Source organism: Lactuca saligna, chromosome 1 (genome assembly GCF_052625555.1).
Source record: "Lactuca saligna cultivar CGN05327 chromosome 1, ASM5262555v1, whole genome shotgun sequence".
Classification (NCBI taxonomy): Eukaryota; Viridiplantae; Streptophyta; class Magnoliopsida; order Asterales; family Asteraceae; genus Lactuca; species Lactuca saligna.
The window spans coordinates 23,182,753-23,243,390 of NC_136417.1; the positions used below are offsets into that span (position 1 = coordinate 23,182,753).

The window sequence follows — 60,638 nt, forward strand, 5'->3', positions numbered from 1 at the left end:
TTTATAGGTCATTATTCCAAATAAAATGTTTTTAATTAATATGCTCCAAAATAAATATTTACTTAAACAACTTAAAAAATAACCTTAACTATAATATATAAAACAAAAAATAAGCCTAATTATAATATATATTGGTGTTGTACATAACATCTCCCTATCTAATAAATATAACCATTTATACATGTGTCCTTTCAAAAATTCAGTTTTTGGCCAATGTTAAATTCCGATTTTACCCTTTCTTCGTTACACGTAGCATTAGATATGGAAATATGGAAATCTTGAATTTTGAATATGGAATATATGGATGGATATCGAATGGAATATGGAATACATATAACGCTCTATCTTTCTTTCAATTTTTATTGCTCATAACAGCTGTACACATTAACTCAATTTCGTTACATGCCCGATTAAGACCATCTTGTTATGGTATCCATATCAATCATCTTATTATGCTCATAACAACTCCGTCTTTCTTTCAAATTTGATCGTATTATGCTCAATATATACTTGAAACATACGATATGAATCATTCTTTACATCATCGTCTTTGCAACAATTAAGCATCATCGACACTAAAGTTATCGGATATTCAATCAGCGACTTCAATCCTTCGGTAAGTTTCTGCTTCTCAATGTGTATATGTAAGCTCCTGTTTCCCACAGAATGACAAAACATGGCGAGGTTAATCCCTTGGATAGACACTCCAGTTGTCAGATATTTAATCACCGTATATACCCTACCCTTGCCTGGATTTTTATGAATTTAAGGTTTATTTTGTGTATTGGACTTTGCGTGGAATGTTTGATTCTCAATGTGTATATGTAAGCCCCTACTTCTCAATGTATGTGTTAATCATAATTGAAAATTATTTCCGCTACTTAATGTGTATGTGCGTGTTTGACAATTTAACTAATGTTACTTAAATTACCAATGTGTATGTGTGTGTATGACTGCTTAACTGTTACTGTTCATGTCTATATGTATTTATTAATACGTCAATGCTAGTGTTGCTCCTTTGCTGTTGTTATTTATCTTTAAATACGAGATTAAGATAATGTTAAAAACAACTCCTGTCGTATTTTCCCCTCATCAACAATTAAGCTGTTAATTAATCGTTCTCCTGTTACAAAGGGTAGAATGGTAATTAGAACAACCAATTCAGGGACATAATGCTCATTTTCTGTACAGGGACATAATGATAATTTTCACAACAGGGGTATATACTTTGTGTTTTTATGTGTCTTTCTATTTTTTTTTTGTTTGAATGTTTTAATATACTTTATTATATTATTGAGAATCTTTTTATATGTTTACTACTCTAGGGACATAATTGTAATTATGTTTGTGTTTATATTTTCTGTGTGTAGTTTTCTTCCATTATTTTTCTTTAATTTTGTATGTCTTTATGTTACAGTGATGATGGCAGATAAAAATATCACTTTGATCAAAGACTTAGACAATATGAGGGATGATTACACACTAAAAGTGTGTATCATCCGGCTGTGGAGATCAATTTCCGAAGTTAACCCCACTATTGTCAAATAAGTTAAAATGATATTAATGGATGAAATGGAAAAATATCCTATTCCAATAACAGTATTCAAAATCATTTTTTTTATTTGCTCATTCCAATAATATTATTCAAAATCATTTATGGTCGACTAACTGATTCAATGTTGACCAATTTATATAAATTAATATACAATTGTTTAACAATATATATATATATATATATATATATATATATATATATATATATATATATATAATATTCTTACAATATGTGAATAGGGTACAAAAATCCGAGCAAGTGTCTACCGAAGAGATTTCCAAAGGTTTGAGTCCAAGCTGAAAGAAGATCAAGTTGTTTACATCTGATCCCCCACTATAGCTCCAAACATATACAATTTTAAAATAAGTGATGTAATCTCCAAGTAAAACTTGCATGGACAAACAACTGTTCATGAGTGTCTAAGTTTTCAATCCAAAACAACATATGAGTTTTCTTGTGTATCTTTTGATCGAGCTCTGAAAGATGTATGCAAGTTTGATAAGTCTACCAACTCAAATATTCCATTTGGAGGGAAAACGATTGTTTTTAGAGGAAACTTCAGACAGATTCTACCTGTTGTTCAAGGAGGTAGTACATAAAATATCGTTAATGCTTCTTCAAGCTCTTCGTATATATGGCAACAATGTAAAGTCCATAGATTAACAAAAAACATGAGACTAACCGTTGGAAGGGATCCATCTGATATTCGAAAAATACATAATTTTGCAAACTGGCTTTTGGATATAGGAGAATGAAAAGTTGGTGATTCGAACGATGGTGAAGCAATTATTGATGTTCCGGATGATATTCTCATTAATGGTCCACATGATCCTATAGGTTCATTAATTGAGTTTGTATATCCTTCAATCTTGGAAAAATTCAACGTTACGAGTTATTTTCAAGAATGAGCTATACTAGCTCCAAAAAATGAAGTTGTCCAACAAATCAATGATCGTTTGTTAGCATTGTTTCCTGGAGACAAAGTAGAATATTTAAGCTCATATACTTTTTGTCAGTTAGAGTTTGTTCATGATCAGTTTGATCCCAACTTATACTCCCCAAATATTTTAAATGGTCTTAAAATATCAGGTTTGCCAAATCACAAGTTAATTCTAAAAGTTGGTGTTCCAGTTACGTTACTAAGAAACATTGATCAGAAAAATGGATTATGTAACGGAACTAAACTACAAGTGAAATCTCTGGGCAAATGTGTTATTGAGGCAATTATCATATTTGGAACTAATATTGGGAAGCAAACATTCATTCCAAGAATGTTTTTAAGTCCATATGAAAAAAAAATACATTCAAATTTCAAAGAAGACAATTTTTATTGGTTGTATGTTTTGTAATGACAATTAATAAAAGTCAGGGGCAGTCATTATCAAATGTTGGTCTGTATCTCAAAGATCCTGTTTTTTCACATGGACAGCTGTATGTTGCCTTATATAAAGTTCAAAGTAGAGAATGATTGAAATTGTTAAGGATCCTTTTTTTTTTTTTTTTTTTTTCACATGGACAGCTGTATGTTGCCTTATTTAGAGTTCAAAGTAGAGAATAATTAAAATTGTTAATTTTAGATAAGGATTGTAGACTTATAAACAAAACTTCAAATGTTGTGTATAAGAAAGTTTTTAGGAATTTATAAATGCTTCGTACCCATTAACTTCAAACAATTATGTTTTTTTTTTTTTAATTACATTTTTTTAATATTTTATTTTTTATATAGCATTGTAATCCATAATATTGAATTTGTTTCGATATTTGATTTTCAGACTTTAATAGATGTCACATGGTGTTTCTTGATTGCCCCTTCAAATCAAAAAATAATGATTTGCCCTCACACTTCATAAAACATTCACATATTGAAAGATGCATTTTAGTTATATTCATATTTACGTTTCGATGGAATTGATTACGTTTCTCTTTAACATATATTCAAATTTATATTAATATTAATTTTAAATAATCAATACGAATAATGCTAAACAAACTTAACTCTTATTAATAATATAAATTTGTTTTTGAATTTTTTACCTGTGGTTACCACGAGTTATAACCTAGTAATTATAACATAACTAGGTAGTTAAAATATTAACATAAATACATTATTAAAGTTTCAATTAAACGATGTTTATAGATACTAGAGGTGACAAATCAGGTTATCGTGTCGTGTTTTTCTCTGACACGACACGACATGACAATGTTTTATGTAACACGAACACGACATGACACAATGTCGTGTTTTTTTTAACTAGCACGAAAATGAACCGATTAAAAAACGACAAATACGACACGACACGACAAATATAACATAATAAAAAAAATTAGTTTATTTAATTAATATTTAATCATACATAACACGAAAAACACGACAAATAAATGTTAATCGTGTTAATTTCAGGTCAAATTTTATACACGAACACGAAACGACACGATATCGTATTTTTTACACTTAACACGAACACGACACGAACACGAATTTCAGTTTCGTTCCAATTTTGTTAGTATCGCATTGTCACCCCTAATAGACACCACACCAAATCCCATCCCTTTTGAAGAAAAATACAAGACATCAATTTCATCATTGAACACTCCTAAAATCAATAGCACATGCCTTGAGTGTTTAGATAACGATACGCTCCACATTTTAGCGTAGCATAAACGGGCCCAGCACCAATTCCAGAATTCCATCGTAGCCACATTTCTAACCGATATTACCCAAAGTTCCAAACTTTCACTCATTCTCGCATGGCTCAAAATGGAATCAAGGAGTAACGCAAAAGGGTGACCACTTGAATCACGCACATATAATGAGCAAAACCCCTTTATTTTTCCCCATGTTCGTCCAGTTTCACGAATAATCTTGCGGGAAGTAGGAACCAAAGACACACTCCCAGCATGCCTCTTGATTTCACAGAAGTTCAAGAGAAGTTTTCTAATGGCTTTAGACCATGGCAACGCTCCTTCCAATTCTGGGCCCGAGCTGTGGATATCTACACTGGTTATAAGGTAAACGATTCGAGCAATCATTAGAAGTAAGCCAGATAGTAATTGTTGCCCCAATTGAGGTTCTTTTTGGTTTCTCGATGTTATAAATTTTTTTTTTCGGGTGTCTTGTGTTGTCTTGGCCATATTTTCGTAATTGACGTCTTCTTGTCTTCTTGATGTTATCGCTTTGGGGTTATATTGTGTTTTTTTGGCCTTTGTTATCCCAATTTCAGTTCTTCTTTGTTTCTCGACGTTTTCTTTTTGTGGGTAAACGTGTTTTCTTTACCATTAGTGTCCCAATTTGAGGTATTCATGGTTTCTTGATGCTTTCATTTTATGTTGTGTTGCATTATCAGGTATTTCAGCTTCGAGTTAATTTCGAAAAGGATGTGGAGAAGGCAGAAGCAATGTGGGAGAGACAACATGAACATGCAGCTGAAAAAGTTTATTCCATGTGTTCTGACATGGGTGGATTCTTTCTCAAGGTTAGTGTTTGATAAAAAAAAAATTGAATCTTTTTATGATGGGTATTGTTCTTTCTGCCTTTTTATGGACTCTTAATGTGTAGTTCTATATGGGTCTTAGTATTCTTGTTGTGTAATGGATTAAGCAAAAAGAAAGATCCACATATAGCTTATGAGATTAAGTCCATCATCAGGAGCTTTGATTGTAGGATTATAAATTTATAATACTTATATATATATATAATGGAGGATAAATCATGATGTAAAAAAGTCAAATTTGTTAGATTGCTCAAATTCTTGGAAAACCAGACTTAGCACCAGCTGCATGGGTGAGGAGATTAGTTACTCTGTGTGATCAAGCTCCTGCAACCCCATCAAACATGGTGCAACTTGTTCTTGAGAATGAGTTAGGTAAAAGTGTTGATGAAATGTTTGAAAGATTTGATTGGGATCCTATTGGCTCTGCTTCAATTGCACAGGTATCCTGTTTATCACAACCAAAAACTAAAAGTTGTTAAATTGAATGTTTTATATTATACCTCACATGTGTTTCTTTCTGATTTAGGTTCATCGAGCTAGGTTAAAAGGTGATAGAAATGATATTGTTGTCAAGGTAAGGCCACAGAATTTTTTAATTTAATTTTATTTACAAAATGTAAATATCTTTTTCAATTATAATCTATGCTTTAGGTACAACATCCTGGTGTTCAAGATTTGATGATGACAGATATTAGGAATTTGCAAGCTTTTGCATTGTGCATACAAAAGACAGATGTCAAATTTGATTTCTTCTCAGTGTGTAAAGAAATGGAGAAACAGGTGACCACCAACCCAAGAATCACAATCAGATAATCGTTTTGAATAAAGCTAGGGATAGTTAGGTAATTTTACGTTTGTTGATATGTAAATTATAACATGCTAATCTTGTTTTCATTCACGTCATTCAAGATAGGGTATGAATTCGATTTTACAAGAGAAGCCGATGCCATGGATAGAATTAGAGCTTTTCTACTTTCAGTTAACCGAAAGACACCTGTTAAAGTCCCACGAGTTGTACGCAATGTGGTCACCAGGTGAGTATTTGACTGCTAGTAAAATGTCTAAAATACCCCCTTTTTGAAATTTTCTCAATTGAATATTGAATAGGAGGGTTTTGGCTATGGAGTATATAGATGGGATCCCGATTCTGAATCTTGGAGATGAAATTACGAAAAGGGGCATCAATCCAGATGGTAAGATGGCAGCAGCAGCAAAGCAGTAAGCCCCCACAGACTCAGAGAGTATGAAGAATTTCGTTTGCCACTTTATTCTTAAATGATGTTTAACAAATAATTAAGAAAATGGAAGGAAAAAAGTAAACTAGGGCAAATTTGTAAAAAGTTCTTTCTGCATTAAGTAAAAAAGAAACACTTACATAAGGTCTGTTTCTAAGTGAAGAGCCTCTTCAAATGCAGGAACATCCTAAAAAGTCTTACACTTGCATATGGGCAGATGATACTCAAGAGTGGATTCTTCCATGCGGATCCCCACCCTGGAAATATTCTCATCTGTAAAGGCTCAGAGGTAATTATGTGGCTTAATTTTCTTTTTCTTTGAATTTATATTTTCTTTTTCCTTTTTTTTTTGTTAAATTATCTTTTAGGTTGCGTTGCTTGATTATGGACAAGTGAAAGATCTTCCAAACACGTTGAGGCTCGGCTATGCCAATTTGGTTCTAGCTATAGCCGATAATGACCCCACAAGGGCGTCAGAGGGCTTTCGGTAAATACATTAAAAAAATATGTCAATTTAGATTAATAAATGCTTGATAATGTTAATTAATCGGTGTAGTTATATTTATGAAGGGAACTTGGCATAGATACGTTAAGCATGTGTTCAGATGAAAAGACGGAATTGTTTAAGTTGGCTCAGGTAATGTTTGATACGAAATTGCCGCCTGGAGTGAAGGTGTTGCAGCCTTTCTCCGAAGATTCTTCAATTAAAAAGGTCGCAGTACGGGTACGTGTCTTTCACTTCTGATGGAATGGAATCGGTCATTCCATTACATTGATTACACTGATTAGATTACTTTGTTTAGTCTTTTCCGGAGGAATTGTTTTCTGTTCTTCGCACTGTGCAATTGTTGAGAGGGCTTAGTGTCGGTTTGGGAATTGACTATTCCTGTGCTGAGCAATGGCGGCCCATTGCTGAAGAAGCGCTATTTCTTGCTGGCAGACTAAAAGGTGCCTTGGCTTCCATCAACTCAATTTCAACAATTTTTTACATCTTGAAATTTTTTATTATAATCTTGGAGTGTCTATATATATGTTTTATTATAATCTTTTTCAGTCGAGGATATGAGGAGGAGAGAAAGAAACCAACGTGGGTTTTTGAGAAGAATATTTTGGAGTTAAGTTAATGGGGTGTGGGGCAACAAGTGTAATTGATATACAGATGAAGCTTTATATATAAATCTTGTTTATGGTAGAGTTAAATCATTTATTTATCAATTTAATTAGTACAGTGGTATACTATACCACTAGAAAAGTGTGAGTTTTAATTCTAATTTGAATCGACCCCCTTGTTTTATTCGTATGTTTAGCATGCTATATGGGTTTTCTGTTGCATGATGCTCCTAACTTCGGTCTCACCAATTGAAACATCTTTAGCATGACTAGTTTGAAATAGTCTTTTAAAAAAATTGTTTGAAAACTATTTGAGGTAAATTGTGCAGTGACCTTCCCAAACCATTTAAAATCTTTAAAGATTATTTCAAACATCAATTTAATAATATATTGTAAATGTCCACAAGCTCTAAATCTTCCAACAACCGATTTCAGCATCAATATGAACATATGTTTGGAAAGCCTAATAAGCGTTACATGGGTTAGACATTTGCAGGAAAATATTGAGGTTCACAAAATCCGTATGTTTAACCCTGTAAAAACATATAAACTCTTTAGCCATTTAGAACTTTAATCTTGAGGGAAAGCATTGAAATAAATAAGTAACATGAGCTAAAAACTTTGTAAGTAAATGCAATGTTTGATGTAGAATTAATCCCAAATCCCAAGTTATCTAACCTCACATCGCAAGAATCATATCTATAAGGGACTTCTCAAGGTAAATCCAAGGGAAAAATGGTAGCTCTAAGCATAGAAATGAGGTTAGCACGAAGCAAAATGCAAAATACATCTATAGCGACACACACACACACATCAAAGATTTAGAAGTAGATATATCACACCAAATTTATTAACTTGAGTTATTTATTACGCAATAAACAACTTTTTGGATGCTTTGGAATTTCGAAATTCTACTCTTTTGGGTTGCATAAGTCACTAAAAGATGGTCTTCTTGACAAAATTGTTTCTTGTTAGTATCTTTTTTTTTTTTTGGTTATTTGTAGGAAGCCCAATCTCAAATTTAATTGGGTTCGTTGATTGCAATACCCAAAAAAAGAAGGAAGTTATTCAATTAACCAAACTGAATATAATAAAGAAAACAGTTCAGTTAATCTAAAGATCGATACAGTTTATCGAATTTTGGACGGTTTCTGAGTTTTAAATATTATTATTCTAAACATTCCTGAGTGCATTGTATGTAGCCCATGGTAGTACTGGTATCCTCGAGTCCTCCACAAAACAGTGGCACGTGAGTTACTGGATGATCACCACGTGCCCCATGTTCTAGGGTTTTATATATCTATATATGGACAAACTTCTTGTTTTCGAATATATTCATTGCATTTGCATATGCATATGATATTATGGTCAGTTGCTTCGACTTGTATAAAATATATCCACTTTGTTTGCTAAATAACCAACATGGGCAGAGAGAATAAAAAATCAAACTATGTTATGGTCAGTTAGTCAACTAGGGTAGTGTCAACAGAATTTTAACCAAGATTAGCTCTATTATATGAATAAAGTTCCATGTTTGTATCCGGTATCAAAATTCCTAACATCATATATAATTTTTTTTTAGCTAAGACAATAATTAATAATACTATATATAGATTCTTTGGGAAACCATCATATTTTGAATCGAGCAAACTACACATAAGACCATTGTGCTTTTTATTTTAGTTATAAATAGATGAAATTAGGTATTGGAATAATAAATGGTCAAATCACTCAAATGTTATAAAATTGATTATCAATACCTATTTTTGTGGCCAAAGTCCCCTACACGAGTTGCAATCACAACCCAATTAAGCTCGTTTGCAAGTTTAATAAGTGAAAGAGGGAAAAGGAAAATTGTACATAAAAAAGAATTTGTCTTCTTATGTAACTTATAATCAACGTTTAAAAACATATGTTATAAGTTCATAATAAAATAAAATATCTTATGATCCAAAATAGAATCTAGCTTCTGATAACTTGATCATTTGTTTGATTATATGCAAATCTCCCAATCAAATAAATGAAAACATTGTTCTATAGTTATTAACCAATTTACCATTTTCAACGTAATATTGTAACAAACACTACAATAAATCTAGTAAAACTAAAAGTATACATTAAACTGCTATGAAATTACGAAACACATATGTATATATATTAAAATTTCGAACGATTAAAATCTATATAATTGGATCATGGGCCACATGCGATGCACGCTAGCAACAGAATGGCGGAAGACACACCATCGTCTTGAAGATGTGATGTGCTTCTCTTGAACTTGGTGGTGTTGACTTTGTTACATTGCATTATCATCTCTTTCTGAATCACCGACTGACGCTGCTGCTGCTGGTTGTGGTAGTGATTTTGACTTTTTTGTTGTTGACTATCCTTTGCTTGCTCCACCTTTGAAACCATCTTCTCAAACTCTTAATAACTTTCTTCAAACTTTGGGGGTTTTGTGTGCATGGGAAATAAAGATCCAATTCCAATTGGTTTATATAGCCAATGTGGCTGGCTGGCTAACTTTGCTTTGGGTGAAATTACTTTGATACCCTTTTGGACCGTTCTCATTTATATTTTTTTGGGTTTGATCAGATGATGGATCATGTGCTTGAGACAGACCAATGCATCATTATTTAGCATTTTAATTCTTTATTCTTATCCTATGAATATATGGAACATGATTTTTTTTATGTTTTTATTTATTTTTTTAATTTTATTTTGGACTTTTGTTTGAGGTTCTGCTAGGGAATTCATCTCAAATCTTTGTCTAAATTTTTTACCCTTGGTAGGAGTCATAAGAAATATTATAAGATCACATTTTTAGTAAGTTAGATATGAAATTATAAGTTTTGATTTCATAGATTATTATGTGTTCAGTAGACCAATCCAATAATCGTTATAACCACTCAAACTCATATGATGTTTGTGAATCTTTTTGGTATTTTATTTATACTTAACAAGGTAAGATGTGATGATACATAGTTGGCAAAACTAGTTGGAAGTTGTACTTTGTAAACAATAATTTTTATTTGTATATGTATGTTCTGCATGCAAAAGTAAAAAGTAGTTTGAAACTTTTGAAATATATAAAATTAGATAAAAAAATACTAACAAACATGCTTAAGATAATGTTAAATAAAGATAATCTAATAAATTAGTTATAGTGAAGAGGAGTTTTTTTAAACATTACTTAAAGTAAATTTTGAATTAGAAGTATTTATTTAACATCATAGTTTAACTATTTAAGGGGCCAATATATGGGCCAGAATATTTGTTGTGTTGGAAAGGGACAAAAGGATGTATGTGAGGAGAGACATGAGACTATCATTCTCTATGCAACCCCTCCATTCTCTTAGAAAATGAGATGTTGGCCATTCCAAGGGCAACCAATTTTATTAAGTTTGACCATTTATTACTTGATTACGACTTCTACGTCCCTACTTATCCCATTACAGTTTTACTCCTTTATCATGAGAGAAATAGAAATTTTGATAATAAGTTCTTCAAGTTTAGTTAATTGCATATGATTTAATAAAATAATTTATTAGTTATATATTTATATATATTTATAAGGTATATCAACTTTATTTTTCATTTTGTTTTTTATTTTGATCAAAATACATAGCAAGAATCGGTGAAAACCAAAAGATTTACCATTTATTTAGGGTTGGTGTAATGACCAAGTTTTGGATTGTTCAAAATATTCTATCTCAAGCTTTTCCTAATATGTTTTGCCATTTAAATTTTATTTTTGTTCCATTAATATGAAAAAGAATGATATTACTTATACCACCTTGTTATCTTAAATATATCCCCATAACATATATATATATATATATATATATATATATATATATATATATATATATATATATATATATATATATATATATATATATATATATATATATATATAGAGTCAACAATCAAATGCCCGTGAATATAGCCTAACTGTTGAAGTTCATAATTTCATAAAGGATGTTCAAGTTTTAAACTTTGCATGTATGGTGTTTGTGGAGGGCTGTTGTAGCTGATCGATAATCTTCATGACAATGAATGAACGAGAATGGAGGATCGAAAATAAGAAGGCAATAGGAATATGTGTTCTTCGTTTTATCTGACTAAATTTCTAAAGGATTTGACGACAAGTAAACTGTAGAACATATGTGCCAAGTATGAGAGAGTTTTTGATGCCTACATTGCTTGCAAATTATCTAAGATGGGAAAGCAATTTGTGTTTGCTCGTTTCTTAGGGTTCATGATGATCGTGATCTTGTAAGCATGTTGCGATGAGTGCGGGTACGGATTTGCCACTTGTTTGCTTTTGTGGCGATATTTGTAATGGGTGGAAATAGGAAGAAGGGTGTAAAGACACGAGTTGTGGCGGAAGTAAAGATAAAGATTGTTAGGGGTCCTCCAAGTATGTATCTTACATGAATGTGGTAAAGAATTGTAACACATGCGTTTCTCGCTCAACATAAATAAGATAATGTAATTATAATGGTTAATGACTGTAACCTTTTATGAACTAAATAAAGAAAATTATTTGAGTATTATGTGTTCTATACGTACTTAAATGTAGTATACGTACTTAAATGATATAATAAAATAGGAATAAAATATACCTCTAAAATAGAATTATAATTATGCCGAATAACCTTGAAGAAAGTCGAAGTAGTTGTGATGAGGATTCCGGGGATATAAGGAACACTCAAATTGAGCTTAGAACAAAGAAGTTGTGACCCGTTAAAGTTTCACGTTCCACCTGATACGACAACAAGTGTCGTAAAAAATGAATTTAAGATAGGTTGCTTATTAGTCTAAGTGATCTAAACAAAAGTCGTAGTAATCATAAAATCGAGAGTTTGCATATAAAGAACGTCCAAATCTGACTTCGTATGAGGAAGTTATGATTTTTCGAAGTTTTACCATAACAGTGTGGACACAAAAATCGGGTTTTAGATTTGTTGATTGTTAGCCGAAACAATCTAAACGAGAGTTAAAGATCCCGTTAATAAGATCCAAACGATATAAAGGCAGTCGAAAACGGAGTCCATATGTAAAAGTTATGAATTTTACACGGCCGTTAATAGTATAATATATGTATACTGTTAGATTTAATATCGGCTGAGAAATAGACGACAGGGTCTACATGAAAGTTGTAGTACTTGAAAATATCTACGTGTGGATATACATAACGTCGAAAATGGAGCTCGTATGGACGAGATATGAATTTTTGAAGGATGCCAGTACCTACCCTTTTTTGCCACATTGCACCATCCATTAGCACCACATGTCATGCTGAGAGAGGAGGATTGCCGACCACGCTTGGGTGCGGAGCGTACCTTATCTGGACACGACACACCTACCCCAAAAATGCCCTATAATAGATTCCCTTTCTCCATTCGATCTCCACACCACTTAAATTCACTCTCTCAAGTTTCTCTGGATTTTAGCCTAAATTTTCTTAGTGTTTAGGGTATTTTAGCGAAGCTCTGAGATCCCTGAGAACCTAACATCTAGTAGCTAAAAGGCGGAGTTTTGCTAGTACAATTTCCGATCTTTTTTCTAGGAAATCTCTATAAGTTCAATTACACTCAACCTTATTTTAGAGTAATTTATATTTATATTTATAGTCGTTATGAATCTATAAATAAGATTTATTGGTAATTAATTTCATGTCGTTATACTGATTGATCTACTTACGAGAGAAGTGCCTAGAATGGTCATGTTGGCTTAGTTGTTGAATTTTAGAAAGTTTATATGCCGAAATGGCCATGCCTCCCATCTTTCCTGCCTAGCTGATCCTTATATGATAAAACTCTCAGTATACATTCGAGTTGTTGAGGAATCTATACTATCTTCAGTCATAAGAAATAATAAGCTAATACTTAGCGATAATTGAACCTAGGTCACAGCAAAGGAAAAACCATGTAACATCCCATTCCTGGTATGTAATTTAAATAAAGTATTTTCCTTTCTTAAGAGGTACTCGACGAGTCTGTAGCCCAACTCGTCGAGTAGAGATGGGAATTGCACGCGTCTTTAGTAGGCGACTCGACGAGTCCGCAAGTCTGGACGAAACCTTAAACCCTAGGGTTTTCTCCCTATTTAAACATCATTATAGCCTCCCACCGTAGCCTCCAGTACCTTTAGAGCAGTTCTCTGTAAAACCCTAGTCCCCATTGTTGAGCTTGAGTGTTTTGTGATAGCTTGGGAGTTGTAGAAGAGAAAGAAGGAAAGAGGATCAATAGAAGAGGAAGGAGATCCAAGAACTAGCTTCCATCTACTTCATATTCAGGTAATAAAGTTATTACCTTGCTTATTCTTCCATTAAACCCTCTTTTATGCTTGTTTATGTCTCTTTTGGAACCTTATGTGATTCAAACTCGAGATTTGAACTCTCCTTAGGATGGAGACCATAGATCTCGATGTTATTGAGCTCTAGAAACTCAATATAGCTACCTTTACGTGCAAAACTAGCCCTAGAAGCCTAGATATATGAATTGGATGCACTGAGACTGACTAGAAGCGACTGTATAGTAGTGGCATGCAGGAGACTCGGCGAGTCACAGCCTGGATGTGTTCATATGATGAAGGGGAATCAGAGAGTTGTTCATATAACTCGACGAGTCGGATGAAGATAGATTCAACGTTAACCCGGAAGAAGAAATTGTCGAGTTGTTGCCAAACTCGACGAGTTGAAGCGAGTAAAGGATTAGAAAAAGGTGTTAGGGACTAGGCGAGTTGGCGGCCCAACTCGGCGAGTCCAATCAACTGAAAGTTGACTTTGAACAAGATGTTGACTTTGAACAGGGGTAAATTAGTCATTTTACCCTGAGAATAGTTATCACTATCTGATTTAGTGTCTATGGAATTTATAGTCGGGGAGTTCCGGAGCAGCAGTCAACCAGCTTCAGATTCAACATCTTAGCAGCCAGCGTTACGAGGTGAGTTTTCCTTCTAGTAGGAACGGGTCTACGGCCTCAATGTCGGCCCGTTTAGTTAGCAGTAGTTCCGGACTTTGGTCCGATGCAATAGCTTAGTGTGCTTGATGTCTTTGTGATTCGAGCATGTCTTTGTATTATGTGTTCCGGACTTCGATTCGATGCAGTATGCCTTATATGTGTTTATGCTAGTAGATATGTTATGCCATGCTATGTTCATTCAATTTCCGGACTTCGGTCCGATGCAGAGGGCAAGGCCCTGGTTAGTTCCGGATTTCGGTCCGATGCAGTTTCCGGACTTCTGTCCGATGCAGAGGGTAAGGCCCTGGATAGTTCCGGACTCCGGTCCAATGCAGTTTCCGGACTTCGGTCCGTTGCAGTGGGCGAGGCCCAGTAGTTGCTTTATATGTTATTGCATGGTATGTGGTAGATTGGGGGAGCTCACTAAGCTTTGTGCTTACAGTTTCAGTTTTTGGTTTCAAGTACTTCCGTAAGTAAAGTGAAGAGCTCGGGTTGATGGCATGACACACACCACAGCCTAGTTTATCTTGGGAGTTTTATTTGGATGTTTTGATATGTCTTGACATCAGTTGATTATATACATTCACTTTTACATTTGAGACATGTGATTCGTGGTTTTATTAGATGATGATTAATTTCATGGTTTTAGTAATGTTTAAAAAAAAAATTGGGTTGTATTTTTGGGATGTTACAAACCAAGTGTTGAAGCGAAGCGCTGCCCGACTTTCCAGTTATCACTTTAACAAGTGAGTGCATAGTTACTTCCAGCTTACACATAAATATAAATTATATATGTGATTAAATGATATGTGTGCCTGTTATTTACACTACATGATATTTGTGTTAAATGAATTATGTGATTTTACTTTACTTAATCATATATGTATTTTCATATATTTATATAAAATATATTTGGTAGTGATGTGTAATGAAAATGATGAGATGACGATGAGAGATATTGACTTTTGATGAGTCAGTCATCTAGCATAGTATAAATGATGACCACAGACTATTCAAGACAATCCAGTGGAACACTAACAGGCTTGCAACATGTAGGTTTTAGTGAACTATATCTCCATCCATGTACTATATCCCCCATGGTTGCCTTATTGGCATGTATTGCTAAAGGAATTACCCAAGCAATATTGTCTACCTGTTGATGATGATGGTCCTTAGGATAGGTCCATTGAGATCAGTAATTTAGGATCAATATGTGAGAATAATGGGAATGGATAATTGGATAAATAATTTGATGTGAAATATTTATTAAAGAACTTAATTATTGTGGGTTGAAAAACCTTATGTGATCACCAGGCTCCCAAGCCTGGCCTACTTAGTTTCTTTGTATCGCATGTAGCAAGACGAAGGCACTTGGATGATGAATGATTTAAGGAGTTTGTAGGCCATTAGTATAATAATTTACACTTTGGACCCTTACTATGAAATTTTGTTGCAAGATTGGTCCCATTAGTGAAACGCGCTACTTTGACGTGTACGTTGGGCATTCATGGCAAAGTGCAAACCCTAATTTTTAAGTTTTGAGCATTATGTAGGCCTCATTAACTCCCCCAAGACTCCTTCCCTCATCAGCATCCAGTCTTATTTCGTACCTAGAAAACCCTAATTCCTTTGTGTGTATATTTTGGGTCTTGAAAGTGCACTTTGTGGTGTTCTTGAAGGAAGGAAAAGGAAAGGAAATCACTTTGGAAGCTCAAGACATCTTGAATCCAGAAGTATCTTTCCCTTACATATCATTTGGAGGTATAAAGTTCAGACCTTGATACATATTTGCTTTAGATCTTGCTAGCTCTTAGGTTTTTATGCTTTTAGTCCCATAATCTTGGTCTATTTGGGTAGGAGCTACTCTATACCAAATGAGTTGTCCTTTTGCATATTTAGAGTGTCTTGAGTTATAAAATTGGGATCTCGATTGCTCACATCCCTCCATGCATCCATTTTGGTGGCTTAGAACCTTAGGATAGGTTAGGGTTTTGGTGTAGGGCTCTTTATAGCCATGCAAGATCATAAAGTTGGAGACATTATGATTTAAGATGTTATTTGGGACTAGATATGGGTTTTGTACGAAAGGACTTATAGATTAAGCACTTAATAGAAGAGAAAAGCGACAGTCGAGTACGTTGAGCGTAATTGAGGGTACGATGTGCGTACCTGGTCAGGACCTTATAATCTGGCCTGATAAACACATTACACGGGGAGTAATGGTTGAGTTTGTCAGCCGTACTCAACCTGAGTTAACTCAGTTGACTTTTAACCTTTGAACTTGACCAAGATTTTGACCAAATTTGACCTAGGGGTATTTTGGATATTTTTAGCTATGAATTGAGTCCAGGTCACTGTACTTGAAACAATAAACTGAAACTGTAAGCCCGAAAGCTTAGTGAGTTCCTCCAAAATACCCATACTCACAATAATACACATAGAATCATAAACAACATACTATGGGTCCAGTCAACCATCGGGTTGGTATACCCCAGGCCCACAACCAACAGATTGGAATACCCACATATTATGGGTCCAATCATCCTCGGGATGGAATACCCCAGGCCCACAACCATCGGGTTGGAATGCCCATATACTATGAGTCCAATCATCCTCGGGATGGAATACTCACGGCCCACAACCAACAGGTTGGAATGCCCAGGTCTATTGGCCTCCGCACAAAGCAGGTAAGCCTCAACCGCCAAACGAACATGTGAACATACATATGTAACAGATATTCACATATCAGTCTATAGACAACAATTGGTCTAATGGATCATACCGCATAGCACATAATACCATCCTATATACTAGGATGCCAATCTAAAAAATCATACTACATACCACATAATATTATCCTACCCCATAGGATACTGATCTAACAGATCATACTAGCATAACATACTAGGTAATAATCCAAAAGGCAGGCCTTGGTGCCTTAGACCCCTGAGTATAGTGAGGATAACTCACCTTGCAACTGTTGACTGGAAATAGAAATCTCAACTCTAGAATCGTCGCCACGAACTCCACCACCTACATCCAACACATCATAAGGTTCATAAATTCCCAGATACCCCAGAAGTCAACTGGTCAACCCTTGGTCAACATCAAATTCAAAGTCAAAGTCAACTGCCCGGGTCAACAATCCATGTTGACCTGAACTTGTCAAGTGTATCCAGCCACTCGTCGAGTTCCTTACATAACTCATCCGTTCGCCGAGTCACCAGAGTGACTCGTCGAGTTCCTCAGGCTCGCAGTCGAAACTCCTTGACCACTTGTCAATTTTTACCCCTTGCAACTCGACAAGTTCCCATACATCCAATGGTTGGTAAAAACCTTAACTGACTCGTCGAGTCACACCACTAACTCGCCGAGTCTACAATAATCTTCATCAGACTCGATGAGTTGTTCATCCAACTCACCGAGTTTAGGAACATCTTTATATGACCCGTCGAGTCAACTATGTGACTTGCCGAGTCCCTTCAATCATTCATCTATACAGACGCTTTTTAAGCAATGCAAAGGCTCCAGATTGTAGATCCGACCTTCCAAGGCCTGCTTATCACGTAAATTTGCAAACTTTACGTGCATGCAAGGCTCTAAGGCTCTAAAATGACAAAACTAAGCTTGACATGAAGTCCAACACTTGAGGGAAAGCTCATACTTGCCAAAATTGTTACCTTTATGGATCTAGGGACCAAAAGGAGTCCAAATCTGAAGTTTCAGCTTCATATCTTGGCTCAAACACAAAAGCCTTTCCTAAAACCCACCCAACAAAAGATTAAAGATAAAGCCAAAGAGACAGCTTAATACCATCCAGAAAGTGTCCACTGATGTATATCCTTGCTTCCCACGAGTTCCTAGCTTCAGTTACTTGTTTCCCCAAGTGTTCCTCACCAAGATCTTTATTCAAATCCCAATCACACCAAAGAATCACACACAAACACGATTTAGGGTTTAAGGGTGCCAAGAAGATGTAAAGGGGAGGCCGGGGAAGGCCAATGATCCTTTAAATAGGGTGTAAAACCCCAGGATTTAGGGTTTCATCTGCCAGTTCCTACTCGCCGAGTCCCTTCTTGGACTCGACGAGTAGATCACTAAAACACGCGGACCAACCCGCTGCTACTCGACGAGTAGGGCAACTAACTCATCGAGTAGACCTTGAAATCAGTAAAATTCTCACATAAACCAATACCTAAAAAATTGGGGTGTTACAGTAGAGTTGACAGTTGGAGCAACATTCTTTTCTGCTACCTTTTCAGATAGCGAGGTGAGTTTTCCTCACTGTACTTGCGGGTTGAAGGGACCAATGTCGGCCCAATAGATTTGTATTATGGTTTAGAATGTTGTTATACTGTAGTGAACTATTAAGATATGCATGATTATCTGGTTGTTGTTATGTGTTTATTTGTTTTACACGTCGACATGGTGTTGTTGGGTGGAGACTATACATTGTGCTACCAGTCAACGAACCCGAACAATCTAACTGAAAGGTTGTGGGCCGATGACAATCCAATCGGAAGGTTGTAGGAGGAAGATTGTAGGTGGAAGGTTGTAGGCCGGTGGCAATCCAACCGTAAGGTTGTAGGCCAGAAGGGGTAATCCAACCATGAGGTTGTGGGTCGGGGCATACAAATCGGAAGATTGTGGGTCAGGGGTAATCCAACCAGTAGGTTGTGGATCCAGTATGTATTGTTTGTATATGTTCTGTTGTGTGGTACTTTGGTGGAACTCACTAAGTTTTGTCTTACATTTTAAGTTTTATGTTTCAAGTACTTCAGATGATCGGGGAAAAGCAAATATGTGATTGTGCACATCCTTCAGATTTTACGATATTCGATTTTGGGATACTCTGATTTGTAACTATTACTTTTGGGAACAATGTTTTGTAAACAATTATTGTTTGTGGTTGAAATTTTGAAATAAAAATTTTACTTGATTTTTAAGATGTTACATGGATCCACTGTGCATAAGAAATCATGATGCGAGGAGCAGCCCAATGCTACCCTTGGTGGAAAACAATCTATTTTAGTTTTTTAGGATTAGTTGATGTTTTAATGATTTAGCATTCTAGTGCAAAAGTGCAACAATATTATGATTTTAATAAAATGGAAGGGAAAAAAATGTTTGAGCATAATATCGTTTTCAAAAATATAAGATGATATTGAAATTGTATATTTGTATTATGTTGGATTTGAAATCTTATTTTTATAAAAAAAACAAATAACCAATACATGTTTTTTCTCATCATTTTTTAAGGTTGGGTTTCGTCTGCGTACTAAATTGTAAATTAATGTTCGGTTTTGAAAACATAAACCATACAAAATCTCATTTTACTATTATTTTTCTCATTTGTCTTGAAAATAAATAACAAAAGAAAACGAAAATGGATACCTCAACATTATTGTTGTCGAGTGGCTCCTACGTCACATGCATGATAATGAACTCTTTATATATATTTATTACGGTAAGAAGATAATCATTCAAAAAAATCTTTAGCTTTGTGGTTATGTATTCTCTCTTGGAGGTCAGGAGTTCGACTCTTTCCGGGGAGTATTTTCTTCTTTCAAGCATGCTTTCATTTTGTAAAAAAACCACAACACATGATAAATTTTATATGAAAATAACCAAAAAAAAAAAATGACATGTGAACACATGATAAATTTTATATGAAAATAACCAAAAAAAATGACATGTGATGAAAAAAATATGATATGTGACAAAAAGATTTTCATATTTTGATAAAATTTATATAAAAATAACTAAAATAAACATGTGTAAATCAATGAGAATATAACATTTATTAAAAAAAACCCATTTATTAGTGTACATAAGATATCTAAGGGAACGAAACGCCTCAATCATCTTCTTTAAAAATGAAGGTTTTTTTGTCACATGTCATCTTCTCCTTCATTTTGACACTTGTTATTTTGTGAGAATTTTAGAAATTTTATTTTTTACTTGTTATTTTTTAGGGATTTCCATTTTCTTAAAATAAAAAATTTTCATAAAATTTACAATGAGTTCTATAAAGAAATAAAATCATACTATTAATTTGGTAATAAATTCTCATAAATACTTCAAACAATTTAGTTTCTTTTGCAAATTTTCAGAAGGTTAGATTATGTTATGTAAAGTATTACATTATAAAATATTTCATATTTATATATTAATATTAAAATTTTATTTTTAATAAACCCGTATAATATACGGGTCTCACACCTAGTTAGTAATTTATAACAAATCGATTGTTGGTAATAAATGAGAATGTCGGTTCATATACTTGATGCAATTCGTTATATAACTCTCTTAAGAATCTTAAAAGTATAAGATTTAGGTGTTGTTTGTTTTTTTGAAGTCAAAATGTCTGCAGTCTGCGAACCACATCTGCAAGCCTTTGCGGCAAAAGATGTGGACCAAATGTATGCAGTCTGCAATAAGTAGACTGTTTGTTTTTAACGTTTGCGGGTTGTTAAAATAAATTCAATTTTTAAACTTAATTTCATATCATAAACATTAAAAATACATTTTTAACAAAAAAAGAAAGAAAGAAAAAAGAAACTGCACGGTGACCCATGTTTTTTTTTTTTGTTTAGGTTAAAATGAGGTCTGAAAACCTTTGAAGACAGTGGCTCATGTCTGCGCCAGGAAGACCTCGCGCAGACGTTTTCTGATCTGCGCACTTCTAAAAAACAAACAATCTGCGATGGCATATGTCTGCGCGGCGTAGACAAAAGTGGTTGCGCAGATCTTCACACAAAAAACAAACAGCCCCTTACTTAAAGTAACTCGTTGTTTTTTTACGTTAAAGTATATATCAAGCTTTTCAAAATCGAGATCTTACTTAAAATAGTTTTATGTTTTACAAGATCGTAATCGTAAGATCCTACGAAAATAAACTCATATTCAAATTTGCTCGAATAATCGGTATAATTAAGTTTGACTTCTTAAGCGCCACCCATAATTTTAGTTGCTAAATATTGTAAACATTAAGAATAAAATATCTTAATTAGAAATAAGATCATTTTGACCATGTACAAGTAAGATATATAAGATCACAAAGGGATGGGATTATTATGAGTGAGTTGCACTTAACTGAAGATGTAATGATAAAATGATGATCTTCTAGAAGACTTCTTACAACTTGTGACACTTGATTTCAAATTGAATAGACGAATTTTTGATACTTAACTATATAATAAACTAAAGAGGTGAGATCGGGATCGTGTGTAATCGGAATTGTTTTTCACTTGTAGAATCTTAAAATCGTAAGATCAAAATTGAGATTTAACAACCTTGGTATATATCCTAATAATTCGTAAGTTATTTTTTTTTTTTTAATTTAAAAGATATATGATTTACTTTCTAAAAGTAAGAGAAGTAATTTTGAAAAACAAAGCAAAATTACAAAAAAAAGGCTAAGTAACTAAAATGATGAAGATAAATAACTAAAAAGGTTTATAAAATAAAAAAAAACGGAAATTGGTTTTCTTCAAGCATATAAGATAACTTATATATTTTTTCTTTTTTTCTTTTGTTTATTCAATCAAATATAAATACTTATAATGTCTTCTAACTAGAATGAGTATCCAAAATTGTTGTAAAAACAAATTACAAAATTACAAAAAATTTAAATATCTTGTCGTCATTGCTAATATCAACTAAGTAAATTTATAAATAAAGATTTATAAAAAGATATTGTAATTAGGAAACAACCCAAAATAAAATATAGAGAATATTATATTTTTATGACAAAAAAATATCAATTAAATTAAGAATCTTATTAAGTTGGTAAATAGGTTCATAATGGTTAGCTACTCATAGGACAACCATATGCACTGAGGCAGTGGACTGGATCTTTGTCTTTCTATGTAAGTGTGTTTATAGAAAGAATTTTTTCATAACGTTTTTTTAAATACCCACAGTAAAAATTTAACTAATACCCACAGTAAAAAAGCTTTTTCATTTACTTTTTTTTTTTCATATGATTTATCAAATATATTTTTAGTATTTTAATTTTTTTTGATAAATTGATCATTTGTAATTTGTTAATTATCAACCTTTTTGCATAAAACCTTTAGTGAAAAACATCCATTTTAAGGAGATAATATTTTTCATAGTTTTTTCTTAAAGTGAAAACACTTTAAAAATATATATATTGTGAATGCTTTAAAGTAGGAATTTTATAATAATAGCATAATGTTTATAAGTTAATTATTATTTTTATTTAGGGATGAAATTTTTTTAATATACAATTTCAAATTAAAACCGTTTTAACGAATTTATTAACTACAAAAATCACATATAAACGACCGCGTTTGGGGAGTTCAGTTTGCTTGCATGGTTGGCTTAATGATTGCCATTACGCTGGGAACTAATCCATGTTCCAAAGTTCGTCTCTAATATTTCTTATTATGCATTAATCAAAATGATTGGGGACATTAAAACAAAATTTTCAATCATTACTTAGATAAATCTTCCATGAAATAATTGTATCATATAAAAATATGTAGCTTTTGTCTTCGGTATAAGTGGCTTTCTATAACACTTCGAACCAAAAGGCCTTGTCGATATATGTACTCTTTTTTATTCGGTATGATATTTTACATTAGGTTTCTCTTTTTCAAATTTTAAATGTTTATAGTTTTTTAGCCACAAACTTCTTCTTTCACACTATTTAAAGTTGACCTTGAATTATTGTAATTATAAGAAAAGTCATAGGTAAAATCAAACGTAAGCCTAATTGCGTTAGTGGCTCATCTCCAAGACTCCAACGTACTTGAATGAATACCATTGTTGTTCAACATCCCAAATAAATGGGTGATTACATATTTACATGTGATTATGTGAAATGGATCATTAGTTTTTGTGCCTTAATTTGTAAGAGAAGTAGAGAAGTCACTAAATGAGATTGAAATCAAAATCGTGCAAGTATAAAATGTTTTTTAGTACAAACAAATGATCTATTTTTACATCACCAATGGTATGATTATGAAGTATTAATTTGTTAGGCAACGTCTTTGTATAGCGATTTACTTATGGAAAAACATATCCATGACAGGACAAACATGTTATGTAGCTCTGGAATCTATAATCACATATGTGAATTATAACCATTATTGACTGATAACGTAACGAATATCAATTACCTAAGGAGGATTCTTCATTAGGATTCACATATCATGTGGTTTGAATGAGAAGACATAATTTGTTAGGATTGAGCTTGAGATAATCTGTAAAATATGTTGTTCTATATTGCTATTTCCAGGGGATTGTTGATATTATTATAAGTTGTAACAATTATTACTTGATTTGATATGCTTTTTGATTTGTAACCACATGGATAACCATATGCAACTTTTTGATTGTATGTCCTTGGAATTTTACAATGAGAACAACATGAAAAGTCTTTTCGTTGAATAGAAATTCGAGCTTTTTTTTGATTTGATATTACAAGAAATGTCATGGATTGCTGGCCTTCATTAGACATAGCCTTTTGTTTCCCTGCTTGTGCAACTAGAGAGAAAAGACGATTGATCGACGATATTAGATATATTAACATATCCGTGAACTGATATGTGGTATCAGAGAATGAATCATTGTGACCAATCAATAAATTAATTACATGTTCTATTTGAAAATATTTTTCAATTTCTTTGACTCTGTTACACTCATATTTCCACATGAATATTTAAGGACATGAATTGGATAGTTCTTAGCAAAGAGATTTGAGTTTTGTAAAGTAACCACTAATTGTCTATTAATTTTTGTTTAGATTTACAATTTCTCTTATGATTTGAAAGATTCCAAGACCATTACTCTGATTAAAATGATTCTTCACATCTATCCAAATGTAAAAGGCAAATTCTGCAAACATCTCCTTTAAAATAGAGTTTAAAATCCAGGAATTACAAGATTATTATTACACATCTAGGAATTAAGCATCATCGTATCATAAATGTTTGGTTTAGGCAACAATCAATCAACAAAGTGGACTTGTTCTTGACAAATAAAGCAATAAATGCTTGACTCCAACATAGATGGTTATCTCCAACAAGTGGTTGAGGCACAAGAAAAAAAAATCAGGATTGTCTAAGTGATAAAGGAAATATGTATGCAAACGATCGTCAATCGGTGAGATCATCGGATTTGAAATGGTTGAGACATGAGAAAAAACAGGATTGACAGAAACGTTTTTTTATGGATTGATTAATCAACAAATGTTGTTTGAATTTAACGAAATACAAAACGATGCCAAAACATGTTTATCACGTTAGTTTTCAATAAAAAACTTGAATGGATAATTATCATTTTATTTTTTAACACACATACGTAATTAAACAAATACATAAATACATAAAATAACATAAATTTTAGCATTTTGTTTGGTTCTTTTTTTTTCAGTTTTTATTTATAAGAAACCAAACTCAATCGGAAAAAAGGTTTTCCTTAAACCATAAGTTTTCAAAATAGTTTGTTTTTTCTCCGTGATTGGAGCCTAATAGTTGAGGAGTTAAATGTTTGTTAGAGTGTGAAGTTTTGATAGAAAACTATGTTGCTAAGAGAAATCTTTGTTGGTGAGAGAAGGTTTTGTTGGTGGTAGAAAGTTTTGCTGATGAAAAAAAGCTCGGTTGGTGGTAAAAAGCTCTGTTCGTGAGAGAAAGCCATATTGGTGGCATAAAAATATGTTAGTGAATGAAAGCTCTATTGGTGGCAGAAAGTTGTGTCGGTGAGTGAAACCTATATTTGGTGGCAAAAAACTTTGTTTTGTGGCATAAATCTCTATTTGGTGGTAGAAAGTTTGTTTGTGGAAGAAACTTTTGCCGGTGAGAAAAAGCTTTGTCAGAAAGGAAGAAAATGTTGCATGAGGTTCTGTGATTGGCTAAGATTTAGAGCATCCCTTTCATGGGCTAATTATGGATGTGCCTAGCTCATTAGATTTAGGGTTTCTCATATTTGCCTATAAATAAACACACATCTCCATCATTATTACATGCTAGTTTTTCATACTTTCAAGAGAGCGATCATTGCGAGAGCACACTCTTTGGAGCAATTTGTAAGAAAAAATGATTCTTTTGTTTTGAGAGCTCAATTAAGGTGCAACATTGAGTTATTGTATAATTCTTGAAAGTTTAATAAAATCACCTCTCTCTCTCTCTCTCTCTCTCTCTCTCTCTCTCTCTCTCTCTCTCTCTCTCTCTCGTGGACGCATGTCACTTTGATTGAGCCACGTTATTATGTTCAACTTTGAAGTCATTATTTCAGAAATTTTATTCCACAAGTTTCACTGAAGTTCGTTTATCATTTGTATGGAGTGTTTAACTTGTTTTGTTATTTACTTATTTACCCAACAAATTTCACAAATGAAGTTCATGGTTCAAACCTCGGTACACTTAAAATGTTTGTAGTGTTTCGTGATTAACCGGTCCTAAGACGGGTTGACATGATCCATTCATATAATGCCGTTTGCCATTTTTTTTCATAATGATTTTGTTTTTCGGTGTTAATTTTTGTTTTTTCTTTTTCGGTCGTCGGTAAGTTGTGATGTTATTTTGCACAGCCCTCTTAACTACCAACCTAATATTTCTTTCAAATAGTAGGCATTTGGTATATGTCATAAAGTAAAATCACAAGAATTTCAAATTATATAGAAAATATCCTTGCTGCGTTAACAAAATATCATTTTAGGACATTATATATAATTTCATACCATGGTGACTATATAGGACTCCACTGATAAGTTATTAGGTATGTTCGATTTATTGTGATTGAAAGTGATATGAAGTTTATGGTTAATACAAAATTGAAATTGTACCATAAACCAAAACAAAATAACAAATAATCCGAAACGAAAAAAACATAACTCTTAAAAACATACATTTTTTTCGATTTTGTTTGCTTTCATATATACCCAAAAAGAGAGAGAGAGAGAGAGAGAGAGAGAGAGAGAGAGAGAGAGAGAGAGAGAGAGAGAGAGAGTTATGTCATAAATTTGTTTAATTTAAGTGTATCAAAAAATAAAATAAGTATTATGATTTTACTAGTTCTGTTGAAATTTAAAATAATATGCATGTGTTGACATCGTTTTATGTATTGACATCCTTCAAATTTCTCAAAGAAGGAAACTACATGTCTTCGTTATGTTTTTAACAACATTATTGACGAATAAACCAATGAAAATAAAATAAAAACAAAAAACCAACAAAAAATGAAAAAAAAAATACTAGAAAAACCAATAGTTTAATATTTTCAAAATCAACAACCAAAATTTTTGACTCAGTTTTGGATTTAGTCAAAGACCAAACCATTATTACAGAAATAGTAACACAAACTATGTTTCACTATCAGAATCGTTACATATATGCTTTTTTCACATTGACTTATTTCTGTTTTGTTACTTATTTTCCTTTGATGTTCTATTTTGGAAAAAACAAATAATGACAAACTATTTAATTTGAATGACTATTCTGAAAACTTTTAAACATATAAATAGTTTTTTCTGAAAAAAGTAAATAGGTTTATGGATTTTCATATAAGTTGTTGAAAATGTAGTACATTTTAAATATTAAAACACTGATGCCATAGAAGCTATTAATAAAAATTAAAATGAATATTAAAAACTAACTAAATGTTATTTTAGAATATAGTTTATTTTAAAGATCTCTGTAATTTAAATTATGATATATTTATGTAAAATTTTTACTTATGCTAATTATTTATTAGAGGGGAAAAAAGATCGTTTAGATATCGAAGTAGTACTCGTGCTCCAATGTGTTTTTAAAGCTATAGTTTAATGTCATATGAATTTTTTAACTATTACTTTGTTAAATCTAATTACAGAATTATATTGTTATAACAATAAATAGTTAATCTAACAAGTTTTTGCAAAATTAACTTATAATAATTAAAGATTTCGAATCTCTAAAGAGCCCAATTAAAATCACAACGGGCTCAAAGGCCCAAGATCTCTTTATTTTGACATTTATTTCAACAGTCACCGGAGTGTCCGAGATTGTCCCTCCAACGGCTAGTTTTTGTCATCTTCCTCGTACCGGCTACTTTTATCCTTCGTTTTCCACCACCAATTGATCTGCGAACAGCCAACAGAGTCCAACAATCAGCCATGGATTTCAACGGAAGTGAGTCAATTGGCCGTGAAGAAGAGAGAGAAAGCCTCATGATGAACAGCTACGGCGGCGGAATATCCTCGGTGAAGATAGTGGAATACATGATCTCCTCAATGTCCATCGAGCTTCTCTGCAAGTTTCCCGACAACTCCGCTTTCGATTTCGACTATACCCAGAGCTCAATTTGGTCTCCGTTAGTCCCTCACCCTTCAAACCCATCGTCCCCAGCACCGGAGTTACAGAGGAAGCTTTCCTATGAAGATGACAACCACGGCGGTGACGATATGGTCTGTCACAGTAGCAGCGGCGGAGAAACCGTGAGGAAGTTAAAGGAAAATGTAAAGAACAAGATTGCAGATTCGTGTGTGTTTAGTTGCTTCAAAATCCATCACAATTTCACCAATAAGAAGACGACGATGAAGAGAAGGAGTGGTACTTTCAGAGGGTATAATCAATTGGGATCGATTTGTTCGAATTCATCCGGTGTGGTTGCAGATCCTTCAAGTTCTTCCCCAATTCAAAGCAAGGTGAAGCTTACCTATAGATTTTCTTGATTCAATTATGTAAATGTCTTTCAAAATTGGATAATTTTCTGAAAGTCTTGTGGGTTTTGATGAACATGAAACAGGGGTGGAAGAAGGTGCTGAAAGCGGCATCAAAGCAATTCAAGAAGACAATGAAGAAGAAAGAGTCCGTTGCTCATCTCAAGCTATCACATTATGATTATTATTATTGATTATTTCTAACTTATTTAATTATTTTTATTGGAAGAAATTAGATTTGTTTATGGTAAAGCTCTATTTTCACAAGAACAACTTGTATTTCATGCAGAAAGTTGTGTAATAATGCTATGAGTTTAACGGTACATTGGAATAAAAATATGAGTAAGTTACAATCTCTATAGTGTATTTTTGTTGCGTAATTGGTCCTTGAATGATATAAAAAGACTGGTTAACCCTTGAAGATTTATTTATTTCCTACATAATTATATATACTATTATAAAATCTAATTAGTCTCACCCCACCACACTCTACTCCGACTATAATGTCTCCTCTAGTTAAAATGAAGTATATTCTAACATTCAACAAAATCGATAAAACTTGAACTAGAAAACAATCCTAAAGTAAACCATAATCTCAAATTCAAACTTGAAAACTTAATGAAAATTCATGTACTTGAAACTAAAATCGAGACTGAAACTGAAATTAGACTTGAAAGTGAAATGAAATTGGAACCTGAAACATAAAATCAAACATGAAACTCAAAATCTAACTTGGAACTGAAAATCAAACCTAATTGGTGTTGTAGGGTTGGTTTAGACGTTGACAATGGTAAAAAAAGGTGGCGGTGAACTACTCTCCTGCCAATAGTGGTGGCATGAAAGACGTTGAAATAGAGGGAAATTGAGCATGTCGTCAGTATGCTTCAAGAATCGTCCTCTTTCGAGCAAAATTCATGCATAAATTGATGAAACTTGAAACTAAAATCGAGACTGAAACTGAAGTCAAATATAAAAACTCAAAATCAAATCTTAATTCAAACCTAAAACTAAAATTAGACTTGAAAATTAAATGAAATTGAAACCTGAAACTTAAAATCGAACATGAAACTCATAATCCAACTTGAAATTGAAAATTGAACCTAAATCAAACCTAACTGGTGTTGTAGGGTTGGTTTGGACGTTAACAATGGTAAAAGGGCGATGGTGAACTATGCTTTTTTTGATGATGACGACATGAATGACGTTGAAATGGAGGAGAATCGAGCATGTCGTCGGTATGCTTTGAGACTCATCCTTATTCGAGCAAAAATCATGCATGAATCGAACCATTGTTAGGTGGAGAAGAAATATAATGCTCGATGATGGTGTAGAAATCGAACGATGGTGGATGGGAGGTATAGAGCAGGGACGACGGTGGTGATTCAGTATAAGAGAGGGCGCGACTTGATGTTTAGTGATTTAGGGTCTAGTAAGTGTGTATATATATATATATATATATATATATATATATATATATATATATATATATATATATATATATATATACTAGTTTATAACCCGTGATAACCACTGTTATAAAATTAATTAAACTTTCGTATTAAAAAATCAAAATCATTAATAAATTATTTTAAATAAATTATTACTTAAGAGATATTTTTTTTAGTTATATAAAATTATAATCGTTGATTTAAATAGAATCGTGGAGTTATATCATTTTATAATTTATATTTATTTTATTTTATTTTTTAATCTAATGTTATTAATTTATTATAATTAAAAGGAGAAATTTTAAATTTTAAATTTTAAAATGAAGAATCAATTATTAATTTAATAAAATTAGAGTGAGAAATTTAAAAGTTGAAATTTGAAATGAATAATTAATAGGTTGACAAATGGCATGATAAATGATATATAACATTAATGAGAGGTTCTAATTGCATGACACTTGTCAATATGAGATTAAATTTATTCTTTTATTAGAATAGGAGAGGATTATATATATATATATATATATATATATATATATATATATATATATATATATATATATATATGTCGCTATACTAAATACTAATAAAAGAATAGTTATTTTGCTATGTATCACTCTATTAGGTCTCCTAATTAATGTCATCCTACTTATCGACCTATTGCTTCTACATTTTAAATTTTAAAATTTCCAATTTAATTACATTAAATTAATAGAATTAAAATAAAAAATTAAATAAATTTAATACAATGTATAAGGTGGTATAATTTCATATATTTATTTGAATAAAAAATTATAATTTTATATAACTAAAAAATATATTTTAATTAATAATTTATTTAAAATAATTGACTAATAATTTTGAATTTTACTATGAAAGTTGAATTAGTTTTGTAACCGTTGGTCACACGGGTTATATATATATATATATATATATATATATATATATATATATAGGTAAAGGTTCAAATAAAAACCATTAAAAATTAAGATCCGTAAAAACCCTATTTTATAACTAGATCTACATACTACATACATTCTTACATGGTTATTATCTCTTTCATCTCAAACTTGAAGAACACACAAACATTACCACCAGCTAGCCACCAGCCACCACCCTTGACTGCTACCGTTTCCTATCGTCGGCGAACCGGCGCTGATTCCTACCGTGGACGAAACACCGCCATCAGATGTACAAGTTCCGATTAGCTTAAAATCTGCAATTTCAGCTTCAGATCTACGATTTTCCTCTTCATATCTACAATTTCAACTTCATATCTATGATTTCTCTCTTCAGATCTACAGTTTTCGTCTTCAGATATATTATTTTCGACTTCAGATCTTCGATTTACCCCTCCAGATTATAAGCTCCATCGAGCGGTGATAACCACCACCTTCCATCACTGCCGATCGCCATTTGGTTTCAGATATGAAGTCAAGAAGTTGTTTCAGCTTCATTTTCTCTGTCTAAAACACAAAACATATCAGATCCGGTGCAATTTGGTTAGATTTGATAGTCGACCTTATCACCATCGACCACCACCTAACATCAGCTATTGTGTTTCGTTGGAACACCAAAAAAACATTACATTCTGCTCTAAAGTCCAGATCTAGTTCGTCTCCAAATATTCGACATCAAAATCTGATGGAATATAAGAAAACTTCTCCAATTTGCTTCGCCGGAACAATTGATCTGACGGAAATCACCGCCAACAGATCTGACATCCAGATCTGATGTTACCATTGTCGATGTGACTCCACCTCTACAACAACCGACGCCGCACCACCGTTGTTGCTGCCTACCATCAGTGCTCATGGATCTGAAGCAAGGAAACAATCTCAGATCTGGATATAAGATGCATTGAAGGTGTTTGATGAAATGATTCACCACAAAAATAAGGTATGTTTTTAAACATTGAATAATATGAATAAGTTTACGAACTAGTTTATTAAGTTGTGAATAAACGTTTTTTTATAATTATTAAGTTGTTAATGCATGGATTTTATACATATCTTATTGTTTCAATTAGAAAAAAATTTAGGGTATAAATGCGTGATTTTTTTATAAGTATTAAGTTGTGAATACATGATTTGTTATAAGTATTAATTTGTGAATGTATGATTTTTTTTCATAAGTTTTAGTTGTGATTAAATGAACTTTTTATATGTTTTAAATAGTATATGTATGAATTTTTATAAATTTTAATGTGAATTTAAACGTGTTTTTATTATATTAATGTTATCTCAAATAATGTGAATTTAGGCTTCTTAAGTTGTGAATTGTGATAAGTATGTGAACTATAATTTAATATAATATCTAAGCTTCAAACATCATCAGATGTAATTTTTAACCTGTAAATATATTTTATGAAACTATGAATTTGTATATTAAATTGTGAATTAAATGTGTTAAGTTGTAAAATGAGTATATTAAGCAGTTAATTCTTTTACGGATTTTATTTTTGCTTCTAAAATATAAGATGAAAGAAGCATTATGTATAGATTTTATTTTCTCTAATTTTGAATAACATGTAAAATTTGAATTGTGAGTATTATATAAATTAAAATTTAAAAGAAAAACTAGCACATATATCTGAAGATATAAATATAACTACTAAATACGGAATATGTATGTGAATATATAGTTTTTGTGTATTAAACTGTGAATGTAATATATTAAGTTGTTAATTTTTTGTATTGGTTGTATTAAATTGTGATTTTTTTTATGAATTTTATGTTAAAATACAAATATTTATATTATTTTTCTTGTGAGTATTTTTTTTATTAAGTAAATATGTAAGAATGTTTTAGTTTTTATAATTGTTGCATTAAATTCTAAATTAGTGAATTAATATGTTTATTAAACTGTAAATATAGTATTAAGTTAACAATGTATGATTTTATATACAAATTTGGTTTGAAAGAAATGACGGTTACGATGTTGATATAGATAGATGATGTTGATATGTGGTAGTTGGTAGTGGTAGAGTTTGAGTTTAGCTTTCCTAAATTAGTGAATTAGTGATATTATGATTGTATTAAATTGTGAATTTTGTATACTAAACTATGAATGGATTGTATTAAATTTTGTATTTTGTATAATTTTTGTGTTAAAATAAAAATCGATGTATGAATTAAAATACTAGACTGCAAAAATTACAATTTTGCCATTTTCATACCAAAAATACAAAAAAAATCTGGATTCTAACATGTTTAATAAGTATTATGTATATATTTAATTATAAAATAAGGTTCTTAATGTTTTATGATTCTCATTTGAACCACTTCCTCTATATATATATATATATATATATATATATATATATATATATATATATATATATATATATATATATATATATATATATATATATATATATATATAGAGAGAGAGAGAGAGAGAGAGAGAGAGAGAGGAAGTGGTTCAAATGAAAATCATAAAACATTAAGAACCTTATTTTATAAGTAAATATATACATAATACTTATTAACCATGTTAGAATCCATATATATATATATATATATATATATATATATATAGCAGTGTACCCGCGCAAAGCGGCGGGGCGTGTAAATTCTTTCGGTGATATGTTTCCTCTACAAAAATGTTATTTTACAAAAGAAAGTACATGTCGAAGTCAAAATAATCAAACTATGGTGTTATTTGGGAGATGAAGTCATTTTTTGTTCCTGGACGGTGGGCTTTATAGCAGAGGAGGGAACAAAGATGTATATGCGATTGGAGGAATATTTGAATCAACATGCTAAATTTAAGGATATCTAAAAGGGTTCAAAATTTGAATGAATCCGGGATTTGAGGGAACCATATCAAATTGTTGAGAAATATAAGGACATTTGATGATAAATATTTGAATTCAAAATGTGGTTAAAATTTAATATTATTTTATTAATGGTTACTTGTACTATCAGCTTCATCATTTGGACGTCTTAAAAAAATAATATTATTATAATCAATCTATTTTTAGAAATAGTTAGATTTCTTTTATAAAATAGTAAAGATATATATATATATATATATATATATATATATATATATATATATATATATATATATATAAAGCGAGAGATTGTATATGTGTTTTAGTTTAGTTAGGGTGGGGTATGAGTTGGGTTTATTGTCTTTTTTTAGTTTAAAATATAAACAAATGACAAAATAAAAAAGAAATAAATAGTTAATTTATTGTTGAGATGGACAAAGCATGCAACAAAACAAAACCATATCGATGGATCGTGGTAAAAAAAAAGAGTTAGAAATCAAACTCATAGATTACTCCAAATCATATGGATTATGCATGTAATTTACTCTAAAGATAAATGCAATTAGTTGATAATTTTTGTTGTTAGGTTTCTTCCATTCTAGTCACTTTGATGTTGTAAATCATGGTCCCAATCGTGTTGCCTATATAATCAGGTTTCTTCCTTTCTAGTCACTTTGACGTTGTAAATCATGCTCCCAATCGTGTTGCCTATATAATAAGGTTTTATGCTCATTTCATCAAGTATACAAGTTAATAAGTAAGCTAACATAATTAAAATCATTTTCACTGTAACACTCGGTTCCTGATACGTATTTTAATTAAAGTAAACTCATGTTTTGCTCTGGGACTCGGTAAGTTGGAGGCCCAACTGGTCGAGTAGACTCAACTTTGGATCGGTAGGATAAGTGACCTACTCGACGATTCGGGAGACCGACTCGACAAATAGGATTGTCTGGATGAAACCCTAATATTTGGGGTTTGTACCCTATTTAAACAACTTATAACTCCCCCAACCTAACCTCCATTGTTCCTCCTAACCCAAAGAAAGCCCTAACTCGAACCCTAAGCCTCTTTTGAGTGTTCTTCAGCTTTTTGGTGACTTTTGTGTGCATTTGAAGTTGGAAGAAAAGAATGAAGCTTGGGAATTCGAGTGGGAGCTAGTAGATCCATAGGTTTTGCTTCATTCTCAGTTCATTCAAGGTAAAAAGCTTGAACCTTGACCATATATCTCTTAGATCTTGTTTTGGGGATATTTTCTACCCTTTTCATGAGTTAATGAAGTTATAATCGGATTTTGTAAGTGTGTTTGGAGCTACACTTCAAATCTGGAACCATTGAGGGTTCCCATGGCATAGAGGTGCCAACTTTATGGCCATGGGAGACCCATGCTTCTTGTATACCTATTTTTATGGCCTTTTGAGCCAAAAACCCCATGCATGGACGTCAAGATTGGAACTTTACATATAAAATGGACCTTAGGAGGTCGGATCTATGGTTTTGATGCATTAAGACCCATTATAACCGACTGTATAGTTTGGGACAAAGAGCTACTCGGCGAATCGGTCATGGGACTCGGCGAGTCGGGACATATTTTCCATCAAATCCTTTTTGTTAATGGACCAGATGCTAAGATTGAAGGTCCCTCAGTTGTTTAAGCTCATTAGGGACCTGGAAATCATAGACCTCGGCGAGTTCAAGGCAATGTCCCAACCACATGAAGACGAACCCGACGAGTTCAGGGGGGAACTCGGCTAGTCATAGACTGGACTCATTTCATATGGATGAAGATGGACTCGAAGAGTTCAAGCATGAGCTCGACGAGTCGGTTGAAGAAGGTCCAATATGTTGATGAAGGTGAACTCGTCGAGTTCTTGCTAGACTCGACGAGTAGGGACGGGGTGGTAGCTTTTGCGGACGTGGGGACTTGACGAGTGTAGTCAACCAGATGTTGACTTTGACCAGTGTTTTGACTTTAACTTTGACTTTTGACTTGAGTTGACTTTTGTAAGGGTTATGAGCATGAGATGGTAATTTAGAAAGGATGTTGTGTAGGGATTGAGAAGTCAAGAAGAGTTGATTTCCATACCGAGGACAATACAGACATGACATGACATTGAAGTGTGTTACCTTCCGGTAGAAGTGGGTTTAAGGCACCAAGGTCATACCACTAGTAGTTGATTATAGTTGAGATGATTGTCTTTGTGATAATCGTCTAGTTTGCTACTACCTGATGTGTTCTATGTGCCAATATGATATGCTATATGTGATAGTGGTAGTAGGAGGGGAATAGTCCCATGATTCGGTCGTTAAGACCGAAAGGTAGGTCGGACACCCCAAATATGTCTGACAACATGATTATGATATATTATTATGTGATAGTGGTAGGGGTGAAATAGTCCCCGTGACCGGGTGAAATAGACTAGAGGGTAGGCAGGCACCCCAGAACAGCCTGACACGGGTAGGTCAGCACCCCATAATGGCTTGACATTGATAGGTCGGGCACCCCAGAATTACCCGATAGTATGTATGATTGTTTGGTATGTGGTACGATGGGGGAACTCACTAAGCTTTGTGCTTACGATTTTCAGTTTTTAGTTTCAGGTACCTCTGCATCTAAAGGGAAGGAGCCGGCAGGGTAGCAGCACATCGCACACACATGATTCTGCATTTGAGAACCCTAGGATTGTACTATGACATTATATTATTTGACATTATGGTTTTTGAGATATGTAACTATGGTTTTGTGGTTTGGTGTGACATCCATACTGTTTTGCCTCAATCAATTTTACAAGTAACGTAATTAAAAACAAAAATTTTTGGTCTCGATTTTTAGGGATGTTACATCCACCTTGAGGGCACTTGGTTCAACCCTAATATCTTCTCTTTCGGTGTTAAATGTGTTCAAATGGAATTTGAAATGAGTGTTATCAAGAAAGCGTATTATCAAGAAAACCCTTATGTTTTTTAAGTTGTTAGTTTTTTTAATTTTTCCCATTTTTCTAGTTTTATCACATTTTTTTATTACTCAAGATTAACATTATTTTCTCGCATATGTGACCCAATTAATGATGTTATAAATATGATTTATCATCCCACTTCTCCAAAGATTAAATAACACCCATCGTTCATGTCATTGTACCTTCCAGAAAGTAAATTTTATGTCATATTTTCCCTTTCATCACCATGAGAGCACCCTCTATGACCTTTACCCAAGCATCTTCACCATAGTACTTGAGTCCAAGTTTGGATAAAGTTCCAAGAAAAATCAAATGTATTCCTAAGATTAGGCAAACTATTTAGATTTAGACCATATTATCATGCATTTTAATCTACATCGTGTTAGTGCCCTTGATACGCCGTATCTCGTCATCATCCAAATTTATTGTACGTGTGAACGCAATATAATTTCACACAATATAATGAGATGTACATGTGTTTGCGATTCAAGTGTCAACATAACCACAACACCTCACATATGCCTCCTTCGTTAAAAATGTCTTGAACACAACATCACTGCTGATGTCACTTGGTTTTGCATTACTACTTCCATTCCTTTGTTGTTGACAATGTCTTTCAATATGCACATATTCTTTACATTGATAACATTTAACCGTTATTTAAACTTTATAATTAGAATGTGACTTCCACCTGTTTCCAACCATCTTTTCTTGTGATCCCCACATGCCAATAAACATACCTGAACCAGAACCATGTTCATTACTAGAAACCATATGTTTCAGGTCCCTAGACAACAAGGCATCCTTCATGTCATTGACAATAGTTGTTGTCCTACCATACAACATATTATCAATGGAATTCTAATACAAATATGATAGAGAACATAATAAAATAAGAGTTTGGTCCTCATCTTCATTTTTAACGTCAATTCCATATAGATCATGAATACGATCAAAATTACGTAGATGATATTTTACCTAGGTACTTTTGGTCAACATGAATGTATATAAATGTTGTTGAGAGTTATGTCACAAAGTTTCTCCCATAACTAAACAGTAATCGTTTGATCCACAACCTCTCATAACACTTCGTCGGTCAAGCATAACATAATCACACCATTCAATTTTGCCAGAATATTAGCTTTCACATCCGTCGTCATCTCGTTTGGCAGTTTTGCATCTCCTTCTAATGTTGTCGTACAACCATATTGAACTAGAGAGCCTTCATTTTCACCTTCCACAAAAGTGAAGTCATTCGAACTATTGAACTTCTCCAAATTGAACTTGTAAGACTACATTTCTTCAATCAAAAAATATAATCGCCCGAATAACTGCAACTTTCATACCACTTGTTACGCAAGGAAAAAAAACAACATAGTGAATTAATCTGGTTCAATCAATTTTACATACGTCCATGGGTAGGAATTGAAGAACTCGTCTATTACTCTTAATTACTTTCAAAGTGATTACAATAGAATATCTAAGTATAAATACTTATAACCATAAACCCTAACATTTGTTCGGTGGAGCTTTATAACTAAATAACTCCAAAATACCTAAATAGGTTCTAAATTGGCTTTCGGCTTAACTCAAAACCTAATAGCCTCATGTTTGTAGTGAAAGATTAATCGGTGCGCGGTAACTAACCCGAAAACCTTTGTTAGTGAAGTTCACTATAAAACAAAATACCTAACAACCTCAATCTACTACAAACACTTAATTTTTTTAAATTACTTTGTTAGGAATCAAGTTATTTATTTGAATAACAAAAAATTCAAATAACACTTTAAAATAACTAATGCAGAACGCTTTATTTTATCCGAAATCGAGAAAAAAAAACATGAATGATGAACCTACCAACCCACCGGCCACCGCCACACTATCACAAATTGACAATAAAGGGTCATAACTAATGTTCCATGTATGTTGCCTTTCCGTTAGGTCATGTGACCAGTGCACCTTTTTTTCATGATTTTATTGAGTCTTGTTTTATCAATTCTAAAACCTTGAGCTATCTGAAAAAAAAAATACAGTTTTACCTTTGCTTTATAAAAAATAGTGAATAACTCCTTATAAATCTTATTTTATTATTGTTCATTATTTGTTAAACCATAAAGTACACACCAACCCAAAATAGGGCTTTAAAGTCGTATAATTTTCTTTCAAGAGCTTCGAGAGTTACAATATTTTTCAAATTTAAATTATTATTCAGAATCCTCACGTAATCCGCCCAATTTGAAATCTTCTTCATTTCAATCAAACCCTTGCTCGTGACAACTTCATCTGCATTTCCGTGTGAGTTAGTTGGCTTTGAATTTGATACTGTTAATGTCGATTTTCATTGTTTGCTTGTGAAGTTTGTGATCCGATGGCTACATCGGCATTTAAGTCGACGACGAAAAGAGATCCGATTGGAACTTCATCGCCCTCAACTAACGATTCGCCGACCTCTTCGGCGTCTAAGGCTCACAGACGTTCTAGAAGTCTTAGTAGATTCTCACGGCCGATTCCAACGGAGATTGATTCAGGTGTTCTTCCTACTCCGAGGCGCAAGTTTGTTAATACCGTGAGAGGTTCAGATTTCCCGGAAATTAGTCTTGATGATCTAGCAATCGAGTTTTTCTCGGGGAAGGATAACAGCTCTGAGGTAGATGATGAGAGTGGAAGCAGTAGAAGCAGCCGGCCTGTTCGTGTGAAGTCTGAGATTAGTCCTGTACTGGGTTCCTCTCAAAGGCGTGGGAGGTCTGTGTCAAGGCGTAACGGTGATACTGCTTCTAATGCTGGTGGTACAATTCGAACTGTGCCACATGCTGAGATTAGTTCTGTAACACCTTCGTCTCAAAGGCGTGGGAGGTCTGTGTCGAGGCGTAACGATGGTACTCCTTCTAATGCTGGTGGTACTACTAGGGCTGTTCCAAATGCTGATTCAAGGAGGAGGCGGTCTGTATCAGTTGCACGGTATCAGATTAGTGATTCTGAGGTATATTTTAGTTTGGACTTGATTGTATACTGTTATGTGTATGCTGAGTATCTTAGATGGAACCTAAATAAGAGTAAAGTAGAATTCTCAAATGAAATCTATGGCCCATTGATCTGAAGAAGTGCCATTTTGAGGCAGTAGCTTTGAAAATATCTCCATTTTTGTTCATTGTAATATGGAGCCATGGAAAGTTAGAAGACAAGCAGATCTACCAAACTTCTGATGAAGAAAGAATCACTAAAACCCTATGTTTCTTTATAGCATTCTTTACTTTCTATCAACACAGCTACTGTACAAGCTTAAAAAATAGTTTTCTTTGTGTTTAGCTATGTTGTTTGTGTGCATTCCAACTGAATTTACGTTCTTGTCTGCATCCAACTATTAGATCTTTTGATGGTTTTCAATTGACCTTGGGGTTCATATTTTGCTCCATAATTTGGGAAATATGTTTAAAGAATTTCTCAAATCTTCAATGGTAATGCCTTCCAATCTTCACATAACCTTTTATAGCTGATCAAATTTGCTTATCTGATTGACAGAGTGATATAGATCTTTCCAGGAGTTCTACCAATCAACCCAAATCTAGGAGCATCAATAATGGCAATGGCAATAGTCGGGTTGCTTCATTTCAAAGGCCCACTGCTTCAAGTCATCGAAAACTAAGCAGGTCTATGAGTCAAACACCTCAATGGAGGTCACACGATGGCTACTCGGTAAAACCAACATGTCCTCAAGTATTATTTACTGTTTATTTTGATATTTGTTACATTCTTTTAGCTTGAAAAGCTGTATGAAACTATGAATAAATCTTACACAAGTCTTAATGGTGTACACTGTCTATGGTAATCTCAGAGCCAGTCTTCAGCATTGACTGATGATGATTCAAGAGATGCCCGTTACGGGAAAAATGGAATTGAGAAGACTATTCGAGCTGTTTATGCACAAAAAAAGGTGTTTTTTTTTTTTTTTTTTTTCTTTTTATAGTGGAAGTGTGTGGGGGGTTTATGATTGTGTCTGGATTTATACTGTTTATATCTGCAATTTTAATCATCCAATCTTATGTTGTAGATTGATCACCCGACTGGGGACAATGTTGACCATGGACTTTATCAAGCAATGAGAAAAGAGCTTCGATCTGCTGTGAATGAAATCATGATAGGACTTGAACAGGTTTATCTGTATTTAAAAATTTTAAATGTCATGAACATGATGCTTGAAAATATATTTGTTGACTCCTGCATCTTTCTCTAAAAAAAATTCAGACCATGGAAAGAAAGCCTTCTGCATTGTCTGTCCATGATCGCTTGCATTCAAGCAAATCCGATGGTCTTCAAAACAAGACTATGACTACAACAAGAAAGAACCACCCAACAAAGTCAAAAGAGGTAATAAGGTTTAATCTAGTATATATTCATGGTTAAAAAGCTGGAACTTTAAATGATCTTTTTCTTTAGCATCAAGGTGAAGATGGGTACAAGATTGTTAGGGAGGTGCTTCCTGACTCAAAGAACAATGTTAATGCACAGAAAGCTTCATACTCCAGAAAGGTATAGTTGTATAAGACTACATTGTTGCAACCTTTATGATGAGGAGTAGAATGAGAAATGCAGAGGAATTTATGTTTTTAAAGGGTAGTGGTATTGAACTTGCAGAGGAGCAATGATAGGAGCAGAATGTCTAAAAGATTAAACGAAGAAGCAGAGAGGTATCTTGAAGACTTCATATCAAATATTGAAGATACAGATTTTTCTTCTTTTGATGGTGAAAGAAGTGACACGAGTTCAACCTTAGTTGGAGCTACAAAACCAATCCAAAATGGTAGTCCTAGTCCTGTGGGTGCAGCAGCAGGAGTGAAGTCTGTTCCTGTTGAAATGGAAGGTGTTAATCTACCTTGGTTGAAATGGGATGACACTGATGCTGTTCCTTCAACTCCAATAATACAGACTCCTACAACCCCCCCAAAACCAAAACTGTGGGAACCATCTCAGGTAATTAAATTATTCATCAGATATATTTTGTTAGTTTGTGCCAGTGAATTTTCAACTTTGGATTGTATGGTACAGGATTTGGAATTGATCCAAGAACAACAAGGCAGCAGCAGTAGCCATGCAAGTTGGGACCCACCTCTACATGATAAAAGTGCTGCTTCAACGAATAGAAGAGAAAGAGAAAGCCATGATGGATGTTTGGACATGAACAAGTATTTGGAGCTTGAGAAGAATGAGCAGCTCATGTTTGATAGGTGGAGGGAAAGAAATGTCATTCGGTCTGGTGGTCTGTTGCTTTCTGGTGTACTAGTCAAATCTTTCTTACATTTCTAGCTTTAGTTTAATTTATTAATCTTAATCTTCTTGCATTTTAATTTATTTAATAGGTTCGTAGGTTTCAGAATTAAAACAGCCCTTATGTTGGGTTGGGTGTTACCAGTTTTTGGCAGTTGAGATCTATCTATATTGATTATTTGAAATACAAAAACAAAATCATGTACAAAAACATAAGGTTGCTATTTCATAAAAATTTATACCGAGTAAATTTTCTTTTCCCTCCCATAAAACTCAGAGAGCACAGTAAAAAAAAAAACTTGCATTTGTTGCAAGTGAACATACCCAGTAGTTGCTACAAAGAAAGAATTCCGTCCATACACAATAAACCAACGCCAAAAGAAATACAATCAGTGGTTTCCATTCCATCTGCAATCCGTTATCATTATATATATGCACTTTGCTTGTTTCCATGGCCAAAATAAAAACTCACATCCATCCTCTTTGACTTTGACTTTGAAAAAAAAAATCTATCTTATCCTCTGGCTGTATGAATGAAGAAAGTGTTGAGTCAGTCGATCTCTCCTTCCTCTGGATCATCTTCCTCTTCATCTTCATCATCATCTTTCATGTATAAACCAAGCTGCTCTAATGGATTACGTTTTCCATCAAAGCTGAAGGCACTGCCACTCCCTCCTCCTCCTCCTAAACCTAAAGGAAGAGGGCTCGGGTCCACCAGACCAAGACCACAGTCTGCACTAGTTTCGTCTATCAAGCTTTCTAAAGGCTGTGCAGGTGCTACGCTTAGCATTTCCAAATCATCCAGAAACCCAGAATTGTCATTTATATCAACCATCTTTTCCATCTGTCACATCACACAAATCCCCACTTATATTTTATTCTACAACCAACAAACACACCATCTTATAAAAATACCTTCTGTATGGCCTGACGTGCTGCTTCCCTTTCAAGTTCCCTCTTCCTTTTGGCTTCAGCTGCAGCTTCTAATTCAGCATTTCTCTGCGCCTCCTCTGCAGCCTTTGCTTCTGCTTCCAATCGAGCTTTTTCTATACCATAACAAACAACAAACTCTTCAGTAATAATAATAACATCCACAACATATGTTTTAAAAAAAAAAAAAAAAAACCTTGTTTTCTTCTCTTTTCTACTTCCTCCTTCTCAAGCCTCAACCTCTCCCTGTCCTGCTCCTCAACCTGAAGCACATACAGATATACATATACATATACATGTAAGTCAGTGTCTGGAATGGAGTAAGAGCCAAGAGGGGTAATTTAGACCTTTCCGGTGGTTTTTTCTTGGGCCTTGAGTATGGTGTCAGCAAAACGGCTTCTCAATAGGGCTGCACGGTAAAGCTTATCGGGAGAGACTTGCCTCTCTCTCTCTTTCTCTGATGGAGCATGAGCAGGAGCATCACTCTCCCCTAAAATAATGTAGCCAGCATTAGAGATGACATCCCCCAAAGGCCAAAACCAACACTTTCTTCCTTATTTTCATTGCTTACCCTCTTGACGCCCTTCACTTTCACCTGCATCACACTTTTGCTCCCCATTTACACAATCTGAAAATTTTCAAACAACGAAATGATATTGTAAACAATTTTAAAAGGACACTCATTTTTACATTAACCTCACAAATTACCTTTTGCATCATCAGGAACAGGTATTTGCTCCGTATTATTAACTTCACTGCCCATTGTCATTGTGTCCTATAAATATGAAACCAATCAGCATCATCATCATCATCAACATAACTTATTATAATGTAAAGAGAATGAATACCTTAGCATTGTTGACAATGGTTGGAGCCTTTGCATCATCTGATTCGCTGCCTGAAGAACTCCCTGAATCTGATTCTGCACAAACATGCAGTGGGAAACGGAATCTTGTTTATGAATAACCAACCATGTGAAGAATAGCAATAGCATCATAAGAGATTTGAATGGGGATTTATTTGGTATATTTTCATTTCACATGACAAGTCCAGAATGAGAGAATTCAAAGTAACACAAACCACTAGATGCGGATCCGGAACCACTACTGGAGCTACTTGAACTACTGCTTTTGCTGTTCCTCACAACTGTGTCTCTCTCTATCTCTACTGGAGGGAAGCTTGAAATAGGTATCTCATCTCCACCAATGTCCACATCCTCTTCATTACCTTCATTAGCTGAAACTAACAACAAAATTACATTACAACCAACCACCCAAACAATCATATTTCAGCTTCCATTGAAATAAATAAATAAATAAATAAAACAAACCTTTGCATCCTTGCATAGATGAGTTGCTGAACCCTGACTCATTGTGAAGCTGCAATAACACATACAGAATCAAAACAATCACCCAAAACCAGCTTGGTAAAAAGGGATCTTTGTAAGAAATTTGTACCTCAATTTCACAAGTTTCATCTTTAACCATGTTTTTCTGTTTCTCTCTTTCTAAAAACAAAACCATGTTTTTCTGTTTCTCCACGAAATGGTCATCCAAAAGCTTCCTCAATTTGAACAGAGTATCATCACTAAGGGTATCAATATCAATCTCAATCTCATCCTCCACTGTTGCATTCCCATGTGAACTGTTCTCTTTAAGGAAATCAATAATTCTTTCAGGTAAATCCGTTATTGAAGACTCCAATTCAAGGCTAAGTTTACGCTTTTCAGCATCTGACATTGTCCTCTTAACAGCTTCTTGCTTTGTTTCATTACCAAAAGATGTCGTCTTCTTTTTCTTGTAGGGGGGCATGGAAATGGGAGTTTCAGTTTCAGTTTCAGTTTCTACAACATTCTGTCTCATAGGAACCACTGCCTCTGTGGCAACTGACAGCTTCTTCTCGATTGGTTTCCATCTGACTTCAAAATACTTGCTCAATGTTTCAGCCATAATATGCACATCATTCCCACGTGGATTGTATGTCATTGCATTTGAAAAAGTCAGCCTAACATCACCTGCAAAAGCCCATGGATCCATATATCTGCCCGACATTAACTTTGTTTTCACTGTCCCCAAATCCATTGGATGCTGAATAACAGTGTAATAGTCTGGAATCTTTAGAGCTACTACATCAACAGGAGTATTAAACACCCAACCAAAACTATGCCCCATCAACCGAGTCAATAGTGCCTCACATTGCTTCATCAACATGGCATTCCCAGTCCCAGAAGTTGGAGGTAATGCTTTCTTTGTAGATTCCACACGGGCTGACCCACTCTTCTTTGACCGGGACCCACCACTCCGGCCAGGTGGACCTTTTCTCTTGGGCATTGGTAGGGACATAGATCTAGAGTATTCAGGAATGGGTCTCCTTTGTCCAGCACTACAACTATGAACATCAGATGGTGACAAAACCCCTGCATTTGAGTTTGCGCTCACCATTCCAATGTTTTTCTGTAATGTTCTAACTTGTTCAAGCTCATGTTTCAATCTCAATCCTAATTCTTTCCTCTCAACACTTGACAGCTTTGATAAAGACAACACTTGAATTGGAACACCAAAGTGTTGGGAAGAATCAGGATTCAAGTTAAGAGACTTCCTGTTTGGCGCACAAGAATCTTCTGAAGCGGTCATTTCAGTGTCAAGACGCCCTGAGCTACCAAATCCTTCAGAGTTGGCCATGGTGTCAACCGCATGGCGGTAGTCTGGTACAAACCCATGTGAGTAGCCTTTAGAAACTTTCCTTATTTTACCCATCATTTGAGTGAAATTGTTTTGTGATGATAACTTCTTTGAAACTCTTTGTCCAGCAAACTCTACAGGAAAAGTAGGTGCCATAAAACTCAATCCCCAAGAGCTGAAAGCATCAACTCCCGATGTTCATAAATACCCATAACTTGCAAACTTATTCAAAACTCATATTCAGATAGAGATGCCAGGTAAGAATCTTGAGAAGTATGAATGTATCAAACAAACTCAAATGTTTCCGATTCAGAATTGTCAGATGTAGGTTATATCAGATATCTAACCAATTAACATGTAATCTACGAATCGAGTTTCAAAATCGATTGCAAAACAAATCTAACCATTCACGTATTAACCGCAAGCGACGTTAAGATGAATTCAGCAATTGATCCAGATCGACAACATTCAAAACGAATGCCACGAAACACAAGCGGAAAGAATGAAATCAATAACCTAATATACCCGCTAAACCCCGGATGGAACACCAAACGTAAAGAGGCCAAACGAATTAATAAACCCTAGAGTAACTTTTTTTCAAAATTGGAACCCTGGATTAACGGTACCAAAGAGAAAGAGTCGAACACAAAACGTGGCTCTTCGAGGCAAAGAAAACAAAATCGCAATTGGATAGAGAGGGTAAGGTGTGTTTGGAAACCCTAGAAAAACCCTCGCTCGTTGGAGAATCGACAAAACGTGCGAGATTAAGAGAGATTTATAGAGAGAGAGCGAAAGGAAGATTGGGTAAAAAGATCGAAGAGAGAGAGAGAGAGAGAGAGAGAGAGAGAGAGGAGGTGGTTGGGTTATGGAGTTATCGGTCTCCAGTTAAAAAGCGAAGGATGATGGCTTGGCTGGTGGCTGGGGGTGTGAGTCGCCTCTTTGCGCGCCGCTCTTTTAGCAAATCTTGGCCGTTCATCTTTTGGTTTCATAATTCATCTTGTGGTCCATATTTCTAGACGATTTTCTGCATTTTGAATTTGTATTTTTCTTTTACCATCTTTATCACGTCCGAATTCGGATCATTATACATCTTGAATATGATTAACTATAGATTATGAGTAAATTATAAATGCCTCATATCATTTGATGTTGTTACCTTTGTGTTTTTAATTTTTTTTATTTATAATTTGGACAGCATTGTATATTTTTTTTTGTCTCAGGCAAAATAGAATGAAACTATTTTTTATTCACTGATTTTTCTAATTAATTTTTTATTTATTTAAATAGTAAAATAAATCAAAATGAGACTCACCCTCCTCCCCTCTAAAAGACTAAAACCACAAGTAGGTCACGGCCACCATTACAATAAGAATCTTAGAAACAAAACAAAAACATAGATCCAAAATTAGATGGCGATTCTAGATACGAATACACGAATCTGTGAGGGACACGACACGATAATAATACATCTTGAAAATTGAGATAAAAATTGTATTGTGTAAAATTCGTGATTGACACGTTTTTATGATACGAATTGTCGAGTCTATCCAAAATAGAACCTAACCAAATGAAAACATCGTAAAGTTGGGTGTTACGAGACCAAATGAAAACACCACAACCATTAAGTTTAGGTTTGTTAATTTGGTCGGTCGTTTTGTGTTTTTACCTGACACAACACGACACAAATTGTTTTTTCTAAAACCGAACACGACATGATATTATATTGTGTTTTTTGTTTCCAACACAAACACGACCCAACTAGAAAAACGACAAACACGAAAAAATAACATAATTTTTTTTATATACATCATTCTTAAAAAACGACAAACATGACAAAAAATAACAAAAGATCATCATTTTACTTAATTCATTCTTAAAAACAATATACACGACAACACAACAAAATAACATAAAAGGGTACTACATGTTATTAAACAATCAAACATAGAACAAAATAAAAGTTCACTCATCTACTCATGTGTATCCTTGTCATCCAATTTCATAACACTATGGGTAAGTTCTTGTAGAGATAACACTTCATCACCTGCACAACAACAAAATGACTGTAAAGTTATTTTAAAATTTTAATAACATAAATTCAAATTTTCAACAAGTAAAAACGCAAATACTTTTAATTCCAAACAACCAATCTTTTGTACAAATTAGAGCCTTAACAATTTCGTGCTTCAAAGAACTTCGATATTGATTAAGAACACGACCACCATTACTAAAGGCAGATTTAGCTGTTACAGTAGAGACAAAATGCTTAAAATATCTCGAGCCATGGAAGCAAGTTTCGAATAACGATATTAATGTGCTTTCCAAATAGAAACAACATCTAAATCATCACTTATGTCACTTCTTGGCTCATCTAAATACATCTTCAACTGCGATCTTTGAGACAAAGAAAACTTTTGACTCTCGTAAGCAATGAACTCCTATAAGAAAGAAAATTATTATTAGGAGTAAAAATATTAATGTTAAAAATAAAAAATATTGATAAGTATTTTTTTTACCTTTAACATGTCTCTCGTGCTTTTACTAAGCATCGTGTCATTCTTCTTTTTGTATACATCCTTACTTGAATCACTCGATGTTCTACAAGACATGGGTGACTCAATAACTTACTTCTTAAACAGATCATATAACTTTTCCCAAAATGTAACATTCCGATGTCAAGGTAATTTCAATTTCAACCCCTTTTTTGAATATTGTTTCCTTTTAGCCCTTCGGATTGGAAAGGATTGGAACTGGCCTATAGTGGCAATATAGTAATTTTACCTAAGTGTAGTACGCTGAGCGTATGTTGTGTACGTTGTGCGTATACCTCGTACGCGGGGCATACGTGAAGAAATGGAAAACCCTAATTTTTAGGGTTTGGTCCATATTTAAACCTCATTATAGCCTCATATCTCACTTCTTCTTCTTCAACCTCCGTCTATGATAAACGACCCCAAGAAAACCGTAAGTCAACGAGTGCATTTTGGATCCCTTTGGGGTGTTTAGAAGTGTTCTTGAAGAAGAATAGAGTGGTGAGAAGATCTTAGAGTTTAGGAAGCATCTTGGATCTGAGATTTCCTTCTTGATAGAAACCTCCAGAAGGTAAAAAGTACATCTTGATCACTCTATCTTGTAGATCTAGACATTTCTTCCTTTAAGACACTTTTTGTTCCAAAAATGGTTATTCTTGAGCATGGCATGTTCTTGACCCAATAAGTCGTCCTTTCAGACCTTATGAGGGGTCTTGAGTCATAAAAATGTAGTCTTGAGGTTTAGTTCCACTCCATACATGCTATAATATGTCTTAATGCATTAAGATGTTTAGATTTTGTGTTTTAAGCACTTAATGGGCATGTAAAGTTATAAAGTTGGAAACTTTATGACTCATAATGGTATTTATCATTGGATTTAACTTTGGAAGTGAAGATTTTGAGTATTAAGATCTTAATGGAAAAAGGGTTAAACATGGCATATACGCTGGGTGTACCAAGTGGTACGTTGCGTGTACGTGGTCAGCTCCCTGTAAGTTAGTCAAACACTGAGTATACCCCACGTACAAAAGAGTATGGCCAACATACTCGGTTGAGTTGACTTGGCTAGCTTGCCTCGACTAGGTGTTGATTTTGACTTTGACTTGGCTAAGGTTGACCAAAGTTTGACTTGAGGTTATTTTAGGTTGTGGTTGAGAATTGGTCATTTGGATGGATAGGTGTCAGTTAGAGCTGAGATTAGGAGTTGGGACCTCATCAGCTATTGTTCATATTGAGAGGTGAGTCGTCCTCACTATACTAGTGGGTCGAAGGCACCAATGTCGGCCCATTGGATTGGATATCCTGTTATATGATAGTATGTGATTATGTTGTAGAGGTCTTTTAGATCGGTATCCCGATATATAGGATGTTAACATGAGGTAGTGATTTGTAGATCTGCATGTTGTCTGTTGACTGGTTATATGTTTATCTGTTATGTATATGTCGACCTGTTTATGGTTGGTTGGGGTGAGGCGATCTTGCTTTTTGCTGAAGGCCAAGATACCCGGGGTAGTCCAGATAGGTTGTAGGCCCTGAGATGTGGTCAAGTCATGCCGAAGGCCGGGCGAGCGGTCCGGAGAGGTTATATGACCTATGAGGCGATCGAGTCATGTCGATGGCTCGGGAGCGGTCCAGATAGGTTGTAGGTCCTGCAAAAGTGTAGTCAAGTTGAAGACTCATTTATGCATGTTGTTGTTTGTTGTGTTTATATGGTGGTACTTTGTGGGAACTCACTAAGCTTTGGGTTACGGTTTTAGTTTATTGTTTCATGTACTTCTGATGATCGCGGGAAGGAAAAGGTGTGACCGTACACATCCTCCTGCTTCATAACCTTATGATTTTGGGTTACTCTGATATTGTTAAACATTTTAGAAACAATGATTTTGTAAACATTTTATGATCATGGGTTGTTTTGAAAAGTTTAAAATTGTTAATGATTTTTCAGATGTTACAAGTTGGTATCAGAGCGTTGGTTTGAGTGAATTGGATAAGCATTTGTACGAGTCCATACTCAAACTAAGGATCTTTAAAGGTTTCAAAATGATATTCAAAATTGTTTTCAAAAGTAACCAAGGAATGATGCAATGTGTACGATCAACCGGAGCCAATAATTATACCCCAAGTTACCACACAGTTAGCTGTTATTATGTTATGTAGAACAATATTCTAGTGATAGGCTAGGGATCTTTAGGAATTTCATGATAGAATTTCTTAATTATATGATGCCTGATAGCCTAGGGTTCTTCCTTATATGAAATTGACATCATTACTGTAATTGCTTAGTGTATGCATCAAAATTGTACACAACTAAGATTTTATAGCTTGAGAATGTTTGATTTCACCTTATTCTAGTTCCTTGTTTGGTTGTGGGATTAGGATAGAATCAAGTATTTGAATGCCTATAGGATCTAGTGTTATGTATGGTTAGCATGCATTAGCGTTGGAGGGTTGGTGGAAGTTTCATAAATGAGTTATGTGGGGTCAGCCGACCGGTCGAGGGATGTATAGCCTTTCTCTAGGAAGTGAGTTTAAGGTGTATGTATAATCTAGTGAATGTCGTTAGGTTTGTTGTGATGATCTTCTAAGACAAACACGGGTAGGTGTGGAAGGTAGTATGACCCTGTACTATCGGAAGCAGAGGACCCATATACATAGAAAGGAAGTCACAAACCTTAGGGTTTGTTGGATATGGTTCCTATGGTATGATATACGGGTTATTTGATATCTCCATAGTTTATTTTTAGTATGGTGGTTGTGAGGCGATTTGAGGCAGGATTGGGATCAGAAGTCGGGACAGGTGAGCAGGATGGGCCAGGATTGACTGAGGACCGGGTTAGAGAGATCATTCATAAGGATGTTGTTTCTATTATCTTGGGGAAGATACCTGAGCTATTTGGGTCTATCAAGACGGCTATGATGGAGTTCTTCGATGACCAATACGTTGCACTTTCCGAGATTTCCGCTACTATAGCTACCATGGTCGTCGTTGCGGCCGGGATTGGCGATGGGAGAGCTTTTCAGTACCGATACTTCAACAATACGAAGCCCCTAGTGTTTGACGAGGTCTAGGATCCGATCATTTCCGTAAGGTGGTGGTTGTCAGATATCGAGATGTTTCTTTACTTGCTATTGCCCAGCTGACCAGAAGGTCAAGTGTGATATGAACCTTCTTCGGTCTAGAGTAAAGGATTGGTGGAGGCTTATTACTAGTTCATGCACCCAGTACAACGAACTACAGTATCATGGGAGCAGTTATCTAAGATGTTCTACTCGAGATATGTTCCATTGGTGGAGCAGGAGAGGTTGGACAAGGAGTATTTGGACTTGAGACATGGGACCGAGTTAGTGACGGAGATCACTAAGATGTTCATATATATATATATATATATATATATATATATATATATTGAGAGAGAGAGAGAGAGCTATGTTTTCCCCTGAGTTTGTTGCTTCTGATAAAGCTCTGATGACTTGGTACTTGAGCATGCACAAGATGAATATCCACAAGTTCGTGTCTACTCAATGCTATGGATCACTCCTTGATTTACAGGAGGCTATGAGGCAGCGTGAGATTGAGATGGAGCTCCAAACAAGGGAGTAGAGGCAGGCCTCTGTGCAGTCGCAATGTAACACTTAAATCCTAGTATGTTTCTTTATTTCCCTTGTTAATATAAAAGTTGCATTTTGGTCCTTGGGCAGTACGCTGAGCGTACCACATGGTACGCTTAGTGTACAAGCTGTAAAGCGAGTACACTCGGCGTATCACCTGGTAAGCTTAGCGTACAGATGCGAGGTTGAGGCGAGACTCTGGACACGTACGATGGACATACATTTATATAAGCGTGGCGTATGTGAGATATGTTGAAAACCTAATTTAGGGTGTTGTGTTGGGTTTTGAGCATAACATCATTCCTATGGTGTACATGCAAACCTAATTACTTTAGATCTAGGATTTTCTAGTTTGAACATACAACTATGAAAACCAAAGCAATATACCCTAATCTAGCATGCTTATTTCAAAATTGACGTAATAAAAAAGTTAGAATGATTACCTCAACTTGTTATGTAGTAATAACAAGAACTCATTGACCTTCGAAAGCTTAGTTCCCCAAGTGTTGCACATCTAATGGAGTCACAAACACTCTTGCAACAAGATGACTTAGGAGTGGGGAGGAAATCAGCTAGTGCTCTCTTGAAAGACTTAGTGTCCGAAAATCCTTAGTAGAAGGTTCCTTATATAGTTGTGGCTGCTAGGGTTTTCAGGTTGAAACCCTAATGCATTACTTAGGCAACAAGCAGCCCATAAACTCCTTCCTTAGAGCCCATGGACGAAATCTATAAGGCTTCTTTATAGAATTTGGTTCACTCCACTCTACGGAGTCCATCAGCCCATTTATGCAAGTATCAATGATTTGCATAACAATCCCCTAATTATTTAATCAATCTCTTTTGACCACTAAATTAATTCCAAATTAATTTTTTTTATCAATATTAATTAAATAATATGATTTCCAAATAATATATTAATCTTGTAATATATTAATAAAACCATTTTGAGTACTAATTTATTATTCATATAATAAATTCTACTCTATCTGCTATTGTCATCTTATCAAGTTGCATGAGTGAAGGCAACCCAAAAGGACCATGTTCATAATCAAATCAAGTTCATACCAAAAATAGTTATGGGCTTAGACACCTAATCCAACACTATGATCCTCAGAGTAGCCGACGTTGGAGCCCGTGTTGGACTAGCAATAAGTGAAGGGCAGTTGGCCTTCATATGGCCAACCTAGTCGCAATGGTAACAAATCTTGGAGTAGAGTGTTGGGCCTATTGGCAGCAATCCCTCACCATATGGCCTTGTCGGCCATAATTGTGGCACCCAGAAGATGACCTACAAGCACCCTCATGAACATTGCCTCACTTCCCACAAGTACGACCCTTTCGCCCCTAGATCTAATATCAGCGGCCTTGAACCGATTTGGGGCAGGTTGCGATTGCGTCAGGGTTGGCCTCTGCTACCTCGACTGGGGCTCCATCTCGGTCTCACGCCGTCTGGCGGCCTCCTGCAACTCTAATAAAGAACCATAGGGTTGAGTGGATACAAACCGCCTGATATCCACCTTGAGTATGATCAAGTAACAGGTCATCTGAGTCTACTTAGAAGCAGCAAACTCAAGACAAAACATGTCCCTCTCCGTGAACATCTTGGTGATCTTCGTCACCAACTCCGACCCCTGCCTCATATCCAAATACTCATTGGCCAACCTCTCATGCTCCACCAGCGGCACATATGTAGAACAGAACATCTCCGAGAACTGCCCCAAGACACAACAACTCTCTGCTCAGGCGAGTATGAGCTAGTAACAAGTCACCACCAATCCTTCACTCCGAACCTCAGAAGGTTCATAGCACACTTGACCTTCTGGTCAGCTGGGTAAGAGCAAGTGAAGAAACACCCTTCAATGTCAGAAAGCCACCTCATGGATATGATCAGGTCATGAACTCCATCAAATGTTGGGGGATTCGTATTGTCGAAGTCTCGATACTGAAAGACCCTCCTAGCACCAACCCTAATAGCAATAAGAGCTACGGTGGCTGCAACAGCTGCAACCTCATACAAAGCAGCATAACGCTCATCAAAATACTCCACCATGGCGGTATTGATAGACCCGAACGTCTCTGGTAACTGTGCTCGAAAGTGAGTAACAACCTCCTCCTAAAGATTCTCCATAATCATGTCCTCGGACACAGCTGGACCACCTTACTGCCAGTTCCCGATCCCGATCTCGATCTAGCCTCAAATCGTCTCGTCATAACCATATTGAAAATAAACCAAAGATATCCAATTTAAAGTTCAGAAAAGTGCGCAAAGCATCCCTTTGAATGACAATTTGCTTGGAGATTAAGAGATTGAAGAACACAACATCACATTGGTTTGATTTACTTTAATCATGTTGATTTATGTTGAACTTGCGTTATTGTTTCCAACCATGAGTAGTTGAATTTAATTGATTTTGTTTAGCTAAATGATACTTTAACTTTATGGATTAGTTTATTAAATTATGGATTTTATAAGTTATTTTTCTGCTTGTGTTTGATTATCATTACCTAGCATGTTAAAATTGTGATTTTTTGCTTAAATTCAAGTTAAGTTTAACTTAGTGACCATTAAATTACATGAACTTGATTCCCTAGTGATTTAATGACCATTAAATTACTAGAGCTAGGATCGACCAAATCTTAAATAAGTGATAAAAGTAACAAATTTAAATGCGTTGGAGAACATAAATTATGACCATAGTTGTGTTTGTTTAGATAAATTTTACATAGCCCATATATTATTAATAACTAATTTTGTGTTTTGCTTGTGTATGACCATACAAGGTAGTTCATGATTAGTGAAAGTATTAGTAAATTTTGATTTAAATTGCTAATTACATAATAATTGGTAACCAACTGTAATAATCCATAATTAGTAACTAACCATAGAGAAGAAGTGAATTCGAACTAAATGAAAATGTTATTAGTATACTGATTAAAACCGTTAGTTAAGTGTGTAAGTCTGTCTGAACTTGAAAAATCAGATAAAAACTTTTTTTAAACTTTTTCTTGTTTTAGGTTAATTCTGAGTAATTATCTTAGTTAATTAAATCAGTTCCCTGAGTTCGATCCCAACTTACTTTAAAACTAGATAGGTATAGTCTGCACCAACATCAAGTTTTGGCGCCGTTGTCGGGGAACCACTATTTTATTTTTTTAATTTAATTGCTTTAGCTTAATTGATCCTTTTTGTGGGGTTAGACCTGCAAAAAGTTAATTTTTAGCATTAGATTTTTTTTATTTTTTTTTCTGAATTACTAAACTCACCACATGAGATCTTAAAACTCACGAAGTGGACTCATACATTTCATGTTTTTTCGTTTTTGCTTACTGTTTAGTTTATCTGCTTCACCACGAGGTGGTATCATTATCACATCGTGGTAATCGTTCAATAGGATTTTTTTAATTAGTTTTTTTTAGTTTTTACGTTATTATTTTTGTTTTTATTGCAGTAGTATATGAACCGTGGATCGAACACACCATTGACACCACCACTTGAAGATCCAGAGTCGGCTTTTCACAAGAAGAAGGACAAGAACGTTGGAGGATCAAGAAAAATTCCGAAAGAAGAGAGATAATCGAATTCTTTGAAAAGACTCATACCAAAAAGGAATCCGGTTACGAGCCCGAAACAGAAACTGACAAAAGTAGTGAACCTGAAAGCGAGCCAAAAAGCATCATGATGGACATTGCTGACATGACAATGGAGGCATACAATAAAAGAATACGAGAAGACAATGTCTTGTTACGAATGCTTCTGGTTACTTTTAAAGGAGCAGCTAGAGATTGGTTGAAGGCACTTTCACTAGGTTCAATCACCACTTGGGCATAGATGCATGAAGAATTCCTCCAACAAATTTGCCCACCACAAAAAGTTTCTAAACTCAAGAATGTCATAGCTAACTTTGATCAACAAGTAGGGGAGTCCTTGTACAAGGCTTGGGCCGGATACAAAGGGTTAATAAGAAATTGTCCCCCAGGTGATCTAAACGAGCAACAAGAAGTCTCGATCTTCTACGATGGGGTGAATGTCACGATGAGGCAACTCCTCGATTCTCATGGACCTTTAACTAAGAATAATCCCATTGAAATTAAAGATATAATCGAAGAATTTTCAAAGCATTCACAAGAATTTCATAACCCTTGTAATGATGGAGCTAGGGGAATTAGGAATGGTGCATCGGAATATATGGTGGTTGTATTGGCAATGTTGAGTAGCATCGATAAAAGAATGACTAAAATGGACCAATCCATACACGTAATACGTGTGGGTTGTGAAAAATACAATGGTCCACATTTAATGAAAGATTTCCATTTGGACGAGAACGGGAATAGGACGGATCAAGTTTACTACTCAATTAGAGACCGTTGCGATGAAGATTGGAGGAAGCCGAAGAATGAATGGTTGCCTTATGATGAGTATAAAAAGCAAAAAGAAGAGAAGTATAGGCAAACCGACCAGTTTTTTTTACCAAAAGGAGCAACCTCAACCCGAGAAAAAAGTGGACTTGGAGTCAATGTTTTATAGATTCATGGAAGCTTCTGAAAAACGTCACGATGCAGATGATGCTACCATGAGAAAACTTCAAGGATCCATAAAGAATATTGAAGCTTAGCTCGGCAACTAACTACATTGGTTAACAAACGGTTACCTCCTATAAATCCTGATAATAAACTGCAACCACATGTCATGGCCATCACTACTGAAGAAGACACTATTTTTGAGTTCTTAGAAGCCTTGGAAGAAGAGACAAAGCAGCCCAAATCACATCCAAAGTGGATAAAAAGCGAAGAGGAAAAAGTTGTTGAATTACCGACCTCACGACGTGAGGATTCAATCCTCACGATGTGGGCTCAGTCTGGGCATAATTTTTTTTCTAGAGACCAATTTTATCAACTTCCTTTACTGTTTCCTTCTCGAGCCAAAGTTCACCCGCTGGATCAAGAGCATATTAAGTTTATGAAGCAAGTAAAGCGAATTCCGATCAATACTCCTTTATTGAATCCTTGGCAAAAGTTCCAGAATATGCAAAGTTTTTGCAAGAACTACTTGGCACTCGCCAACAACTGGAAAAGACCTCCAAGGTAGTACTTAGTAAGCAAAGTTCCATGGTTATTATGGAGGGGATTCCAAGGAAGATGGGAGATCATGGACGCCTTACACTTCCATGTGAATTCGGAAACAACATGAAGGCATATGCTTTAGCTAATTCTAGAACGAGTGTATATTTAATGCCATATTCATTTTACCAAAAGCTCAACCTTCAAGAATTGAAGGCTACTATAATGACAACTCATATGGCCAATCATTCAATTACTCGTCATCGAGGCATAATTGAAGAGATATTGGTAAATATCGGGAAATTTATTTTTCCAATAGATTTTGTAGTGTTAGATATGAAGGAGGATAAAGATATCCCAATTATCCTTGGACACCCTTTACTTAATACCGCACGAAGCTTGGTGGATATTCACGAGTCAAAGCTTACCTTACAAGTGGGAGATGATGAAATGACATTTGGGGTGGATGACGGATTCAAGACGGATTGTGCTAAAAATGAAGTATTCTTTATGGATGAAGAAAATGAGCTTGAGGAGTTGGAAAAATTGATGGAAGAAGAAATTCAAATAATAGAACAAGTTAAGCGTACTAAGCCTAGAGCTTCAATTCCAAAGTTCTTTGAGGTCTTTGCTTTTAAAAATCCAAAGTCTCTAATAAGTGAAGAAAGTTTAGTGTCAAATGATGAAGAAGAAGAAGTTACGCAAGACGTGAGCGAGCCAACTTTGGATAAGGAGGATGGCAAAGCTCAGGAGCTGCAAAAAGAAAAAGGAGGACTTGAACTTGTTGTGAAGAATAAAGGTGTGAAACGAAAGCTCGAGGAAGTCAATTCTAAAGTGAAAAAAGAAAATTCTAAGAAAGCATATCTAAGAAGGGTGCAAGCATACAATAAAAGATAGAGGGAACAAAAGGTGTCAATGGTGATGGTATCTACAAACAATACACCGTAGGGCGACACAGACTCATGAATCCATCAAAAGAAGCACTTCTCGGGAGGCAACCCAAGCTCGGTTTGCATTTTTCTTTTAGTTTTTGCATTTGCATTCAAGTTTTAGGATAAGTCATCACCATCATAATCATCTTAATCTTAATAGATAGTAAAAAAATCAAGTGTTGGGTTAAATTTAAAGAGTGGTTGATTTTTTTTAAAGAAATATAGTGTTTTTGGTAAAAATCTTGAAACCACGACGTGGGATTAATCCCCACAATGTGAGAAACAATTTTGTTCTCGATGATATTTACACAGTTTAAAGCTCACGACGTGAGCGATAAAAAAACACGGGGGAGGGGGCATTTTATACCTAGCATCAAACATTTGACCATTACTTTAAACTATTACCACTCATGCACGAATGCACAAGAAGGTTTCGGTCCCCACACTCGATTTTGGCTAAGATTTTTCTGCCTATTTTCCTCAAACTTGTCTCGATTTCGTGTTTTCTCAACAATTTCAGCAAGATCTCAGTCTCTAATCTTCTTAATGTTGCTAAATTTATGCATTTTAGGCCAGGGTTTGTTCATAATGGAAAATATCGAAATTGAAGTCGATTGTTAGTGAAATAGCTACTGCATATGTGATTTTCGAACATTAAAATGCCGTCATACAAAACTAGGGATGAGCGTAGGCGGGTACCCGCCTTAATTATTAGGAACCGGAACCGGCGATTCCTAAAATGTTGGAACCGTAACCGGAACCGGCGGGTAGCGGTTCCACTAGCGGGTACCCGGTTCGTTAAATTTGTTGAATTTTTAAAACATTTAAAACTATATCTATGAGTTAGCATTCAAAGAATTGAAGTCCATAGCTAAATAAATATTTTTATGAGTCAGAATTTAAGATGAAACTTATAGTAACTTATGTCTATTATCTATAAATTCATTTTAAAAATAAATAGTTTAATTTCAAAATGAAAATTATATATGGAGATTTAAACGTTCAAAACAAATTATTTAAACTTTTAGAATTTTAATTGATGTTATTCAGCAGGATACTTTATAACGTATGTGATAATGTTATTATTATTATTATATATATATATATATATATATATATATATATATATATATATATATATATATATATATATATATATATATATATAGCTTACGGCGGGTAGCGGTTCTGTAAAAATGAAAACTGGAACCGGAACCACTTAAGGCGGTTCCGATTCCGGAACTAGCGGTTCCAAGGCGGTTCCGGTTTCAAAAGTGGGTACCCAGTTCCGCTGTTCATCCCTATACAAAACTCTTGGCAAAATTATGACTTTGTGATGTTTGATTATGGTCCGATGGTCGACTTCGTTGACGGTTCACGATGTGAGCTCAGTTTAAACGAAATTATGTGTTTTTTCTGCTGATTTTTTGATATTTGTAGCTTCCATTGGGTTTGTTTCTTGTCTATTTTGCTGAAAATGGCCTCAAGGAGAACAAATGAGCAATTCCATGAAAATGTTTTTGATCTTCACCCATTGTACCAACTTCCGGTCAATATGCCTCAAAGTGTGGTGACAAACTTCAAAAACAAGATGAGTTGGTTATATAACATAGAATGCGCTATTTCTCCTCAAATTGATTGGGTCAAATTAGGGGAACTCGGACTCACAGAAAGAATGACACCATATTTAACGAAGAGATTTACAGGGTACAAGTTTTCTTTCACTTGTAATGGGTGGAAGAATGTATTTGCTATTACCAAGCCTGTTTTTAAAAAATTATGTGGTGAGTTTTTCACGTCGGTATCATTTGAGGACGTTACTGTGGATCCGTATTTTGCAGGGGCTTTAGTCTTTCGCCTTGGGGGCGAATATAAGGAATGCATTTTAGTGTAATTTTCATGGAGGATGCTTATTTATAATGTGAATGAAACAATATATCCGGTTTTTGATATCTTTTTGAGGTTGGTTGCTCGAGAATATTTACCGGGGGTGAGTGGTTATGATTTTATAACTACCATTGTGAACGGAACATTCCATTCGGGTGTCTTGCAAGAGAGCCATATCCAATCACCAATTCATTGACTCCTTTATCTATTAGTTACCTTTTCCATCAACCATAAGAAGCACGGAGACAAAGTTACAAGTTTAAACTTATTCTTTTTGTGGTCTATTATTGCACCGACGGGTTTCTGCAATATTCCATACCATCTTGCTTGTTACTTGGGTAGCAAGGCGGTAATATCACGATCTAGGAGCCCTATCATGGGAGGACATTTTTCTGCTCGCGTGGCAAGGTCTTATGGTCTTTTGATGCCAAGTTTGACTCGTACATTCACAATGTAAGGCGGGGGACGATCTTTCTTTGGGATATTTAGACTCCAAGTATGTCATTGTTGATAAGGGCTCGCATTGGAGTATTCCTGCCGATAATGATGGGGAGCAATTTAGGCAACTTGAGCAACAGTCGCGTCCAAGAGGAAGAAGGAATGTGAGGGGACGAGGAGAGAGAAGTCAATCGGTGCAACAAAATGCACCCATAGGAGGACGACCTTCTCGCGTTGAGATGATGATGAGTTATTTTGATCGGATGAGCATGAGTATGAAATGGATAGGTGGTGCAATGGAAAACATGATCCAACATTTTCGAATTGCGCAACCACATAACTTGGGAAATCAATACCTGATTTTCCCTTCATGGAGCAAGTATTGGACGCGAGAGGGAGACAGAGCAAGGACTAGCGGAGCATGAGATGACAATGAAGAATGATGTTTATCCTTTTTATTTTTAGTCATGTTTATTTTCTCAGTTATTTTTGGTGTGTTTTAGTTTGTGAGTTTTTATTTGGTATGTTTTTAAAAACTTGTAACTGAATTATGTGATAATTGTTATTCTACTTTCCACCAATTGTTTGTTTTGTTGCAGATTTATTAGAATACCGTGAGAGAAGAGATAAAAAAATAAGAGAGAAAAGAGCGTACGAGAAATGTCGTGTCATTTAGAGTTACGAATCGAAGCCCATAACTTTTAATAAGTGTGGGGTGAATTTCTTGTGCGAAGAGAGATTAGAGAAAAGGGAGGGTCCAAAAACATAAGAGTTATTAGAAGAGTCTTAATCCATTAAGAAGGTCAATACCACATCACTTGAATGGAATAATTTTTGCAAAATTGTTTTCTATGAAGACCCAGTTCGCACGATGTGAGCCTTTAATCCTCACTTTGTGAGATCGATGCCATCAAGATTCAAAATTCGATTTATTTCGAAACCATGTCGTGCCATTCTTAACACGTCGTGATTCAGTAAAAATGGCATTTTTATTCTACTCTTTCAACCTTACAATGTGGCGTATACTTTCCCACATTGAGATGCTATGCTTTGAAGATCTTATGCACCACATTTTTTGAAGATGCAAGTTTTTGAT

At 34.5% G+C, this 60,638-nt stretch overlaps 4 protein-coding genes across 7 annotated transcripts; 3 read left to right on the forward strand and 1 right to left on the reverse strand.

Moving 5' to 3' along the window:
* Positions 1-4,209: 4,209 nt before the first annotated feature.
* LOC145028643 (uncharacterized) lies at positions 4,210-7,575 on the forward strand. Of its 2 annotated transcripts, XM_078977370.1 has the most exons (12): positions 4,220-4,564; positions 4,900-5,028; positions 5,292-5,486; positions 5,573-5,620; positions 5,698-5,826; positions 5,956-6,080; positions 6,154-6,264; positions 6,462-6,570; positions 6,650-6,768; positions 6,852-7,005; positions 7,085-7,229; positions 7,336-7,575. In XM_078977370.1, the coding sequence occupies exons 1-12, from the start codon at positions 4,454-4,456 to the stop codon at positions 7,398-7,400; spliced, it is 1,440 nt and encodes a 479-aa protein (XP_078833496.1). In that variant the 5' UTR covers positions 4,220-4,453; the 3' UTR covers positions 7,401-7,575. The 2 variants fall into 2 exon arrangements, with proteins under 2 accessions (XP_078833505.1, XP_078833496.1); XM_078977379.1 differs by lacking the exons at positions 7,085-7,229; positions 7,336-7,575 and having other exon boundaries at positions 4,210-4,564; positions 6,838-6,999.
* A 19,815-nt stretch (positions 7,576-27,390) lies between these two features.
* Positions 27,391-28,386, forward strand: LOC145028652 (uncharacterized). The gene is made up of 2 exons (XM_078977393.1): positions 27,391-28,016; positions 28,118-28,386. Exons 1-2 carry the CDS (start codon positions 27,486-27,488, stop codon positions 28,223-28,225), a joined length of 639 nt encoding a protein of 212 aa, XP_078833519.1. The 5' UTR covers positions 27,391-27,485; the 3' UTR covers positions 28,226-28,386.
* Positions 28,387-38,342: 9,956 nt separating this feature from the next.
* On the forward strand, positions 38,343-41,540 carry LOC145028677 (uncharacterized). The gene is made up of 8 exons (XM_078977434.1): positions 38,343-39,194; positions 39,734-39,907; positions 40,047-40,145; positions 40,263-40,364; positions 40,457-40,579; positions 40,649-40,741; positions 40,847-41,182; positions 41,258-41,540. Exons 1-8 carry the CDS (start codon positions 38,583-38,585, stop codon positions 41,513-41,515), a joined length of 1,797 nt encoding a protein of 598 aa, XP_078833560.1. The 5' UTR covers positions 38,343-38,582; the 3' UTR covers positions 41,516-41,540.
* A 139-nt stretch (positions 41,541-41,679) lies between these two features.
* Positions 41,680-45,934, reverse strand: LOC145028658 (transcription factor GTE10-like). Of its 3 annotated transcripts, none has more exons than XM_078977424.1 (10): positions 43,864-45,934; positions 43,737-43,785; positions 43,487-43,648; positions 43,255-43,328; positions 43,115-43,181; positions 42,978-43,001; positions 42,754-42,896; positions 42,603-42,669; positions 42,392-42,522; positions 41,680-42,320 (listed from the first exon to the last, which is right to left on the reverse strand). In XM_078977424.1, the coding sequence occupies exons 1-10, from the start codon at positions 45,241-45,243 to the stop codon at positions 42,027-42,029; spliced, it is 2,391 nt and encodes a 796-aa protein (XP_078833550.1). In that variant the 5' UTR covers positions 45,244-45,934; the 3' UTR covers positions 41,680-42,026. The 3 variants fall into 3 exon arrangements, with proteins under 3 accessions (XP_078833550.1, XP_078833541.1, XP_078833532.1); XM_078977415.1 differs by having other exon boundaries at positions 42,978-43,034; positions 43,487-43,642; positions 43,864-45,933; XM_078977406.1 differs by having other exon boundaries at positions 42,978-43,034; positions 43,864-45,933.
* Positions 45,935-60,638: the final 14,704 nt, after the last annotated feature.

Coding starts and splice junctions, on each gene's coding strand:
- LOC145028643 (XM_078977370.1), top strand. CDS start 4,454: ATGCCTCTTGATTTCACAGAAGTTCAAGAGAAGTTTTCTAATGGCTTT. Junction 5,621..5,697: donor GAAATGATATTGTTGTCAAG/GTAAGGCCACAG, acceptor TCTATGCTTTAG/GTACAACATCCTGGTGTTCA. Junction 7,006..7,084: donor TTAAAAAGGTCGCAGTACGG/GTACGTGTCTTT, acceptor TACTTTGTTTAG/TCTTTTCCGGAGGAATTGTT.
- LOC145028652 (XM_078977393.1), top strand. CDS start 27,486: ATGGATTTCAACGGAAGTGAGTCAATTGGCCGTGAAGAAGAGAGAGAA. Junction 28,017..28,117: donor CTTCCCCAATTCAAAGCAAG/GTGAAGCTTACC, acceptor AACATGAAACAG/GGGTGGAAGAAGGTGCTGAA.
- LOC145028677 (XM_078977434.1), top strand. CDS start 38,583: ATGGCTACATCGGCATTTAAGTCGACGACGAAAAGAGATCCGATTGGA. Junction 39,908..40,046: donor GGTCACACGATGGCTACTCG/GTAAAACCAACA, acceptor TGGTAATCTCAG/AGCCAGTCTTCAGCATTGAC. Junction 40,146..40,262: donor CTGTTTATGCACAAAAAAAG/GTGTTTTTTTTT, acceptor CTTATGTTGTAG/ATTGATCACCCGACTGGGGA.
- LOC145028658 (XM_078977406.1), bottom strand. CDS start 45,243: ATGGCACCTACTTTTCCTGTAGAGTTTGCTGGACAAAGAGTTTCAAAG. Junction 43,035..43,114: donor TGTTCCTGATGATGCAAAAG/GTAATTTGTGAG, acceptor GAAAATTTTCAG/ATTGTGTAAATGGGGAGCAA. Junction 42,321..42,391: donor CACGTCAGGCCATACAGAAG/GTATTTTTATAA, acceptor GTGATGTGACAG/ATGGAAAAGATGGTTGATAT.